The following is a 72089-nucleotide window of genomic DNA, read 5'->3' as shown; positions in this document are numbered from 1 at the left end:
TAAAAAACATATATAATGTTATTTCTTTGTAATCATCCCAAATTATGTTAAGTGTATGGGTATTTTGCATACATTGAGCGGGCAACGCGCAGTATATTAAGTGGGCCGCTCTGACAGACAACTCCCGGGCCACTTTTTCCTACCAGTCCGCCCCTGCTTTGAGGTGGCCCTTTTTTTTTTTTTTGCATTAAAAGGACGGATGAAGAGGGCCCCTGGCTATGTTCGCCTTAGGCCCCCAAATGACTAGGTCCGCCACTGGTGATGGCCATGGCAAAACCTTTATTCTGTGGTCGGTGGACCATTTTTGTGTTGATTTTGAGGTGTGCATTGGATCATTGTCCTGCTGGAAGGTCCAACCACGGCCCATTTTAAGGTTTACTAGAGGGGTCTGTTAGGTCTTAAATTAATATCTGCTGCCCCACAACATCAAAGATCAGCCACCATACTTCGCACTGGGTATGAGATATGGCTATTATAAAATAGGGGGTGTATTTGAATCCCCAGAAAGGACTGTATAGCTGATTGAATGAATTGGTTACAATCGCCACAGGTCTGTCCGGTCAGAACAAGAATGGATGATGCCAAAGTCCAATGATGATGAAGGTTTATTGCACACACACATGAAGTGAAGAGATGATGAAGTGAACATTGAATGAATGCTGGAATTATCCGTGTAAAGGACTTCTAACACACATGAATCCTTGATGACTGATTGAACCGTGAACTGAATGAGACAATGATCCGTGAACTGAACCGTGGTTTCTATGAATGATAATAACAAGACATACAGATATTTACAATTATGCACAACAAGAATGTATATATACACACGATGAAACCGACCAAGTAAATAACACCCATATACACAAACACTCACGTTCTCAATGACGCACGGCAAGTGAATGTCTCTGAATGATTAAATGAAAAGTCCAACAAGCTCCTTGATGCTCCTCTCTCCAGCTCTGCTCCCACACAATGGCCAGAGAGGGGGTCGGGCTTATATAGGGGCGAGCGGGGGCTGAGATGCATGTCCAGGCATGCCTCAGGGGGAGACTTGAAACAGTCCACAGAGGAATGTAGGTTTCATGAAACAGTCTCTGTGGTGGCCAATAGACAGTGGCACTCCACTGTTTACGACCCCCACAGAACCTAGGGATCAGCTGATAGGCTGACCTCTGCCTGGACCCCAGGTCCTGTGACTGGCCCAAACAGCGGGGTGCCTCAGCTAGATGCAGCTGGGTGAGAAGCCTTTTTCACAGCCGCCCCAACTTTGTGAAGCAAAGTTCCTTCCAGTGACTCCAGCCAGTTGCATCCTGTGGGGATGATGGGAGTCTGGTTGCAACGGGCCGCATGTAGGTCCGGTCCATGACCTGGATCTGCGCTGTCCGTATGCTGAGGGGGTATGGTTCGATGCAACCACACCTGAGGAAGAAGAATGCGGCCGAGAAAGCTGCCGCCTGAAGTGTGAGCAGTCAGCCATTCTGGGGATGACTGGGCTGCTGCGCCGCCTTCGGCACTCAGCACAGCCGTGCTGGTGCTTTCTGATGGCCTTTCTTCCCCCCAAGATCCAGAACCGTCGCCTTAGCTCAGCAAACACCCTCTCTGGGCCCAGATGCCTGAGCCGGCTGTCACCGTCCTGGATGATGAGTTTGGTGATGGGGTGATGAGGATCCAGCACTATGGGGTGCACTGCGTCTTCCTCCAGAGACTCACACCTGCGGAGCCGCCCCCCCACACGGATCAGCTGGGCCTTTGTGTCGAACTCTGGAGCCAACGTCAGCAGTCTGCTGGCTGCAGAGACAGGTCTCCCTGTTGACAGAAGGATGAATTCCTCCAGGAAGCAGTCTCTCTGAACTGTCCGGAGGAGAGCAAGCTCAGCTTGCCTGAAGTCCCCTGCTGTGGGGTCTGTGGGTGTGGCCGCCCCATGACATGCTCTGATAGAGGCCTCTAGAAGCTCTTGGTAGCTGCTGAAACCCCCTGCCCCTGGATGAGACTGAGCAGAGGTCACTGAGACGTTACCACAGAAGGATGACTTCTGCAGGTCAGCTGGCTTGTAGAGGAATGGCTCGTCTCTACCTGCTGGCTTCTTCCTCCTCTTGCTGTGTGCCTTCGCACGGATGGACTCCTGACACAGCCGTGTCCTAGTGCCACCCCGGTGGACAAGGAAGGACTGCTGGAGTGCTTGATGTGGCAGGCAATCCACCTCCACTCTGACGGTTTCCTCCTCCTGTGACCTGACAGTGGCTGCGTCCTGCTTCAACCGTGTGATGTGCTTCACATTCGGGGGAGGCAGGACATCCATCTGCCAGGGCTGAGCCATGTGATGAAGCAGCTGAGCAGTTGGAGGATGAGTCCCAGTGAGTAGACACTGAGGGATGGAGGACTGATGCAAAGGTACCTTGGCCGGGCCTTGCAGTGTCCAACCGAGGCGTGTCTTCAGTGCAGCCGGTCCACCTGGTGGGCCGAGTAGCACCCGCTCAACTGGGGTGATGAGATGAGGGTAGTCAGACCCGATGAGGAGCAGCGGTTGGGCCTGATGAAATGACTGCAGAGGCAGACCTCTGAGGTGGTGATAGGCCTTCTGCAGGGCTTTGAGCGGGTATGAATGGGTGGATAAGCCTAGCTCTGTTGAGGTGAAAGCTTGCTCTATCCTGAACCGCTTCTGAGGGTGACTGGCTGATGCCACAGAGAATGAGACTGACCTCCCTGGCACAGACCTGAAGTCCTGACGGATGGTTCGGAGTGCCAGATTCTCACTCCGTCCGTGAAGACCCAGTTCCTGAGCCGCACTGTGAAGCAGCATTGTGCGCTCGGAACCGTCATCTAGGATGGCGTACGTGTCCATCTTCTTGTTGCCATTGAACAGGCACACCTTCACCAGCTTCAGTAGCATGCGACTACCCCTCCTGGCAGGATCCAGGTAGTACGTCTCTGGCTGATGAATGGCGGTGGATGGCTTCTCTGGTCTGGCGTTCACCTCGTGCAGCACTTCCAGATGCGTCAGATTGCAGGTCTGGCATCTGGCCTTGAGGTAGCACTGCACTGTTGGATGATCCCTTCCACACCTCAAGCACCGTTTCCCATCCTTCATCCAGCTGACCTTCTGATCCTTGCACAGCTGTCTGAATGCTGTGCACTGGTTGAAGTAGTGCTGGATGCTGTCGCAGAATGGGCAGTACTTCGGTGGGTGCTCTGGCTTCCGTGGTGAGGGCTGCGCTGTCTCAGTGGGCTCGACTGCCTTAACAGGTGAGTCACACCCAAGCAGGACAGTGGTAGAACGCACGGCTGGGCTCTGGTTCCCCCTGGCGCCCTTCTGGCAGTCGGGTGGCTCTTCCAGCGGTGTTCTGGACGTGATGAATGGCACCTCATCCTGCTGCGTTGGCACCTGAAACTGTGGTGCGTGAGAAGACGGGCTGTACCCTGGACCCATAGGCATGCTCTGCACATGGTCAGTCAGCACAGCCACAATCTGTGGCGGCGGATGATGTGGGCGTGGCACCTGACGCGGCGATCTCTGCTCTGCTGCACTGACCATGTCGTGGTATGACACTGGCGGAGGTGGTGGCGGGAACGTGTCATCAGCTGGTTGGACCGTCAGCGGAGAATGATGAGACGTGGGCCACGGCACACCTTGCAGGTCATCCAATGGCTGAGTGAATGCCTGACTGGTTGTCAGCGGCGTGGACGAGAAGTCAGGGACCTGAAGACTGGCTTTGGATACCCCACTGTCTGCGACGTGGAGTCGTCCTGATGGTGGAGCAGCGAAGCTGGTGGCTGGAGCTGGTGGTGCATCTGATGCGCGCGATGAGAGGGCTTGCAACATCTGCAGTATATCCCTCCTGAACTGTTGGTTGTCATTCTTCATCTCCCTTAGGGCTGAAAGGAATGCCTCTTGAAGGTGGCTTGATGATGATTGTCCAGCAGGTGGAGCTAGTGAGTCCACATGACTGTGACTGCTGGATCCACCAACGGCTTGGTCAGAGAGTGTGTGTGCCTGCTGAAGTTGTTGTCTTGGCATGGACATCCTCACTGTGGTAAATGTAAACTCCGGCGGAAGAAGGACCATATAAAATAGGGGATGATGTTGAATCCCCAGAAAGGACTGTATAGCTGGTTACTGAATGTTGAGTGACAATCGCCACAGGTCTGTCCGGTCAGAACAAGAATGGATGATGCCAAAGTCCAATGATGATGAAGGTTTATTGCACACACACATGAAGTGAAGAGATGATGAAGTGAACATTGAATGAATGCTGGAATTATCCGTGTAAAGGACTTCTAACACACATGAATCCTTGATGACTGATTGAACCGTGAACTGAATGAGACAATGATCCGTGAACTGAACCGTGGTTTCTATGAATGATAATAACAAGACATACAGATATTTACAATTATGCACAACAAGAATGAATATATACACACGATGAAACCGACCAAGTAAATAACACCCATATACACAAACACTCACGTTCTCAATGACGCACGGCAAGTGAATGTCTCTGAATGATTAAATGAAAAGTCCAACAAGCTCCTTGATGCTCCTCTCTCCAGCTCTGCTCCCACACAATGGCCAGAGAGGGGGTCGGGCTTATATAGGGGCGAGCGGGGGCTGAGATGCATGTCCAGGCATGCCTCAGGGGGAGACTTGAAACAGTCCACAGAGGAATGTAGGTTTCATGAAACAGTCTCTGTGGTGGCCAATAGACAGTGGCACTCCACTGTTTACGACCCCCACAGAACCTAGGGATCAGCTGATAGGCTGACCTCTGCCTGGACCCCAGGTCCTGTGACTGGCCCAAACAGCGGGGTGCCTCAGCTAGATGCAGCTGGGTGAGAAGCCTTTTTCACAGCTATCTTTCTGTCTTCGCCAAACCCACCTTTGATGTTTGTTGCCAAGAAGCTTTATTTTGGTCTTATCTGACCATTTAACTCGGTCCCATTGAAATTCTGACTTACATTTGGCAATCTGTAGGAGCTTTAGTTTGTTGTTGATTGACAGCAAAGGCATTTTTTCTGGCAACCCTCCAAAACAACTTGTGGTGATGTAGGTGGCGTCTGATGGTAGTTCTGGAGACTTTCTGACCCCAACTGACTCAACTGACTCAACTGACCTCTGCAATTCTCCAGCTGTGTTCCTTAGAGATTATTTTGCTAGTCGAACCATCCTCCACACGGTGTATGGGGTCAATTTACAGACAGACAGACAATTTACAATTTCCATCATGACCTTTTGTTATTTATTTGTATTGTTTAATATTATTGTCCATTTTATGTTTTCTTTGGTGCATCTAAACCTTTACTTGTACTATTTTACTTGTAATACTTCTTCCAACCCTAACCTTGTCAAGTGTGCATTTTTATATTATTCTGTTCTGTTTTGTTCCTTCAGCCATTGCTGACATGCGATGACCGACACATAGAAATTAACCAGGTGTTTTCCAAAATGGTTCTGCATGTCTCTGCAGTTCATCGTTTCCCCTCGACAGGATATGCATGTTTCTGCAGTTCATATGCTGTTCCACAGCAGCGTGTCACCAATGCTCTAAAGATGCTGGCCACACACGCTGAATGAGCGTTTACACCAGAGCTTTAGCACCTAAAGTTACTCCTCAGAGATCCTGTGGTCTGGTCCATCACATGGGGATATTTAAAAAGTCACCTCTATAAATCTGTCACTTTACCTCATTGAAGTCCTTAAAAAAGTATCGGTCAACCAGGACATATGTAATATGTGAAAAAAAAATGAAAGTAATCTGCAGGATATACTCGTCCTCGAGGACGATCTAGCACGCTGTCTCAGTGTGAGGATGCTCTGATCTCAGTGCGCCACAGACCAGTCAGCGCCGCTGCCTCCCTGCTAGTAGCTTGTGACTGCCCTCTGCTGGAGGAACGAAGGTGCCACATCATTTTGGACATCATGTTTTTTTCCCCTTTGAAATAAAATTGCCCCTTTTATAATTATGAGCTGTCATGTCATGCTCTGTGTTTCTGATCATTGTGGCTCAATTGGCTTAGTCGGCATACTGATGAAGATTGATTGACAACAAAACAATTAGGACCTCCCAGACCAAATGTATCCATTCAACAGGTTTCTACAAAGGGGGAGAAATCCTACATTAAAGAATTGGTACTGAGAACCCCAACAGAAAAAAAACATGCAAAAGAACAGAACCCTCTTCGTCCGTCCCTGACCAAGACAGATGGTTCACCTCACTTGGTCCCCGGGCACTTAAAAGCTGCCCACTGCTCCTGGGGTCCTGGAGGAAGGACAGTCCGGGATGGGAAATAGCAGAGACCATTTACTGTGTGTGTGTGTGCGTCCTGTGTCCTGTGTCGCATCCATGTACCCATGTGTGTGTGGGACAATGGGTCTACATCCACAGACAAAACACTTTTCAGGGGTCTGTCTAAATTGTAGTTTTGTACAATAGTACTCATCAGTGATTATTCAATAAGTGTGCCCCATTCCCTCTCTGCTTCCACTGCAGTTAGTCAGATCTGAACATTTAGAAATGAAACATCAACAGGCTGGAGATCAGCCAAACGGATCATTTATAAGACTTCCTCGGCTGAGCTGCTGCTAATATGTCCAATGGCTCAAATCAGAGTACTTGCTGCATGTTATACCTTGGTAACTCTGTATTCTGTTCACAGAGTCTGTCAGGATGTCTAGATATTTCTGTCCTGACATAGATGGGACAGCCACATCCAGAGATACAACCTGTGCCCATGTCTGGACAGAGGACTGTGCATTGAAAAGAAATTGATGAACACAGAACAAGTTCAGTAAAACAGTTTTGTCATCCTACCCGATGGCCTCTCCTTTCATCGGCAGGACAGAACAGTTGATTCGGGCAAGAATGGAGGAGTTGGTGTGTGTATCCTGATCAAGAACCAGTGGTGTGTGTGGATCCGAAAAAAACATCGTCCAGCTGCTCACCTGACCTCGAACATCTAATGGTGTAGTGCAGACCATTCTACCTGCCCAGGGAATTCTCTGCAGTCGCTGTTTACGTTCCACCCCAAGCTGACACCTTCGGTCACATCCCACACCTTCGCCTGCTTCGTGTTTGTCATGTCCTGGTACATGTCATGACACTCCTGGCTATCCCTAGCGCCAACGTACGTGGCAGCTTTTTCATGTAGCTCTGGTGTTTTGTATTCATGTATGTATTGTTTGTGAGTTGTATGTGCTTATGTATTGAGGTGAGTTTTATACTGTTCCCACACTGTACTCCTCTAGGAGCATAGTCTGGGTGTTGTCTTTTCTCCCCTCCCCTCCCCTCCCCAATGTTATGCTGTAATTCTTCCCTATCTTTAGCAGGGGGACTGCCAATGGAAACTAGCCTTTTGTCTACAATTGGATGCATTTACATTTTAATGTTTTGATGGAAATTGATATAGTCCTATAATTACCATTGCATACATGTATGCTCTTGTGTGTGTGCGTGCCATGTGTATTCACAGTCTGGCCTCAGCCTCACTCATGGCCCATGTAATACACATCACCTTCTTACCAGGATTCCTTTGTGTATGCATGTTCCGGAACATTCCGTGGGGGGGTGGTGGTCACCTCACCTCCCCTCCCACTCATATCCCCCTTTGCCCACCTTGACCTATCACCCCAAGGTATCCTCCCATGATCGACCAGTATTTAACTTGTAACACTGTGATACTCTTTAGTCTGTTACTCTGTCTACCTTGATGTGGAACTGACTCCCTGCAGGCGTACGTGAGAAATAAACACCAAGACCTTTGATTCACCTCGTGGTTCTATTGTCTAAAGTTTACTAAAAGATTGGCTCAGTTAGTGTTATATCAGTTTATTAATGTACACTGTCCCTTTTCATCAAATAAACAAATCAAACCAAATCAAATCAAATCCAAATGTATTGTGTTGTGCTGCTCTGCGTCGCATTCCAGGATCTCCTGCATTTATTGCGTTGTGCTGCTCTGCGTCGCCCTCCAGGATCTCCTGCATTTATTGCGTTGTGCTGCTCTGTGTCACATTCCAGGATCTCCTGCATTTATTGCGTTGTGCTGCTCTGCGTCACATTCCAGGATCTCCTGCATTTATTGCGTTGTGCTGATCTGCGTCGCATTCCAGGATCTCCTACATTTATTGCGTTGTGCTGATCTGCGTCGCATTCCAGGATCTCCTGCATTTATTGCGTTGTGCTGCTCTGCGTCACATTCCAGGATCTCCTGCATTTATTGCGTTGTGCTGATCTGCGTCGCATTCCAGGATCTCCTGCATTTATTGCGTTGTGCTGCTCTGCGTCGCATTCCAGGATCTCCTGCATGTATTGCGTTGTGCTGATCTGCGTCGCCCTCCAGGATCTCCTGCATTTATTGCGTTGTGCTGCTCTGCGTTGCCCTTGACGATCTCCTCCAGAAAGAGAACCTTCTCCTCGGGCGGATCTCTCTCTCCACCTGAGCGGCACGATCCTCTTCTGCTCTGGCTTTTTGCTCTTCCTTTGCCTTCTTTTTCTCTTCCATTTCTTTCTCTTTCTCCAGCTTTTCAGTCTTCTTTTTCTCTTCAATTGCTTTCTTTTTCTCTTCCTTTTCTTTCTTTTTCTCTTCAATTGCTTTCTTTTTCTCTTCCTTTTCTTTCTTTTTCTCTTCAATTGCTTTCTTTTTCTCTTCCTTTTCTTTCTTTTTCTCTTCCATTGCTTTCTTTTTCTCTTCCATTTCTTTCTTTTTCTCTTCCATTTCTTTCTTTTTCTCTTCCATTGCTCTGTTTTCCTCAAGTTTCTCAGCTTTCTTTTTCTCTTCCTTTACTTTCTTTTTCTCTTCCATTGCTTTCTTTTTCTCTATTTTTTCATCCTCCTCTTTGTCCTTAGCCTGCAGCCTCTTAAGTTCTTTCCACTCAGCCTTCATATTTGTCTTATAAATGTCCTCAAACTGCTTGGTCTTAATGGCTGCAGCTGCCCTGACTTTCTCTTCCTCTTTTTCTTTCTCAGCCCTGAGTCGTTTCATTTTCTGCTCAGCTTTTTGGTCAATCTTGAGCCGCAGTTTGTGGTTCTGCTTAATGATCTTCTCAATGTCCTTGTGGCAGTAGAAGGTCTAAGAACAATAAAAGGCATAATAGTTCAATGATTTCAATACTCAATACAAGCAGTTTAATTATAACTTTTTTGTGTGATGAGGTACCTGGTAACTATCATTGAGGCAAGCCTTGTTATTCTGGAGCTACCTCCATTCCTCCCTCTGCATCCAGGTTCTGAAAACCAGAGGGGCACCCTCTTTCCTACCGGTCTCTTGGGTAGAGGCGTTATACTCCTTAGGACCACAAACACACACACGCACGCACGCACGCACGCACGCACGCACGCACGCACGCACGCACGCACGCACGCACTCACACACACACACACACACACACACACACACACACACACACACACTAGTCAGGGTGGCATGAGTAAGGTGGGTGTGTGTGTGTGTGGGTGTCATTTGTAAGGTGTGTGTTTCTGTGTGCGTGTGTGCAAGGACAAGGGCCACGTCTTACCATCCACTTGCCAGCTTGGTGCTTAAGCTCCTTCATCAGCTTCTGTTTGTTGGAGACTGTTGTCACTGCTGTTGTCAGGGTGGCGTTCTCCATCTTCTCGGTCCACCTGTGCAAGTTGGCAGCGTCGGCAATAAATTGCTCTGTTTCTTCTGACCTCCTCTTGTCGTAGGCATCGTCTTCCTTCAGCTCTAGAAGAAACCGCAGTCTCCTTTGCTCCTGCTCCAGGGCATACCTTTTGTCTCTCATCTTCTCCTTCTCGTCTCTCACCCTCTCTACCTCGCGCTTCATGATGGAGAGAGAGTCACGGCACTTCTCCTGCTCTTCGACTCTCACAGTCTTTGCAGCTGCTTCAAGCCTCTGAGTCTCCTTCTGCCTCTCTTCTCTCTCAGACCTAGTGGTGGCCTCCAGTGTCACCAGGTCCTGCAGCATCTTCTCCATGGTCATCCTCATGGCCTGCTCTTTATGCCCGGTCTCCTCCGCCATGTCAGCAAATACCACCTCCAGCTCCCTTGACAAGCTCTCGCTTATGTCTGACCTCAAAGCCTCACCAAGGCGATTCATTATGGAAATCTTGAGAAAATTAAAAAGTCAAATATTATTATGTTATTTAGTAATTTTATTACTTATAAAGACTTTCTGTGGCCATCTCAATCAATGGATTCATTCATCTCTGAATAGCACCCCTGAACTTATTTTACAATGAACCACCCCTATTTTACAAAAAACGTACAGGCATTCATTTGATATTTCCCCATACTGTACGTGTATTTGAGAAATTAAATCCTGCTTAAATAAGTCTTGATAGGTAATTAATGTGAATTACCTGTCAAAAGATGATCTAATCTCTCGTAGTCCTGATCCGTGCTTCCGTTCCGTCGTGAATATGTGCTCAAAATGATGATCAATCTCTTACCTGCGCTTTTAGTCAAACGTGACGCAAACATAGAACGTGATGCAACAATAGCCTGTTGCACGCTCGCATCATTCCATCATTTTAAATGTACAGGTTTGCGTTATAGAAGTGGGAATGTTACCGTCCATGTTATTATTATACTAATTATTATTATTAATACTAATTATAATAATAATAAACTTGATTTGTAAAGCACCTTTCATACAAACCAATGCGGCTCAAAGTGCTTTACAGCATATAAATGATGTGCAAAGAAATTACATGCACAGTAATCCACATAAAAATATACATCAAATAAACATAAAGATTAGATATGCTAAGTGATGGTCATTAAATATAACAAAAACCTGTCTTTTTCAGATGATGATCATTTTATGAATAATTCCATGAATAATAATACAAACTAAAGTAGCCTGTTGGTTAAAGGGTCCATACATGATTTCAAGATATTTTGGCAACATCACTACATGTTACATAAAGTATTATTACTCCCACTTTCACGATATTTTATTGTGTAAAACTATTACAAAGTTGTACGATATCGTTGTACAGTAGCCTACATTGCAGAACGGCACGGTACAGTATAGCGTCGTTGTAGAGTATTGTTGTGAGTCCTGTCGACTCGTCAGGAATACCGATGAGTGTGTAGAAGCGGAGGCAGTGTTGCCAACTTAGCGACTTTGTCTCTATATCTGGCGACTTTTCAGACCCCCTTGGCGACTTTAATAGCAAAAAGCGACTAGCGACAAATCTAGCGACTTTTTTTAAAGTCATTTGTTGGATTATTGTGTTGACAAAGTACTGTGAAAGCATCTTGCATATCTTGTTCTGCAGTTCACGTAACAACTGATCTCACGAGAGCTGAGAACAGCGAGGGCTGTCATTGTCTCCTCTCCACTCACACAGCGCCTTCACAGCCAGTCTGGCTAAATAACGGCAAAATATTAGAGCTTTGTATTCGCGGGAAAAATATTAATGTAACCGTGCTCAGAATGGCATATTGTGCGCATGCGCAAATTAGTTGAATGCGTCATCTAGCGACTTCTGGCGACTTTTCGGAGAGCTAACAGCTACTTTCATCACAGAAAAGTTGGCAACACTGAGCGGAGGTAGGCCACAACACATCACACGGAAAACTGTAGGCTATTTAATGTGTCAAGTTCATCGTTAATTAGTGGTTGCAACGATAGAGCAAAGTCTTTGAAGCCTATCGTGAAAGGATTGAGTTTAAAAGATGAAACGATGTCAAATCAACAGGAACTCGGTGCTGCAAGGTAGGCTACATCTTGCTGCCCTTCTAAATCATGTGCCATGTTGTATGTTTAAGATGAAACTATACAGTTATATTGCCTTTGCCAGTTGAAAGTACTGCATTACAATATAACACCTGTCAAACGAGATTACAAGCGAGAGTGCATTCCAGCATCCTGACTTCTGACTACATCCTAACATGGCACACAGCATTTAAGACAATTTTATAGCTAAGTTTATCACATCCAAACCTTAGTACTGTTTCTATACATGGCCACTAGAGTACAGTAAAGATCAAATGATAGATCCAACTGAATTATGCTGCTTTGCTGCTTTGCCACTTAGCGGCTTGCTTCGCTGTCTGTCGCGGCGCTGCTTCACCGTCAGCTGCTTTTCTGCTCCACCGTTGTCTTTACTCCGCTATCCTTGGCCTGATTATCACAGTAGCTCAACCTGGCGGGGCCATGTGCCGCTAAAAACGACACAGGGGCACTGTACTCCTGGTGCTGGGTTGTGTGGTTGTGGCGTGTGCGTTTGCGTGTGTGTGGTTCAAATATTATTAAACGTGTCTTGATTTTATAATTATGTCATGCACTGTCCTGTCTGGCTAATCACTCTGTCAGATCAGTTCTCGTTTAGGTTTATTTATTCTCGTGTTGTAAACTCTGAGTGATAAGTGTGCTATGTTGCTTAGTTTTCTGCCTGTAGTAGCCTACTACAGTTTTTATTTTTGGTTTTACACCCAAGGATTGAGTTTTGTGTTTCAATTAGATTTTGATCCATGTGGAATTACTTACTTTACTTAGTGTTTGATTTTTGATCGGTGTGCATGCCGCAACCATCCCTTACACTGTTCTGCTGTGACATCGACACAAGCAGCATCCATTGCCTGGAGAAAGGACCTCTGGTTTAGACACTAAAAAAAATAAGTTGTTCAAATTACTTAACAATGTTATGCCAATGTTTTCCACCTAACTGAGTTTTGTTCAAACTAATGTAATACTATTATTATAGATGAAATAACTAACTTATGTGAAACTAACAAGACTGTTTTAAGTAATTTCAGTATTAATTGGTCAAGTTAGCCATAATTGATCAGGCGGTGTTCATCTGACTAAACAGACCTTCATTACACTGACCTAACTCACTTGTGTAATTCTAACTCAACTGGATTTACCAACACCAACTGAACAGCTCCTTGTAATTCCAACTTAACTGACTTGCAGTACCTAAATGGTTATAAAGCCTATTTATGTCAACAAAAAAACAAGACTGACTTCAGTCAGTTTATTGTTGCACAATGTTGCACACGTGCATATACTGTAGTAGATGACCACACACACAATCACACATCACCGTGAATTTGACTTCTGCATTTTCCCATCCCGTACGGTCCTTCCTCCAGGACCCCAGGAGCGGTGGGCAGCTTTTAAGCACCTTGGGACCAAGTGAAGTGAACCGTCCATCTTGGTTGGAGATTGATAGGAGAGTGTGTTGTTGTGGACGTTGGGAGAACATGTAAACTCCACACAGAAAGGCCCGGGAGCTACGTAGCCCACCTGAGCACTGATGGTCTGGGGAGGACCTGCCCCCCGAACCAACAGTGTCCCATGCGGGAATCGAACCCATCGAACCCAGGACCTTCTTGCTGTGAGGCAGCAGTGCAAGCACCTGAGCCACCATTACATACCTTGGTTCTATAATATTATTTATTTCAAATACAGTAGGACCAGCAATATCACTCTTAAACCATGCACAAATATTTCAACATCACAGAATAAAATATACCAGCTGGGTAAGACTGTGACCTCAAGCACATTCATTTGAACACAGCATCACACTCAAAATGGAGTCAGCTTCTGAGCATGTGCAATGCAAGACCTACAGAAACCCATCCAGGACCTTCTTGTATAGAGGTGATCGTGCCATTCACTCAACAGTTTTATGTTGAATTAACTTAGCTGGCTTCATTTGCTTTAACAAGTTTCCATTTTAAGTTAGACTTACTAAAGTTGACTAGATTTTAGAGGTGATCGTGCCATTCACTCAACAGTGTTATGTTTTATTAACTTAGCTGGCTTCTTTTGCTTTAACAAGATTTCATTTTAAGTAAGACTTACTAAAGTGGACTAGATTTTAGAGGTGATCGTGCCATTCACTCAACAGTGTTATGTTATATTAACTTAGCTGGCTTCTTTTGCTTTTAAAAGCTTTAATTTTAAGTTAGACTTACTAAAGTGGACTAGATTTAGAGGTGATTGTGCATTTTAAGTTAGACTTACTAAAGTGGGCTAGATTTTAGGGGTAATTGTTCATTTTAAGTTAGACTAGCACATTTGTTTTGGGGAATGTGGCACAGCATGTTGAAACCATGACAGAGGCCAAACTCTCAGCCGCTATCACCAGTAACTTCAGGAAGTTTATGGGTAAGCATGCAGCTTTTCAAATGACGGGGTCACATATGATGTTACGAAGGGAGGATTTTTTTAAGGGGGCAAAAAAAGCTTGTCTCCAAAATTCAGCTGGGCTAAGTAATTATCATCAGAAAATTATTGTATGGAAATTTGCTGAGACAGGCATCCCTACCTGCCAGTGTGTTTGTAGAACATTGAAGGAAGAGGGTGTATTTTTCAGTCTATGTCTGGGGGAAGTAAACAAGATGTACTCTGAACAGCATTACTTAACGCTGACAGTGTCTTTAACCATTACAGAGACATTTGTAAAAACCCCTTTGTCAAACAAAAGCTAAAAAAGCAGAACTCAAGTACATTTTTGTTTTTCATTTGTAGTCACAAAATGCTGAACCTATTGGGCCATGTATCATGATCACTTTAGAGAGACAAAAATCAGTGACAAACCAATGCATGTGTTTCCAAGGCAACCCTAACATTCCCTGTCCTAAGACGGTTTTATGCACAAAATGGCACGGTAAGGCATTCATCCAAGGAGCATACACCTATATCCCAGTTGGGGTGGATGCTGTGATCATGGACAAGTTGGCTTGTCCTCCGTCAAGCATGAAAAGCTCCAATGAGGTAAATACATTACAATAACAACAATAACTTAACGCCTCTCAATAACAATTATTTACCAGGTGGCAATGAAGCCTAATGTTAGAACTGAGCTTCTTCACACTTTTAAAGGATTAATTTCAGTTTAAAAAGTGGTTTGTGAAAATTTGCCTCTGACCAGAAGTGTACAAGACAATCCTGTTCATTAACGACTAAAAGCCTGAATGACTTGAAGTATATGAAGGAATGTTAGAATGAATGATTGCAACAGGTAAACATGACAGAAGGAAGTTACAATGGGATGTCTGCTTCAGAAAACAAATAATAATACTACATGCATTAAAGGGTTACCTTTAGCTGGAAAGCTATAGACACAACACAGCATGGCAGACAGAAGAAAAGCCCTGAAATGTATAAACAAGTTTAGATTCAAAAGACATTAACAAGCAGGAGAACTGAATAATTAGCTTTGCACCTAAGTACTGCTTAAAATCAGCATTAGCAACCACAAGAACCTCCACAACTATGCCAGTAGATCCAATTAAGACCACGTAAAACTATTTCTTAACAAAAAAGGTTAAAACTACCTCAATCTCATGTCATGTCATTGTCCATGATTCCAATCACCTCAGTCCCATCCCAAAACATAAAAGTACTACCAGTATGACTGCTCCTAGTTGCAGTGGAGAATATATAGAGGAAATCACCTAGACATCAGCCAATCAAAGACTTAATTGATTAATTAGGGTCAGGTGAAAACAACAACCAATAATGAACATTTTCACTAGGCTTTCCTCTAGGCAGTATTCTCAACACCACCTCCTGTCATGTGATTGTTAATCTGCAGTTTAGAAATTGGTGAAAGAATTAATAGGTAGCCTAGTGTCTAATTAATTTACTGTAATCGTGAAATACATTTAGTGCAAAATATGAATACATATATGATGTATGATATAAATGCTTAAATATTTGGTGAATCACATTTTGTTCCTAAAATCCTTCTGTTGCGATCAGGAATATCCTGATTAATCCCAATTGTACTCCTTGAACCTTTTGAACAGCACATATCAAAGGCTTGTGCTAGATCAAAAACATAACTGGATTAGGTGATCTAATCGGATTTCAGAATCCTTTGTTTCCCTTTTGAACAAACCATTTTCAAGATTTTATCCAATCTGACATCTGAAATCCAATCAGATTACTTCTGAACAACTGCGCCAATGAAATCCAAATTGATCAATACAACCAGGGTCATTTCATGGTTTAATAGTTATGAATCATCACATAAATCATTAAAAACTGTAACACAGACATGTAAAAGTGTGAATTTGTCTTTTTCCTGCTGCAGTGTTCCATGCAACCTTAGGAATGCATGTCAATACTTTGTTTCACATAAAAGCATGAATGAGAACAAAATGCCTTGGGGAATGTCTTGTACTTTGAATTGATCTGCTCTTGATTAGTTGAATGTACGATAGTTATGACAGGTTAAAACAGCTTTTAAAGTTCAAACAGGCATGGCAGATTGAATTCACACCAAAGTGTTTGGGATCTTGAGTACAAGGGCGGTCCCTTCATTATGGAGTTCCACAGTTGCCTCTACACAAACTCTATGTAAGGTACTGCCACCTTCAGCCTCACCACACTTTGACCTCAGATGTGTGGTCATTGGAACACAAAGCAGCTGTACTTTAGAAAAACAGGAAACATTCTATACATTTCTGCAACTTTTTTACTGAAGAAAATTAAATGTCCATAAAGGTAGCCATTACAATGTCAGGCCTGGATCACTAAACTGACCTGGGTATAGGACACACAGGAAATTGAGACTTTGAAAATATGTAGCATTTCCTTGGCTACCCAGAGAAAAAAGAATGCAGCAATGTTTATATGTAAAAAAAAAAAAAAAAAATCATATTTTCTTAATAATATGATGAAAATAAATGCCGTACAAATAAAGCTGATCAAAGTCAAAGTCAAAAGTCAAAGTAGCTTTATTGTCAATAACTTAATATGTCAAGACATACAAAGGAATCGATAGGACGTTGCCCACTCTCCCACGGTGAAACATATATAGGTGTACAGGCACAACAGATAAGACAAGACATTTCCTAAAACTAAGTAAACATAAATATTCATAAATAAGTAATACAATCTTAACGTCAACAAGAGCTCAAAGTGCAGAGTCCTGAGTGATTTTTTTGGGGGGGGAGGGCGAGGGGTTGGGGGGGGGCAGGGTGGTAATAAAAGTAGTAATAATGAAGGTGAAGTAGTAGCTTCCTGTTGCCTCTCTGCAGTCATCCAGTGTAACGTATGGAGACAGATGTTCAGTGCCATACTCAGCATCATATCCTGTGCCATAGTACACAAGAGAGTACAGACATTAATTCAACTCTGTTCCTTGTTTTCAGTTTGCTGCTCATCCTCCATTTGGTGATCATATCCCAATTCACAGAGATTGGGGCTGGTGGAGTCAGCAAGTTTTTATTGTTAGAGAAATTAATATAAATATGGCTGTAAAATATTTATAGATGTAGCCGAATGATTAATTCATTTTATGACCATCTTTCTTGAAACCTTGTGTAAAAAAACATGTATATTACATTTTGTATTATTATTATCTTATGAAATATAATCTTAAATAACCTTAATATAATCAATGAAAAATGTTCTCTTATCAATGTTTTACATTAATTGAATCATTATCTATCATATATAATCATATGCATTGAAAATATGTATTATTTACAGAGGAAACGTCCAATAAGTCAATGCTGATATTTTATTAATTCAGCCCTCTTCCTATTAGGCTTCTCAGGCATGGGCTCCCCAATGATGTCCACTTCAATGAGGGGGGCGTAGGGCTCCAAGGTGGGACTGCAGTAGGACTCTGTGATCCAGATCCTGCCACCTGCATCCTCTGTCTCCAGGAAAGAAGGACAAGAGAACTTGTCCCACAGACGCTGTTTGATCGCACGACCCATCTGAAGACTGTGAGGCTCTTCCATCTGCCTGAGGCTAGTCTGAAGAGCAGTTTCCCTCCTTTTCCTCTCAGCTGCCTATACATGAGAACATATTTTATTGATTTCACTATCATCTTGTCATTTTGCAACACGGTAACATGATCTCCTAACATGTTCAGACATCAAGCATATTCATGGTACCTCAGCTTTGTAAGAAGAATCATTTAGACGAGGAAAGAACATGTCCTCGTTCTCCCTAGGAGCTGTTGACCACTCAAAGGAGATGTCTATGTCAAGCGGACTAAACTTCTTTCCATCATTCTGCTCAGCATTCCTCCTGGTAGGACCATGGTTGGATGTCGGGGATAAACCCAGAATCTGGCTGATGCTACAGGGAAGTGCTGGAGAGCAGAAGAGCGCAGCCTGTGGGACAATCAGAACCGTGAAGTCCTGAGTCTGCCTTTTGCTGGCCATGACACGGTGAGGCTTAGCTTGTTTCTTTCTCCGACCTCTGCTGTCACAGTCCCCAACATGACCACAGGTGGTACATGGCAGGACATTGACTACAGAATGGGAGATGCCATGGAGCTCCTCTAGGCTCCTTCCTTGAATGAATGGAGTCTCCTGGGACAGTGGTCCAGCCTGGGGTACTGTGTTCTGCAGTTGGACATGTTGTCCAAAGTCAAGTAAGATGGTAGCTATCTCAAGGGTCTCCTTCAAAGGGGCCTTAAACACCCCAAATGTATCCTGGTGAACCAGTTCACCATCTCCTCTGTCTGCAGCCTACAATGAAAAGGAAAATGGTAAATTAGCTGAAATACATAATTCATTCATATTAATTGAATTTCATTCAATTGAAGGACACCAGCCTACCTGTACAGTACAAGTCTGCTCCTCACTTGACACCGAATGGCAGGGCTGGGTTTGCTTGATCCCTCTATCAGTGCCCTCATATCCCTCTTGTGTGGAGGGACAAACAGGCTCTGAGAAGGACCTACAGAGGCCACCATCTCCACCCTGGAGAGCCCCTTGGAGTTCAGGGGTTTTAAGGGGGAGGACCAATGAGCAACCAAGACTGCCATAGGTACCATCAGAGATGGGCAGAGGGAGAAGAGCCTGTGAAGTAGAGCTGTGCCCATTCACACCAGTGTTCCTGGTTCGACAACACCTCTTTTTAGACAGGCTCACTCCTTCTACCTAGTAATCTTCAAAGCGCTTGGATGGGACAATGTTCCTTCTAAGGCCATAGCGGCCATTGACAGAACGGTTCACACTTCCCTGTAAGAGAAATAAACAAAGTAAAAAAAATGCTTAGAAATTTCATTAAAGTAAAAGAACAACACACAACAATTGGTCACCATTATAAAATTGGCTTACCTTTTCCATATTAGTTGAAGATTTTTACAGGGAAATATCAAAAATATTTCTTTTGCAAGGAGAAACTGGCTTTCGCATGTGTTAAATTTCATCCAAAGTTGAAATTCTAATCTTCGTTTGGGGTTGGTTGCCAATGGCAAATGGCAAAGTAGAATTTAGAATGTTCATGATGTAATTTAGAACTCAAGTTATGGCCTATTGGAGTGCCATGTCCAAGTCCATTTTTCAAATAATAACTATTACGTTTGTATAGCACCTTTCTGATTATAGCTCAAAGTGCTTTACTGAATTATTACAGAAAATAACAAATACAACAAAGCATAACAAATCAATTTACAAACAGGTACACAAGAAAACTACAAAAGTTAATATAATTTAGAGAAAGTTAACAAAATGTACTCCTAAAGCCCAATTTACACTTCGGTAGAAGGCACTTTTGAAAAGGTCGCCGACACAAAAAAAAGTGTCTGACAGGCCAGGTGCGTTTATACTTCAGGCGAACCGTCGCCGAGTTCGTCATAATGGGAGAGGCGCATTTTTTAAAGAAACGTAATTTTCAGGTTCGCGCACTGACGTAGGCGACGTCAACTGAATTATTTTACCGTTACATTGTTAACGCTTTGTAGGTGACTGATCGGAGAAAATGGCTGTAGCGAATTTTGAGATGGAGATAGTTAGCATGGTAGAGGAGGATAGTTTGAGCGAGGAAGAGAGAGTTTTGGGGAGAGAGAGAGGGAGAGAGAGAGAGAGAGAGGGCGAGAAGGAGAGAGAGGTGGAGAGAGGGTGGGGGAGAGAGAGAGGGAGAGAGGGAGAGAGAGAGAGGTGGAGAGAGGACGGGGAGAGAGACGGGGAGAGAGAGAGGACGGGAGAGAGAGAGAGAGAGAGTCGGGGAGAGGGAGAGAGAAGTTTTGGGAGAGAGAGCTGTAGGATTTATTGACAGCTTGTCAGAGGAGGAGGATTTAGAGGAGGAAGAGCTTTTGGCAGCCTTGCTCGTAGCGAGAGGACAGGGGGACAGAAAGGAGAGGCGATGGTGTGTTCGTCCTCTTAACAGGACCCGCTTGAGCCAGGGAGAGTTCCTTCTGGTCAAACAGATGGGGGAACTCGACCCAGAGATGCACTTTAAATACCTCAGGATGTCAGCAAGTCGGTTCGATGATCTGGTACACCGCATCAGTCCTCACATCCAGCGTGCCTCCACCCACACATCACCTGTCGGGGTAGCGGAGAGGTTGGCCATCACCCTCAAGTTCCTGGCTAGTGGGGGCACACAGCAGAGTGTAGCTGCTAGCTACCGACTTGGGTCAGCTACGGTCTCAAAAATCGTGACCCAAGTGTGCCGGGCAATTCATGCGGCTCTTAAAGAGGAGTTCATCCCCTACCCATCAAGAGCTGGTTTTGAGGAGATTTCAAAGCATTTCTGGAGGATGTGGAACTTCCCCAACTGCCTGGGTTGCATCGAAGGGAAACACATTCAGATCAAAGCCCCTCCGTCCGCCGGCAGTGAATATTTTAATTATAAAGGAACTCACTCCGTGGTGCTGATGGCAGTTTGTGATGCCCAGTACCGGTTCACGATGGTGGACGTTGGCGCCTACGGGAGGCAGAGCGACGGGGGGGTTTTCCAAGCCAGTCGGTTTGGACAGGGTCTTCTCCAGGGGACACTCGACCTTCCTCCGCCGGCGAATCTCCCTGGAAGTGCGGTGCCCATCCCGCATTTGTTTTTGGGAGATGCAGCTTTCCCCCTACACGCAAATTTGATGCGTCCCTACGGTAAGATTCACGTCACTAATAACTTAACAGACAAAGCATGCAAATGCAGTGCTTCAGTTACAAGATAAATAGCTACAATAGCTTGGATTAGAGTGTGAAATTCATCTGCAGTTGTCTAACTTTTGAAAACTGTATCCATTTTTGACAAGTAGCCTACTTGTAAGGACAGATCATATGGATGTAAAATCTTAGCTGTTAAGCACTTTGAGCTGCTTTGTCTTGCATAACAGGTGTTCTACAAATATAGTTTATTATTAATATTAATATTATCATAAGCATGTACAACAAAAAAGCAAACCTATGTGAGTCTCATGTCTCTTGTCTATTGTTTCTATATGCAGGTACCAATCTTGACGAGGGAAAAAAGATATACACACACACACGCGCGCGCCAGTTGGCAAAAATTATACCAAAGGTAGTTTCTTTTGGGTACAAAAATTATGAGGTGATAAACAAAAAAAAAGAATTGCTGTATGTAAAACCTGCGGGAGCAAGATAACAGACGGAGACGTGACAACGTCGAACTTCGTCCGACATTTGAAATAACACGAAGAACGGTAAGTTTTGAATCAAAGCCAACACTAGCTTGTTGGCTAACGTAATTGCTAGCTAGCTACGTATCAATGAGCTCAGTAAACTCACTGTTAACGTCACTGAGTTTACAAACATGGTAAACCGTATCTCCTTTGGGTTCATGGTAAACTGTATCTCCTGTGGGTTCATGTATGTAGCCTATGTATAAGTTCACTCGTTTGCACGCCCCCATTTCTGGGTTGTCTTGGATGAAATAGCTGCTAGTGCAAGAGTGTTTGACATAAAAATGTGAATCACCACTCGGTGAGTTGCACATCTTTGAAAACGAACGTTTAGGATTGATGTAACTCGGACCGCTTTATGAATGCCTGTACCAGAAGCACGGGGGTGATTCTAAATTAACCAAAAGCTTGAGACTGGATAGTTTAGGATTGTTTTTTAAGCAAGATTGTATGTGCTTAGTAGCTAGTCAGCGGATCATTAGACTGCTGCCAGCAGCAACACTTAAGCCTTATCAAATCAAGGTCTGTTGAACGTCACTGCACACGCTACTATTACATGTAGATTATTTAATTTTATTTAATTTTTGAGAGTGAGGATATGTTTTATAAAGTGGTGACATGGTTGAAATGGTTAAGCTTACACTTAGGTTTTGAGTGTTTGAACAATGTTCTTCCAAAAAAGGCTTAATAAATACAAATCTTGAAAGCTTACATGATCTGTGTAAATATTATTTCTGTTGTTGAAAGGACTCGAAACTCAAATGGTAGGACTTGGGACTCGACTTGAGACTTGTCGGCCTTGGCTTGTGACTTGACTCGGGACTTGACAGCAAAGACTTGAGACTAACTTGTGACTTGCAAAACAATGACTTGGTCCCACCTCTGGAGGTTGCTGACGAGAGCAGACCGAAGTTGAGGGTTGAAGAAACCAGGTGCATAGTTTAGTGGGCATTGTCCCGGTGTGTTAGGTTGCTGACGTGAGCAGACCTAAAGTGATGGTTGTTTGAAACCAGGTGCTAGTGCATAGCTAAGTGGGCATTGTCCCGGTGTTTGTTTCATGTTACATTCAGTGTTTGTTTGTTTGGTTTGTCTGTTAAACATGCAGGTAGAAAAGAAATAGAAAATTAAAAAACCCTTTTTGGAATACTGTTGTGCCGTCATCCATCCCTTAAGTCTGACCAAACCAACCGCTCGGGCACACTATTTCACATTCATAGAAACATTAATGTAAATACTCACTCAAAAAAAGTTTTATTAAAGAAAATTACATGCAAAAGTTTTACTTTAAAAGTGGAAAATGTGTGCTCTCCTCAGTTTAGTCACATGGATTAAAGTTAAAGGATGTTGATTCAACAGGGCTCATCATTCAATCTAGCTCATTATTTGGATCCGCTCCAAAATTGAAAGGGTTCTATGGTATACCTCTGGTATGTCCAGTCCACCTCCTCCACTTGTGTCCCCGAACCATCTATAACTATTTATAGGGGGATTGGATGCAACAAGGTAAACTGGACTGCAAACTGTACTTAACTGCCCATTTCAAAGCGTGAGGTGTTCAGTGACAGACAGATTCTTTGGTCCATCTGAAAGAAGACGGAGACAGATGGAAGATTGAAAGAAGAAATTAAATGTATTATGACCATACAGCTCACAGTACACATTTAGATGAAGTATTCAAAATGAGTTGACAGTGTTCATACATTATGTTTAATAAAGTACAGAACTTCAATCAAGGACGGGTGATATAACATATACATATGTTATTAATGGCTTGTTTACAGAGTAAGATTTTAGAGACAGATTTGGTAAGGGTAAGGCTGACATATAAAGAGCGTTTAAGAATGGCTTGTAAAGACTTCCAGCTTTAAAGTCTTTGTTCTTGCTGGCTCTGGTCAACAGCTGGTCACCCCTTCACTGGGCATGACTGTAGATAGTTAACTCTGTCAACCCTTCATGACTGTAGATAGTTAACTCAGTCACCCCTTCAGCGGGCATGACTGTAGATAGTTATCTCGGTCACCCCTGCATAAAAATACATAATCAGTTTCAGGAAATGTATAACCTTACAAAACTGATATTTTCTTCATTCTTTGACATTCCTGAAAATATTACCTATGAACTTCTGTGGAAAAGGCCTGCGCAAATAAATGTTAATTCAGACACAGAGTCCCTGACGTTTCAAACTTCTCAAACAACTTCTCTTTATCCATCTGTTGGGCTTTTTTTATATTTGTATGACAAAACCATACACAGTTGCCGCTAATATAATTGCTTGTATAATGAAAATCTGCGTGGCTAACAGATCTGCTTTGAGCATATCAGGGAAATCAGAGTTAGCAATCTCAGTCACAATCCTTATAACGCACAAAACAGTGCGGAAGAATAAGATTCGAACAACCCGGAACATGACAAGAAAAAATTAAACAAATAGTCTCTAGGCGAGTTGGGGCATCGTCAGTGTTTGAAGACCTCTGAAAGACGTAAGAGTGACCCTTCTCTCTGGTGATGAGTGGGGGGTGGTGTTGGGGTGGTTCAGAGGTCAGGGAAGATCTCTGACAGCTTTGAAGAGTCTCTCTGGTGATGAGCAGGGATGGTGTTGGGGCGGTTCAGAGGTCAGGGAAGATCTCTGACAGCTTGTAAGACTGTCGCTGCTCTGTGGGCTCTTCATCATCCTCACAATCTTTCAGCTCCTCCTCCAGCTTTGGCAAGGTCTGCTCATACAGGAAATCAATGATGTCTGCCATCAGAGACAGAGGGAGGTTAAAGAAGGGGACAGACAGAGAGACAATGCGGCAGAGGAAGAAGAGCAAGACAGAAGAAAGGAGAATCAGATTTATTGTCAGGTAGGTATGCGCCTACCTTAAATTAGCTCTGGTGCATGGGTGCATACAGTAAACATAAAAACATACACACACAGAAGCAGAGGAGAAGGGAAGAAGACAACAAATGTGAAGTTGTTTTCGTGATGTAGTGCTTTTCTCAAACCCAAGGTCACTTTTGCATACTCCACCAGAAAACAGACAACAGTATTAAACATGACCGAGAGAGATACATGAACCAGCAGGGGGCAGTACTCACCACAATAAGACTTCCTGCTCCAGTCCGTTACATTTGTCACCTTCAGCTGGTGGAATTTCATTTGGAGGTAGGCAGGTATGCTGTTGCTTCATAGAGAAATCACAGGAAACTTTCACTCATCACACTTACAAATAACATACCCAAACATCACACTCACACACAATTCACTCAACATCACACTTACACACAACATACCCAAACATCACACCAACACACAATTCACTCAATATCATACTAACACCTATTCACTCAAATATCACACTGTCACACGATGCTTGTGCATAAACAGGTAGTCTAAGAGTAGTTTCAATGCAAACGCATATTTAGGGCGTATTCACACCTACCCCGTTTGGTCCGGACCAAACGGACCAGATTTTCGTTGGTTCGGACCTTTTGGGATGGTCTGAATACAAACCACCGAACTCTGGTCCGGACCAAACAAGCGGACCGAGACCGAGCTGAAAGGTCGGACTCAGTCCGGATCAAACAACCCTGGTGCGGACCTTTTGGAGGTGTGAAAGCAGACTGGACCTAATCCCAGACTTTTTGCTATTTTGTACCTCGGGGGCTTCCGTCGTTGGTCTGGTGTTGCTGGGTAACAGAGTGTAAAGTGCTACTGTTACCGGCATAGACGTATACGTATACATGTCTATGGTTACCGGTATTAATTTGTCAAACTTTTGGGAAAAACGAAAAATCTTAATACAATGAGTAGGGGACAAACCTGGGCCGAGGAGGAGACCCGTGCGCTTGTGGACATTTGGACAGATGCCCACATTTCATATATGTTGGAGCGACGAGCGTACACATAAAAACGCGACGTATTTGGCATATTTTCTGAGAAAATGAAAGAGGTTTCAATCGTTCGCCTGATCAGTGCAGGCTCATACTGAAAAAACTACGCCAGACGTAGGCCTAGGCCTATATAAAAATTCGGGACACCCTGTCAAAAAGTGGTTCTTCCAGTGATGCCAAGCTGAAGTTCAAATACTGGCGGCGGCCGTCTTTATTTAAAATTCGCCGTGCATATGTAAACTATAGCGTTTTTGCCGGTTTCCAGGGTCAAATTCAAAACTGACACCTATCTGGCTCCATGCACCATCGAATTACCTATAAAAAGAGCCCAGATTTAAGAAATTTGAACTTAGCCTACTACTTGAGAGAAACAAGAGCATTAAATGTATATCGCGGGTGCATATAAACATGAGAGGGAGAGAGAGAGATGATGGAGGAGTGATTAAGAGAGGGTAGGCTATATGGATTCAGCTCTGCTCAGCTCTCTACAGCAGCAGTGACATTGTTACACAGTTGTGAAAATAGCAAAACATTGAAAATGCATATAGATTTGATAATATTAGCAATAACGGCACGGAAAGCGTCCATGAACTGTCTTAGCACATTGTGTTGCGTGTGTCGGTTCTTCTGAACGACCTCGGGGCGCGTGGCTTTGTTGACAGAATTTGGTCCGTTTACTGAAACGTACAGTCTGAAAGCGAACCGCACCAAAAAAAAAAAAAAAGGTTCGGACCAAAGCAAGTGAACTATCGGACTTTCCTGGTCTGAATACGCCCTTAAGGCCAATAGGCCAACCCATATTGATTATGACCTTAACAGCAAAGGAAGTAGCCAGCATTCAAGAACCTAAGCTTTGTACTTGTCAGTCTCCCATGTACTTGCTTACATGAGCCCCTTACCCAAACAGATGAGTGAGGTCTTCCCAGGCAATGGCTGCAGATTCCTTCACATCCATTTCTTTGATCCTGGTCGGGGCACACAGAAACTGGGTTAACTTCAGAAATAAGGTCATCACAGGAGACTCTCACATAAGCAGGATTTCTATAATGTTCAGACGGAGGTAATTCAATAGAAAATCAAATCTTGAGTATGACTTAAAGCAGCTGTTTCGATAACAGAGTGAAGTTAGAGACACGTGAAGATGCTTTGATTAGCTGGATCTACACGTTACCAGAGTAACAGTTTGAAATCGATGCTTTGATCAGCTGTACTAAGAGGTAACCAGAGTACCAGTTTGAAACATACTCTTTGATCAGCTGGTTGTGCCCCTCTATGCTCTTCCTCCCGTTGATCTTTCCACCAGTCTTCATTTTACCCATCAGGTAACTCATCCTAAACACAGGCAGAGACAGCATCAACAGGGTTTATCTTAGCTCACAAAGGCAAGGATACACACACACACACACACACACACACACACACACACTCACAGACACACTAAACACTCACACACACACTAAACTCATAGACACACTCACACACACTAAACTCATAGACACACAGAGACACACACACACACACACACACACACACAGGTCAAAGCTGTGACAGACAGAAGCAGGATCTGCATATGGTCTCCCGTGTTAAAGGAAAACTGTCCCAGCAAGAAAGCCTTCAGAGGGCCTGTACGGGCCCCTGCACTCATTCTTATATTTCTATATTACGGTGGCCGAGAGGTGCAAACCAACATTACAAAATCTGAAACACTTTAACAAAGCTTGAGACAAATTTACATTTTGGAATTTGTTTTTAAATATTATAAAACAAAATAACATTACCACAACATATTAACAAGTCCCGAAACAAATTAACACTTCAGAAAACAAATTAACAGGATGCGAAACACTTTCACAAGTCCCGAAACACATTAACAAGTGGCGAAACAAATTAACATTTCAGAAAACAAATTAACAGGAGGCGAAACATTTTAACAAGTCCCGAAAGGGATTGTGGCAAACATTTGAGCCAATTAACGAAATTTAGTTTTTCGTGTGGTTGGTCTTTATTGTTTTTAAATGGAGCAGACCAGACTGAAGGACCAGATATTCTGTAGCATTGCATACAATATTTTAATAAGCGACACTCGTACGCTGTAACCGTGGATATGTCGTCATGTTTACACGGTGTACACATCAGCTTGAGGTCTTTTGAGCATTTGCACCCTCGATGATTGAGCTCCTGGAGCAAATTCATTACATGATCCCTCTTCACTCGCAGATTGTACTTTTGTTTGAGCACCTGCCACATCATGCGGTAACCAAACAGCTGTCCAGGTCCACAAAGTTCCAGTCGTATTGCCCTGATTATGACTATGTTTGTAGAGGAGAAATCCTTTCTGCGATATAACCCAGCATCATTCAGTTAGCTTTTTCACCACGAACTCCATAAACTCAAAATTGAGCACTTCCGTTATCACTACCACGTCCATAGACATGAATGTACGTTTATATGTCCATGTCCACATCAATCACAGAGTTAGTACATTCCCTATCCGGTTAATGTCATTTGTTAATGTGTTTCTGGACTTGTTCAAGTGTTTCGCGTCTTGTTAATTTGTTTTCTGAAATGTAAATTGGTTTCGGGACTTGTTAATGTGTTGTGGTGTAAAAATGTACATTTTTCTCAAGCTTTGTTAAAGTGTTTCGAATTTTTGTAATGTTGGTTTGCACCTCTCGGCCAACGTAAACTATAAATATATTCAATAAATAAATAAGCTAAAAATGAGTGCAGGCTCTGTGTGGGCCTAGTTAGGGCTCCTGTGGGCTATGTTAGGGCTGCCCACACAGGGCCAGCACTGAGGGGCCAGCACTTTGCCAATGAGCAAAAGCTCAGGGGGAGGGGCACTGCGTGGGCAGCCCTCAAAGGGCCCTTGTGCCGGCCCTAAGGGGGCCCGTACAGCCTTGCGTGCTTGTTCTAGAATCTTTTGTTGGGCTATCCGGTGACAGCCCGCAGTGACCCAAAGCTGCAGGTCTCACTTGGGCAAGCCCACACCGGGCCTGTGTAGGATTGGTGTGGGCTAGCCCTAGCCCACAGTGCCCACAGCCTGCCTGCATGGGGCCCGTGGAGGCTTGCTGGCTGGGGTTCCTTGCCAGTGTCGTCTATGTTCTCATGGATTATTCAGCCCGTCACAGAAAAATGTACCTGAACTGAACATGTTTTGTGTGCAACGTGATGTGACTGTGGCATGAGCTTTCTCACCACTTCGCCCTGCACTTAAACGAGCTTCGAGTCTGGACCTGCTCGGCCACACGCCTCCAGGCCAGTTTCTTATGCAAGTCCTTCTTCTGGATGACCGCAGACCTGTCACCGCCCTCTCCTCCGGGCTCAGCCCTCTCAAGCAGCTGCTGGTGTACGCACGTCAGGAGGACCTTAAACTCTGCCTCGGACCATGCCCCATGAGCCTCAGCTGAGGGATAGGAAGAGACAAAGAATAAAACAAGACTGGGTCAGTATTCATAGACCTCAGTCGTCTGCATTAGTTTTAATGTCTACCTACCCTGTGTCTATCAGTTTACTTACTGTCCATCTAGCTGGCCAATCACAAAATTAGCTTTAAGGTCAAGTCCATGATTCTGGCAAAAAGTTATTCATATTTAAGCTTGATCGCCAGTCACATTTTACCCCTCCCTTCCAGCCTACCCCTGAAGTAATGCAGTGATTGCCTGGACATGCTTAATGTTTGGATAAAAAAAAAATTTGGGATTACAATTACGGACTCTGTGGATGTTCTGATGTAAATCTGATCACTTACACATCCCGTGAAAGCGATTCCGCACGGCTGAACAACTGCGACCCATCTTGTCTGATATGGCCGTCCACTTTGGCCCATTCTGCCTATACAGATCCTTCAGGTATTAGTCCTCATCTTCTGTAAACCTGCAGAAAGGGCACAGTTATAACACTAATGAAACACCCCCAAACTGATGCTGCTCTCACACACACAGAGTCATAACTGTTAGGTGAATATTCACTCAAGCTACCTCAGGGAGTTGCATATAAGTATATGAATTAAACCACAACAACAAGCTTGTTGGGCTCACCCACCTCACAGCAGGTCGGAGAGAAGCACAGGCTAACTCCCAGACTGCAGCAGACGAGAGAGAAGCAATATTAAACCCATCGCAGAAGGTTTATATAGATAGAACTTTAGTGATTTTTGGCACCAAATGAATACTGTACGTCAGCAGGGATAACCACATGGTGGGTCTTTGGTGGGTCTTACACGTCCGTGGATTTCTAACTTTGCTTTCTGTCTTGTAAAGATGTCAGTTTAGACCCTTCTTATCACATCTGGTCCAAAACATCCTTTTACACATATGCAGACTAAGTGGCACCTTATAATCTAAGTTACACACACACACAGAAAAGCCATGTCCCTGCTGACATAAACACATGATTCATGCAAGGTAATTATTAACACAAGGCACTTGGTTTAATATATTCTTAAGTCATTAATAGTGTTTCGAAATTATCTCTGTCAATAAAACTGATAAAACATCCCCAACATGACCCTGCAGTTTCATCACTAGACACACACACACACACACACACACACACACACACACACAACCCCACTGTGCTGCTCACCTGGTGGGGGAACTTTAAGTCACCTGAGGCCTCATTAAAATGCCTGTCTGGGCACATTTCTTTATAAAGACAACCCTTTTTTGAGAAGCTTGTGTTTACCTCCCCTTGTAATTTTCACTGTTGCACATCCTCCTTGCTCTGTTAAGAATAGAGTTCCAGGAACGAGGGATCCCGGCACCTGTTCAGGAACAGGACACAATTCACTGCTGCACTGCAGGCTGCACTGATGTACACCTCTAACTTCCAGTCACTTGATACAATTTGACAAATAACATCTCAAAAAAAAAGGTATGTAGGTAAGACAGCAGTGGGCACACTCACAGAACAAAACTCAGCCTGTGTCACTCACTCACATGTCTCATACTCATACATGCATTGACATCTGATATCTATACTCACATAAACACCTGAGGAAGTTGAACCTCATCTTCAGCCTTTGGATGGTTTCTTTCTCATCTGGGAAGCGTGTGGGTCTGAAAAGCTTCAACTCGCTGTCAATACCAGAAAGGGCCAGAAAGTCCTTCACGTTCCGTTTCAGCTGCTCGTTCTCGGCCGTGCTGAACCACCCCGTTCGCAGAGGGATCCCTGTGGCATGGTGGGGGCGGAAGAAGAGTGCACTGCAGGCTTTGGATACTCCCAATGGCTAAAATCAAGCTTGCTTACTCACCTTGCTTCTTGTACATTCTGTAGCGTGGCAGGTCATATCTGACGATATTCTTCACATCCTCAGTGTTGGTAAACTTGTATTGAGGCAGGAACTCTTTGATCTCCTTCCTGATGGCATCGTCAATGTCCAGCACATCTGGGTGAAGCTGAGCGTCTGTGGGACAGTGTGTGTCTGCAGCAGGCTGTGTGGGTGTCTTTCTGACCTTCGCTACAGGACGGTCTGGCTCTTCAATTTTCCTTTTCTTCTTCTTCTTCTTCTTCTTTTTCTTCACCTCTCTCTCCAGAGCAGCAGCAGCATCTGCACCCTCTTGTTCCACACTTACGTTCTCTGCATCGTGTTTTCTTTTCTTTTTGTTTTGCCCTTCTCTTGTGTCACACTGGCCCTCGACGGGTCTACAGTCATCTTTCTCACTCTTTGTTTTCTTCTTTTTGTGTTCATGTTTCTTATGAGAGTCGCCTTCCGTAGTGGTTGTCTCAGTAGGACTGCCGGCCTCTGGCATCGCCTCTAAAAGTTGCTTCTTGCTCTTCTTCTTTTTATGAAGGACCAACTCTGCCTCCATCATGGTCACCTCAAGTAGGTTTGCACCCTATAACAGCGTGAATAAAGGAACATGGACATGCACGTGTCTTCACTGAATATTTGTGCCACTTAAAACTGACCTGCATTTAACTTCAAAATGTAGAGAGGAAAAGTAATCTGAGAATTTATTTCATTGTGCTAATACATATCTTAAATGAAAATTAAATAAGTAAATTAATTAAATCAGTATTTAGATGAAATGCTAACTTGAGAGTCCGAAACCACATCTGTATTTTCTCCTCGAGCAAGATATGCTTGTTCAATGGCTGGGTATGTACAGTAATTTGAACGTAGCTAGCTAGCTAATGTTCAGGCTAACGTTAAACCAGTTTGGAATTTACAGACAGTAGTTAGGCATATGTTAACGCACACAATGTAAGCGTCATGTCACAATGTTGTAAACTAAACTAGCGTAGCCAGTGTGTTGTTAAATATATAAAGCATTGTTGTTCTGCCCAGACAACCTAAACAGACCAATAGAACTTAACCCATGTACATTTGTGTTTCTCAGCGATGACTCTGAATTGGCACATTTTCACAAAGATGTATCTTACCACCATCTTGTGGTCTGGAGTTGTTCCTGGGGCACAAAGAATCAAAAGCAAGCAGATTCATATCATCAGTCATCAGCGGCTCAGACATATGAATATGGTTTAGACCCTTAAGTACCATTTCAACAATGTAACAAAGTAAAAGTTCTGGATGAAAAAGCCTAGTTAAGTCAAAGTATATTAGCCTCAAAATGTAGTTTCGGTATTAAAAATGATTAGTGAAAGTACTAGTTTGGTCGCTCTGAGCGATATGATTAAAAACGACATTTTAGATTATGATACTGAAGCACCAGTGTGTAAGCAGCATGTTAATGTTGTAGCTTTTGGTCTCAGCAGTGGGGAGAATGTTTTTGTATTTAGTCATAGCACCGAACGGTCAGGAGGGGTTGCAATTTTTACTAAATAACTGCTCTGGGAAATCAAAAACAAACAGGAAAACACAAACATGCATAAATAACTGCTTTATGACTTATTTGGTAAGCATTTCTAGGCAAAATGACCGTTTTGAAAACCGTACCACAGGTAACGTATATCTTGAATTAGGTCAAAACTTAAAATGTCATTCAAACTAAAAAATGAGCAGTTTCACTTGGGCATAGGGGTGGGCGATATGAGCTAAAATTCATATCACGATATTTTCCACTGTTCAGACGATATCAATATGATATCACGATATATGAGGGTAAAACATTTTTCATCACATTTTAATAGCCATTATTAGCTTAATGTCTAGTAGGGCTGTCAAAATTGCTCAAAAATGACATTCGAATGTTCGTTGGGAAAAAAAATCACGAATTCGACTATTCGAATATCTGGTTGCCTATTTTACGCAGTTGCCGTCAATACATCAATAATGCGGAAAAAAAGCTGTCTTGGACCTTGCCGAGAACATTGCGTTACTGCAGCTTTCACCAACCAGACTACTAGCTTCCCTGCTCTACTTCGGATGCTTATTGAATGGCATAGCCTGTGTAAGTCCAGCTCAGAACAGTTTTGAATAAGAAAGAATAAATGTCCATGTCTGTTGTCTTGCACAGACAACCAATTGAAATCGCCAGGAACAAAAATGATGAACGTAGGCTATATGATTTTGTAATGTAGTGCAACCGTGGCTAAACTGATGGGTTATTCTCAATGAAAAAAAAAACATTAGGCTATAAGAACGATCATCGCAAGCAGCACTGCTTACTTACTTTAAAACGAGGGACATCGCGAAAAGACAGAGGCTCATTCACAAAGCAGATAGGCGCTTGTACCGCGGGAGTGTTTTTTCACATTCGAATATTATCCCACTTCTGACACCATGTATTGACTTGTACTTTATCATAGAAAGTATTACCCGGTATTAGGGCTGGGCGATATGGACCAAAAGTCATATCTCGATATGTTCAAGCAAAATGTCGATATAAGATAAATATCGATATTTTTTGACGCAATAATAACATAGTTGCCGTTGGCACGCTCCAACTCCGCATTCTGTGCTCTCTTTTTCAGTGACGTCGCTGTGCTTGTTCTCAATCCTAAATTTGTTAAATTAATCAGTCTACCTACATGAAAAGAATCACGCAAGTTGCTGATGTGCCTTTTATAGTTTTGTGATGTCATTAACGTATCTCCTCAAATTATACAGCTCTTCAGAATGTTCCAAAAAGTTCTGTTGATTATTTAATTAACACCCACGTAAAGTTAATTGACTGCTGTCATTTGCAACGGTTTTTGTGCTTCACATCTTTCATAGCAAGTAGTCTGGTCAACTTGTATTAAAACTGACGGCTGACGAACTGTGTTACTGGTAAGTGTCAATATTTATCATCTATGTCATACACTATGTAACCTTTTAGCCTATTTAAAATCACATGTATGTACAATTCGCAAAAAAAATGTGCGTCAACAATGTATCTGTCAGTCAGGTGTCAGCCACAGATAGCCTACTTGCTAACTAACAAACATTAGCAGTGATGCTACTTAAACCGTACTATGCCTGATCAAGTTAGAGAGGAAGAGACCGACCAAGCAGCTGCAGCAAGTTGCAAAGTTCGCAATCCTGGTGAGACAACGGGCGGTGCAGAGTGTAACCAAGATTTTCAATGAGTCGCAGCATAACCATTAACTTACGTGACGGCAGCTGCATTAAAATAGGCAAATTCATAAATCGTCCCGACCTACCGAAACTGCACGTAGCCTCGCCATAGGGATCTTTACCGTCCGTTCATTTGATATTGGAGGTAATCGGGCCTACGTGTCGTTTAGATTCGATGTAGCCAGCGAAAGCGCAGTCGCGCATGAGTTGCCTGCCAGTCTTTATTTGGCCCATGACAGAAAGACGCATCTGCAACGTTTCAGTCAAAGCCACACGTTGTGTGATGTTATTTAATTGAATTAAATGTAACTTAAAACATAACAGGAATCTCAAACATAACAGAAAATTATTTTCGCGCTGTAGGGGATTTTAAAAAAGTGACGTGAGTGGGGGCGGGGCTGGGTGTGTGTGTGTGTGTGAGCCGGAGGCACTGGCAGAGCGGGAGACAGAAGCAGAGTAGGTAGACGGCAGCGGCGGCTCGAAATGGCTGTTATTCCGAACAAATGTGCTGTACTTTAAACGGAAATGAAATTATATCGATGTTGACGATAGCGTCTCATTCCATATCTCGTTTTTAAAAATATCGATATACCTCAAATATCGATATACCGCCCATCCCTACCCGGTATCCACATATACTGCAAGTTCAGGAGTCTTTATTAAATCAACCGTCTTCCACTCTCAGGTACGTTACACTAGTTTCCGGTTCACGAATCATTTCACAATAAGAGTCCTGATAAGATCAGTACTAAACATTACATGAGGGACATCGCGAACAGACAGAGGCTCATTCACAAAGCAGATAGAGGCGCTTGTACCGCGGTCCGCGGGAGTGTTTTTTCACATTCGAATATACATTTTCACGTTTGAATTCGCGTTTTTGGATACCATTCGAACGAATATTCGAACTTCGAATATTCGTTGACAGCCCTAATGTCTAGTTAAAACAAAATATGTCAACATGAAAAGTAAAAATCGAATAGTGATCACATAGGCCTACAATCTATATTTATCTACTGATATAATACAGCTGTAATTTATGTATGATCATTTCAAGAAATTGTATTATCAGAAATTGCGGAATTTGCGCATTTATTGTTCAAACATGGGGGAGACATGTGAGGTGAGGCAGCGACGAGCAGTGCCTCATCTCAGATTGTGCAATCCCTCACCAACTGGGTTGAGCGCATGCCTTTTGCTTTCTCATTGTTTGTCACCACTGTAGTATTTGTGGACACTTGTATTATATATCCTTTCTATCCATAGAATAGGTAATGTATTTCACGTAGCACCTTCATTTAGACAGTACTTCTGTCTAAATGAAGGGGCCGTGCGAGAGCCTTAAACTGGAATGTCAATCGAAATGTAAAATGTTAAATAATGTGAGACCAATACCGGAGCTAAAAGGTAAGCTTCATAAGACAGGACAGAAAATAACGCGATCGACTTTTCATGTTTAAAGCCAAATTGCTTTTGAAAAATGTTGGAACTTCATAAATAGATTTGGCTTTGGATGAAGAGCTGAGACTAAATATTAGCATGAGCAATATTTTCTTAGCGTCTCCTTCAACTCACGATGGTGCCAATTAATCTCCCCTCGCGGACTCAAGAACCACTATGAACCTGCTTTTAGTATAACCACTAGCACTAACCAAGTGACTCTGCTAGCACTAACCGAGTTACTATTTCCTATGAGTTACACATAAGGGTATCGTACTAGTTGTTTCTCATGGTTAAAGACATATATTCCAAGTGGTGACGCAGACTTTGATAGCGCTTTGTCGCGTCCCTATACTTTTAACAGCAAGGGGAAGTTTTTAATTTCAACCCAATACCAGATATGTCAAATTCGCAACAACAAAAAACACATCTAATGTTGCCACTAGCCAGGTAGCAACACAATAACGTACTAAAAACGAATTGCATAAGTTAACATAGGTAGCCTATGCATGCGGTCAGGCCAAATTCGAAAATGGACAACTTTTTGTTCGCCAAACCTAAACATATCCTGCTAATTGCATAACCTAGCTAACTTAGATGTGCATGCTTCTGTCAGTGTTTGATGGACAACACACCCTACCTAATATCTAACACTGATGCCTATCTGCTACCAAAACTAGCTGATAATGACTATCAACTTCAAGCGGGCAACTGACTATCGGAGTCAGCCGCATGGACATGTCGGTCCATCCTAAAAATGATCGATTTCGATTAAAAACCGTAAGTTCATTACCTGGTGAGGTCTTGCCAACTTCTTTAGATGAGGCTCCTTCAGTATTATGCTATGGTTCCATGTGCAGGATAGCAACTGTTTGTTAGCTATGAGCACATGTCGCCTACGTCTACCCACACCATTTTAATACAGCACGTTTACAAGACACTTTGTGGCTAAAATATATTAGCATACTGTTTTTATAGATATATGTACAGTTAACTAACAAAATATGTCGACGGACTCCATGTATTACCTTTCTTTCCAATGACTGTTTTTTCCCAATGCTGTCCACTCTTCAGCTCTCAGCGAGTTACAGAAGAAAGGTTGTGGCAGTTGAGAGCAATCGAACTAAGCGTTGCTGTGTGGGAGGTTTGAAAAAGGAACGTGACATGGTCCAAAAATCTGACCAATCGGAATTTCCGGAGTTAATCACTTCCAACCAGAGAGAAAGACGTCAATTGTAGTTAGGTGAAATGCCACTAAACAGGTGTTCTTAATGTTTTAGTTTTTCAGCAAAAGGGTTTGTCTGTACCACCTGGTCCACATAGTGCTGTTTGGAGTGGTACACCACATTAGAGTTAGAGTAGAAATCATTGCATTGCATTGCTGGTAGCTTTATGTGTGTTATTATGTCAGCTGTCCAAGCCATCCATCCATTTATGTGTGAATAGGTGAACATGTGCCATTCCAAATAAAACAGCTGGAGTACTACACAAGTAGGCTACTATAAGAGTGTATTACGTGGGGAATGTGTTACAAGCAGTGAAATTTAAGTGTTTATTCAAATTCAAACAATGTGCTTTTACATTGTTTTCAATGCTATAGGCCTACAGGTCAAAGTGAATTTCAAATAACTTTTTTTTCTTTTTTTTTATTGCGAGTGAAGATGCCAGAATCTTGAGCAGCCTACGGATGCTTTAATCTCCGTTGTCTCAAAACGAGAAGTATTGGGATCACCTTTCACGTGTAAGATATTACAATATATTTACACAAGGCTTTTTTAGAATATGTTTGTTTACACCCCCAAAAATATGATAATTTAGGTGTGTATTTGTGTCCTCACCCTTAAAGGCACCCAGTGCAACTTTCGAGGCTTAAAAATAAACATTCAATTTCTAGTCTTTTTTACACGTAGTAAGTTTCAATAACTCCATACCATTACATACCGACATTCAAGCAGCAAAGATGAGACGTCGTTGTGTGGTGAGAACTGATAGAAAATCGATAACAACAACAATCGCCGCCATTTTCTTTATTTTTTGTAACCTACAATAAATAAAGCAGGCTTCCAGTCAATGGAAAAAATGGCTTCTCCCCACCCGCGATTGTTGTTGTTTACGATTTTCTATCATTTCTCACCACACAACGACGTCTCATCTTTGCTCCTTGAATGTCGATATGTAATGGTATGGAGTTATTGAAACTTACTACGTGTAAAAAAGACTAGAAATTGAATGTTTATTTGTCATTGAATGTTTACATAAAGTTGCACTGGGTGCCTTTAATGTAAATAGACATACGTTGAAAATGTTGACAATAATTTACATTTTTGGGTACATTTCTCACTTCTTTAAGGTTTTCCAAAAACAGTGAGAGGAGGAGGACGTGGGAAGTTGCCCTAAGAAGGGACGGTTTTGCTGCCTCTGACTGTTCACTGCTCTGCAGTGAGCACTTCAGGAGTGAGGACTTTAGATAGATTTGGTCTATTCTTTGACCACAGCATCTAAATACACTGTTTTTAGCACAGGGCTAGATTATCAGCTTGGGCTTGGACCTAAAATAAACGGTTTGTTCTTTTGAATTTTGAAAACAATCCTATTTGATAGAGTGTGTCATTTCATCTCAAACATCAACATCATCTTGTCTGTCTTTTCGTCTGACTAGTATTCTACATTACTGGTCAAAGTGTTTTTGAACACCCCCATTTTCCCAGTTTTATTGCCTTATTTGCGCAATATTCCCTGTAGGAAGTAGTATTATTGCCATCATAATGGCAAGAAAAAAGGCAATTAGCAAAGGAAGACAGACAGAGCATTCTAACCCTTAAAAGTGTATGTATTTCCTGTAGTGAAATTGCAAAGAAAGACAAATTGTCAGTGAGAAGAGTTCCCTACACTTTTGTCACCTCAGTTCAAAGTCAAAACAGACGTTTCTGAGAGTCTACAGCTCTTGTGGCAAGTGGTTCACAGGACAACAGCTTCAAACACAGCTTAACAGAGATCGAAGTAAGGACCTCTCATTTTAAACTGTGGAGAGAAGATCACGGAATGGTGTGCCGTTTCCAGAGTTCAAAAGATTATACCTATGAGATAGGCAAATGGAGTAGATACAGATATGCAGCAGGCAATTATTTATTAACTTGCAAAGATATGCTTTCTCAATGCTCACTAGGTGCTGTGTGCTGCTTTGAAATGGATAAATAAAGGTGTTTTTAAGAAACTATTAATACCCGTCAGTCACACATTGCACACAGGACAACTATGCCCACCAGAGGGTGCCAGTGTGAAACATTGGTCAGTCCCTCCAGAATTTTTAAGAGATTTTTTAATATAAAATGGCAGCGTTAGCTGGTGCTGATTTTCCAGGAAAAAATTAGAAATTTTGCAATTTTTGTTTCTTTTTACTCCCCACTTAAACTTCACATTCACAGACAAACGAACTAATGAGAATTAAAATAAAACAATCACGGCAAATAGACAAAAATTGGTCATTTCCTCGCTTCAAAAATTGTATTGTAATTACGTTTAAATAAAATGTCTTCTCTTGCATTGAACCGTTCAACTCGGTTCAAAAATGTATTTGGATTGGAACAATAATCACGAGTAATCTTCTAATATTATTGTATAAAGAAAACTAAACAGAAGATATGATTATTCAAAATGTGTTGACCATTCCTGGCCTTAATTCACAGATATTCTATATAAATATATATATTATATATTTGCAGAATTAAAAATAGGTAGGCCTAAACAGGAATTATTTCATTTTAGAACTCCTAGCAAGATGGAGAAGTCTTCTCGGATCTCATCTTATTATTGGAGTTAAAAAAAACATTCTTACCATTGACTTTTATCTAACCATTTTCAGGAAAAGTTACTTTAGAAAAATTGAACACATCAACACGTCTTGGAACCACTGGGAGCCGTTTCTCCCCACTGCTGAGGCAGGACTGCTCACACTTGAGTCCTTGGCCGTGAAGGAGCACGGGATGAAAATGCAGGAGCCATGGGTTGTTTCCAAAGTTGAGGGCATATGACAGAGTAATCTGAACATGACACAGCTGTAGCCAAAAGATGTAAAAGAGACAGAACCTGTATTCACTTGATACATTTCATGTTTCATATGTTCAATAAATAATATAGTGCAGACAATGGAGATGAAGCAAACTGTGCATCATAGTGAAGATTAGACATCCTCACATGAAATAAAACATCCACACAAAATAAGGTCCCTCACACCCTAAACACCTGTATCTTTTCCACTAGCCATCCAGGATATACCCCATGTTGTTCTGTGTATCGGGCTGAAAAATGAAAGAAAAACTTTCATGACATTGCCAGCTTTACTGCCAAAAGACACCATGTGTGTTGGCAAACTTCTATCAGTGACAAAAGGGTTGTTGGTGGTGGTTGTTGGTGATGTTTGCAGGGTTTTTGCATGCCTTTTAGGTATGCAATAATTCCAGTGGCCAAAGGTATGTGCAATTGAAATTCTTTACTGTTCAGCATACAAATAGGCAGTCCATACACAATTAAACAGACAGCGGCAGAGTTCGTAGTCAGTTCGGTCCAAGGTCGGTATACGGGCAGGCAGTCGATGATGGAGCAGGGCATCCAGAAAGGGAAAGGCAGAGGCGTAGTCCGTTAAACAGGCAAAGATCGGCAACAAGAGATCAATCAACATAGAGAATCGCTGGAACGCTAGACATAGAAAGAAACTAAGACAAACTGGCAACGAGTAGACAGGAACACACAGACTAGATACACAAGGTGATGAGACAGGTGAAAACAATCAAGGCGGGACACACACACACGTGTGTGAAACGAGAGGAGAGATGAGTAGACTACACAACATAGAACATAAATAATGACAACACAGGGAAAACATAAACTATCGGACAGGACGGGACAGGGTAGTTATCTTGCTAGTTTTGAAACAGAGCTCCTTATTGCTGCTTTATCAAATGAGGACTGGATACTCAAAACGCCACAAGTTCTATGACGTACAATTGCAGATATGGTGCTCTAGCATTTAAGTGTGACAAATACGCAAAAAATCTTATAGGGCCTCCAGCGCAACCAAGTAACAGAAGCCCTTACAGCTTCACCAAGAGTTGTGTCTGATTTTGTAGGTTTGTGAGAGAAAAACATTAATCTCCGGTCAATACGGATCCGTAACACAATGAGCGAAAGCATCAGTCTGAGTTTTACTATCCAGACAAAAATGAAAACATCAATAGCCATGAGGAAATTCAGAAGTGATGATGAAAACTAGAAACTATAGTTTGAATCACTTGTTACTTCTTACATATTGTGTCGTGAGACTTGACAGCAAAACAAAACTTCATTCTCAAATAACCATTTCTTTTCATTTACAAAATGAAAGGAGCGATTAAAGCCATATAATAAACAACTTACTAACCTCGACCGTTCTGTCATGCTGGAAAATTTCAAACTTCACCTTTGGCGTATCAACCTCACTATAGCTCAGTCGATACGTTAAAGACTCAGTTTGATATTTCCCAAGATAACCTCACTCTTGGTTAATTAATATTCTACCCACACTGGTGATTATACTGATTGTTAATAGTCAAGCCACATGTAGCGATCCCTTCACTCCATATTATTCGATCAGGGAGAAGTCAAGTCAAGTCAAGTCAAGTCTTTTATTGTCAGATACACAGAACAACAGAGTTCGACTGGGCACTGAAATGCTTAGGACAGGACACAATACCACACTACCATAACCTAACAAGACATAACATAACATGTAAACATAAAAACATATAAGTACTCCAACATTATATAACATAACTTAACAATAATTATTGAAAATAAGATTTAAGATAAACATATGAAGAGACAGGGTAGTAGACCTACTAGGCAAACAATAAATATACAATATAGATACTAAACATAAATACACATACTAAACAAATAAACATACCTACATGAGCTAAACTGAACATGAGCTGAACTGAAAATGTGGTGCAAACAGCAGTAAAAGTGAGCCTGTGTAGAGTAAAGTGGCGAGTGTAAAGTGAGGAGTGCATTATTGTTCATTAAGGAGTCTGATGGCCTTAGGGTAGAAACTGTTCCCCAGTCTGAGGGTGCGAGACCGGATACTTCGGAACCGCCTACCAGAAGGCAGCAGGGTGAACAGTCTGAAGGATGGGTGATGACAGTCTTTTAGGATCCTGCCAGCTCTTCGGGGGCATCTTGTGAGGTAGATGTCCTGAAGGGATGGGAGTTTCCAGCCGATGATGAACTCAGCGGATCTGACCACACTGTGTAGGTCCTTACGGTCCATGGCTGTGCAGCTTCCAAACCACACTGAGATGCTACCAGAACAACTTTAACGTTCGTTTACCTTGGGTTCCCTTTCCCCATAAGAAGATAAATGAAAACCAAAACAAGTGCTTTATCTAGTTAGTATAATCAAATGCAACATACAAGTCAAACACATTCAGAACACAGACTCCTCAACTCAAAGTTGCCGACAAAAAGGTCACTTTCAAGGTCACTTTCAAAATGAAAATATACGTTCGAACAAACAAACATTTACACACCCCCACAAAGCTACCGCAAACCTGGTAGGCGGTTGGCGTACCTAGGCAATAGCTACGCACAAACACAATGTACACAAAAACAACGTCCCCACCACACAATGTCCACACCGTGTCAACCCTTCTCCTAACTCCACCAACATAGCAGGCCTGAAGCGTGGCTAGCGTGCGTTGACTGACTGCTTCACTCCTGGAGCAGCAAAATAATAATACGCCACTCTACCTTTGTGTAGATGAATATTCCATGCGATTTCTCCGATCAGTTACCGTCAGTGTTTCCTCCGAGGCTGTTTGGCCAACAAGCCGTATAATCCACTGCACGAATACAAAGTCCTAGTGAGAAAGCGCGTTGCCTCTCTTTCCTCCTCGTCACACCTGGGGTTTCCTCTCTCCGGATTCCAGGTTTCCCTCTCCTCTCCCGTTCTCACTCAAACAGCATTAACTAGCTCCTCCACCAATCAGCACTCACTGACATCACTGGTTACTACACAGACTAGCAAAGAAAACAATGAATAAGCATTGTGGTATTTGCAGTTCCAACCATTAAGAGAAACATATCAACAGCAGCAATGGAAACCATAACACACACAACAGGTATTGGAAAAATAAATGTCTTATGGAAATAAACATGCATTTTTTTTAACCCTGTTACACACAGAAGGCCTTACAGCTACAACCACTAACATGAGATTACAGCGGAGGTTATATGCTTACTGTATATGACAAACACAATTGTGACAGACACAGGTTGGCCAGTCTGATGGGCTAACCTTTGATGAAACTCTGTGATGAAGTTAAACTCTGGTGAAAATGCCAAATGTCTTTCTCTACTGCTGACCAGAAGAAAATCCACATAAAACAAAGTGGTCAACAGACACTGGGTTTAAAACTCCTTAATTTACTTTTGAACTTATATACTGGATAAATATACATTCAGTTTCAGGACATGTTAAAAAAAACTAAAATTAAAATGTACTCTTTCTAGCTGTCAGAGATCTTCCCTGGTCTCAGAAAATCCCCAATCCTGACCCCACTCGCCTAACCTCCTCACCGGAGGTTGGGTGAACATTTTGAAACGCCAGTGACTGAATTAACATTTATTTGCTCAAGCCTTTCCCAAAGAAGTTCAGATATTTTCAGGAATGTAAATGATTCAAGACAAATATTTGCTGTCACTTTTTTTTTTACAGTAAAACTCTGGTGAAAATGCCTAATGTCTTTCTCAACTGGTGAGCTAAAGAAAATCCACAGCAAACAAAATGGCCAGCAGACACTGGGCTTAAAACTCCTAAATGTACTAATGAACTTAAAAAGGTGCATACAAATACATAATCGGTTTAAAGAAAAGTAAAAAATAAATAAATAAAGCTAATATTTTTCTTCAATCATTTACTGTATATATTCCTGAAAACATCTGAACTTCTTCGGAAATGGCCTGAGCAAATAAATGTTAATTCAGTCACTAGTGTTTCAAACTTCACACAGCCCCTAGTGTGAATGTTAGGCGAGTGCCGTCAGGGTTGGGGATTCTCCGAGACCAGGGAAGATCTGACAGCTAGTAAGTGTGACTTGTCTCTTGATGAGCGGGGGGTGGTGTTGTGGTGGTTCAGAGGTCAGGGAAGATCTCTGACAGCTTGTAAGAGTCTCGCTGCTCTGTGGGCTCTTCATCATCCTCACAATCTTTAAGCTCCTCCTCCAGCTGTGGCAGGGTCTTCTCATGCAGGAAATCAATGATGTCTGCCATCAGAGACAGAGGGAGGTTAGAGAAGGGGACAGACAGAGAGACAATGCCATCAGAGACAGAGGGAGGTTAGAGAAGGGGACAGACAGAGAAACAATGCCATCAGAGACAGAGGGAGGTTAGAGAAGGGGACAGACAGAGAGACAATGCCATCAGAGACAGAGGGAGGTTAGAGAAGGGGACAGACAGAGAGACAATGCGGCAGAGGAAGAAGAGCAAGACAGAAGACAGAAGAAGAGGAGAAGCAGAGGAGAAGGGAAGAAGACAACAAAAGTGAAGTTGTTGTTTTCCTGATTTCCTGCTTTTCTCAAACCCAAGGTCACTTTTGCATACTCCACCAGAAAACAGACAACAGTATTAAACATGACCGAGAGAGATACATGAACCAGCAGGGGGCAGTACTCACCACAGAAAGACTTCCTGCTCCAGTCTGTTACATTGGTCACCTTCAGCTGGTGGAACTTCATTTGGAGGTAGGCAGGTATGCTGTTGCTTCATAGAGAAATCACAGGAAACTTTCACTCAACATCACACTTACACACAATTCACTCAATATCATACTAACACCAATTCACTCAAATATCACACCGACACACAATTCATTCAATATCACATTTACACACAATTCACTCAAATTTTACACTAACACACAATTCACTCAATGTCATACTAACACATGAGTCACTCAAATATCACACTGACACACGATTCACTCAATATCACACTGTCACACGATTCTTGTGCATAAACAGGTAGTCTAAGAGTAGTTTCAATGCAATCGCATATTTAAGGCCAATAGGTCAACCCATATTGATTATGACCTTAGCAGCACAGGAAGTAGCCAGCATTCAAGAACCTAAGTTTTGTACTTGTCAGTCTCCCATGTACTTGCTTACATGAGCCTCTTACCCAAACAGATGAGTGAGGTCTTCCCAGACAATGTCAGCAGATTCCTTCACATCCATTTCTTTGATCCTGGTCGGGGCACACAGAAACTGGGTTAACTTCAGAAATAAGGTCATCACAGGAGACTCTCACTTAAGCGGGATTTCTTGAATGTCCAGACAGAGGTATTTGAACAGAAAATGCCACCTGGAGTACTACTAAAAGTAGCTGTTTCAGAGTGAAGTTAGAGACACGTGAAGCCGCTTTGATTAGCTGGATCTACACGTTACCAGAGTAACAGTTTGAAATCGATGCTTTGATAAGCTGTACTTAGAGATAACCAGAGTACCAGTTTGAAACATACTCTTTGATCAGCTTTATGTGCCCCTCTATGCTCTTCCTCCCGTTGATCTTTCCACCAGTCTTCATTTTACCCATCAGGTAACTCATCCTACACAACACAGGCAGAGACAGGATCAACAGGGTATATCTTAGCTCACAAAGGCAAGAACACACACAAAGACCACACACAAAGACACACACAGACCACACACACACACACAGACCCACACAGGTCAAAGCTGTGACAGACAGAAGCAGGATCTGCATATGGTCTCCGTGTTAAAGGAAAACTGTCCCAGCAAGCAAGCCTTCACAGGGCCTGTACGGGCTCCTGCACTCATTCTTATATTTCTATATTACGGTGGCCGAGAGGTGCAAACCAACATTACAAAATCTGTAACACTTTAACAAAGCTTGAGACAAATTTACATTTTGGATTTTTTTTTTTACATATTATAAAACAAATTAGGTCCCGAAACAAATTAACACTTCACAAAACAAATTAACAGGACGCGAAACACTTTCACAAGTCCTGAAACACATTAACAAGTGGTGAAACAAAGAAAAAGAAATACATTTCAGAAAACAAATTAACAGGACGCGAAACACTTTAACAAGTCCCGAAAGGGCTTGTGGCAAACATTTGAGCCAATTAACGAAATGTAGTTTTTCGTGTGGTCGGTCTTTATTGTTTTTAAATGGAGTAGACCAGACTGAAGGACCAGATATTCTATAGCATTGCATACAATATTTTAATGAGGGACACTCGTACGCTGTAACCGTGGATATGTCATCATGTTTACACGGTGTACACATCAGCTTGAGGTCTCTGTAAAGACTTGATTTTTTGGAGCATTTGCACCCTCGATGATTGAGCTCCTGGAGCAAAGTCATTACATGTTCCCTCTTCACTCGCAGATTGTACTTTTCTTTGAGCACCTGCCACATCATGCGGTAACCAAACAGCTGTCCAGGTCCACAAAGTTCCAGTCGTATTGCCCTGATTATGACTATGTTTGTAGAGGAGAAATCCTTTCTGCGGTATAACCCAGCATCATTCAGTTAGCTTTTTCACCACGAGCTCCACAAACTCAAATTGAGCACTTCCGTTATCACTACCACGTCCATAGACATGAATGTACGTTTATATGTCTATGTCCACATCAATCACAGAGTTAGTACATTCCCTTTCCGGTTAATGTCATTTGTTAAAGTGTTTCAGGACTTGCTAAAGTGTTTCACATCATGTTAATTTGTTTTCTGAAATGTAAATTGGTTTCGGGACTTGTTAATGTGTTGTGGTAATGTATTTTTGTTCTATGATATGTAGAAATGTTTTTCAAAATGTAAATGTTTCTCAAGCTTTGTTAAAGTGTTTCAGATTTTGTAATGTTGATTTGCACCTCTCGGCCACCGTAATATACGCAGGGCCAGCACTTTGCCAATGAGCAAAAGCTCAGGGGGAGGGGCACTGCGTGGGCAGCCCTCAAAGGGCCCTTGTGCCAGCCCTAAGGGGGCCCGTACAGCCTTGCTTGCTGGGTCTAGAATCTTTTGTTGGGCTATCCGGTGACAGCCCGCAGTGACCCAAAGCTGCAGGCCTCGCTTTGGCAAGCCCACCCCGGGCCTGTGTAGGATTGGTGTGGGCTAGCCCTAGCCCACAGTGCCCACAGCCTGCCTGCATGGGGCCCGTGGAGGCTTGCTTGCTGGGGTTCCTTGCCAGTGTCGTCTATGTTCTCATGGATTATTCAGCCTGTCACAGAAAAATGTACCTGAACTGAACATGTTTTGTGTGCAACGTGATGTGACTGTGGCATGAGCTTTCTCACCACTTCGCCCTGCACGTCAACGAGCTTCGAGTCATGACCTGCTCGGCCACACGCCTCCAGGCCAGTTTCTTATGCAAGTCCTTCTTCTGGATGACCGCAGACCTGTCACCGCCCTCTCCTTCAGGCTCAGCCCTCTCAAGCAGCTGCTGGTGTACGCACATCAGAAGGATCTTAAACTCTGCCTTGGACCATGCCCCATAATTTACACCTTAGGGACAGGAAGTGACAAAGCATAAAACAAGACTGGGTCAGTATTCATAAACCTCAGTCGTCTGCATTAGTTTTAATGTCTACCTACCCTGTGTCTTTCAGTTTACTTACTGTCTATCTAGATGGCCAATCACAAAATTAGCTTTAAGGTCCAGTCCATGATTCTAGCAAAAAGTTATTAATATTTAAGCTTGATCGCCAGTCACATTTTACCCCTCCCTTCCAGCCTACCCCTGAAGTAATGCAGTGATTGCCTGGACATGTTTTATGGCTGGAATTCACTGTTTGTTTTCAAATCAGATTTATTTTGAGAGCAAACACTGAACGGACAGCTAGAGGACCATGAGGAGCAATTCAATGTTTGGATAAAAAAAATGTTTGGGATTACAATTGCGGACACTGTGGATGTTCTGATGTAAATCTGATCACTTACACATCCCGTCAAAGCGATTCCGCACGGCTGAACAACTGCGACCCATCTTGTCTGATATGGCCGTCCACTTTGACCCATACTGCCTATACAGATCTATCAAGTGGTTGTCCTCATCTTCTGTAAACCTGCGAAAAGGCGATACAGTTATAAAACTAATGAAACACCCCCAAACTGATGCTGCTCTCACACACACACAGAGTCATAACTGTTAGGTGAATATTCACTCAAGTTACCTCAGGGAGTTGCATATAAGTATATTAATTAAACCACAACAACAAGCTTGTTGGGCTCACCCACCTCACAGCAGGTCGGAGAGAAGCACGGGCTAACTCCCAGACTGCAGCAGACGAGAGAGAAGCAATATTAAACCCATCGCAGAAGGTTTATATAGATAGAAGTTTAGTGATTTTTGGCACCAAATTAATACTGTACGTCAGCAGGGATAACCACATGGTGGGTCTTTGGTGGGTCTTACACGTCCGTGGATTTCTAACTTTGCTTTCTGTCTTGTAAAGATGTCAGTTTAGACCCTTCTTATCACATCTGGTCCAAAACATCCTTTTATGCAGACTAAGTGGCACCTTATAATCTAAGTTACACACACACACAGAAAAGCCATGTCCCTGCTGACATAAACACATGATTCATGCAAGGTAATTATTAACACAAGGCACTTGGTTTAATATATTCTTAAGTCATTATTAGTGTTTCCACACACACACACACACACACACACACACACACTTTATAAAGACAACCCATTTTTCAGAAGCTTGTGTTTACCTCCCCTTGTAATTTTCGCTGTTGCACATCCTCCTGGCTCTGTTAAGAATAGAGTTCCAGGATCGAGGGATCCCGGCACCTGTTCAGGAACAGGACACAATTCACTGCTGCACTGCAGGCTGCACTGATGTACACCTCTAACTTCCAGTCACTTGATACAATTTGACAAGTAACATCTAAAAAAAAAGTATGTAGGTATGACAGCAGTGGGCACACTCACAGAACAAAACTCAGCCTGTGTCACTCACTCACATGTCTCATACTTATTCATGACATGACATCTGATATCTATACTCACATAAACACCAGAGGAAGTTGAACCTCCTCTTCAGCCTTTGGATGGTTTTCTTCTCATTTGGGAAGCGTGTGGGTCTGAAAAGCTTCAACTCGCTGTCAATACCAGAAAGGGCCAGAAAGTCCTTCACATTCTGTTTCAGCTGCTCGTTTTCTACCGTGCTGAACCACCCCGTTCGCAGAGGGATCCCTGTGGCATGGTGGGGATGAGCGGTAAAAACTAAAACCCTGGATCACATGACTGAATTTATCCCTCAAGTGGTCAGTGGTCCTTCAACTTCTCAAACCCAAAAATCTAAATGATGTTTAACTCAGAATGTCAGAACAAACCATACCAGAATCATGAGAAAAGGTCCTGGGCAATATATACATAACACTGCTGCAGGCCTCACATATTCCCTATGGTCTGAATGAAGATAAACTCCTCCCCTCTGAAAATGCAAACTTATTCACCCTGTTTTACAGTGAACTGCTGGCTTTGGATACTCCCAATGGCTAAAATCAACTTGCTTACTCACCTTGCTTCTTGTACATTCTGTAGCGTGGTAGGTCATATCTGACGATATTCTTCACATCCTCAGTGTTGGTAAACTTGTATTGAGGCAGGAACTCTTGGATCTCCTTCCTGATGGCATCGTCAATGTCCAGCACATCTGGGTGAAGCTGAGCGTCTGTGGGACAGTGTGTGTCTGCAGCAGGCTGTGTGGGTGTCTTTCTGACCTTCGCTACAGGACGGTGTGGCTCTTCAAGTCTCCTTTTCTTCTCCTTCTTCACCTCTCTCTCCAGAGCAGCAGCAGCATCTGCAGCCTCTGACACACTTACGTTTTCTGCATCACGTTTTCTTTTCTTTTTGTTATGCCCTTCTCTTGAGTCACACTGGCCCTCGACGTGTCTACAGTCATCTTTCTCACTCTTTGCTTTCTTCTTTTTGTGTTTATGTTTCTTTTGAGAGTCAACTTTTGTAGTGGTTGTCTCGGGAGGACTGCCGGTCTCTGGCATCGCGTCTAAAAGTTGCTTCTTGCTCTTGCTCTTGTTATTTATATGAAAGAACAGCTCTGCCTCAGTCATGGTCACCAAGTAGGTTCTCCCCCTATAACAGCGTGAATAAAGGAACATATATTTAACAGAATATATATTTACTGGAAGACATTACACAGGAAATTCAAAGATGTAAACTGTTATATCAATATGAAAATGTAGGAGATTTTTATATGAACTTGGAGGAAATCTGTCAAACCAATCATCATTCACCAAGATGACAGAACAACAACCCCAATAAGCTATTTCATCAATTGTGTCATAAACATGACATACAAGATGCATGGAGACATTATAATAATAATAATAATTTAAAAAAATACTGTTTTCTTGGTTTCAATACTGTTTTCTTGACTAGACTATTGTTAAGTATCAGACTCCATTCTAGGAGAAGTCTATGAAGTTAGTAGGTCTGCAGCTCCCTTAAAGACCACTCCACTAATTACATTCAGAATAGCGGCAGGTTCAAATACACCTGGCTAAACAGGAAACAAACAGCCCACACTGAGTATTTCGTGCACCTAGCCTATTCCCCTTTCCACCGTGAGCGGTAGCATGGACTATATTTATCACTTTGCCCGCAAAACCGGGAGAAAGAAACTTTACACTCGTTGCCCCGCAGGAGCGTGTGAGAGAGAGAGTCTTCTACTGAAGAAGGTCTACAAATGCAGCTAGACATAGTTGAAAAGTATTGTAAAACCTGGGCCCTAGAAGTAAACTTAAACAAAACAAACATCATGATTTTTCAGAAACGCCCCAAATGCCAAGAAAACAAACATCAATTTAAAATAAACAACTGCATCATCCCCCACACCATGAGTTATACCTACCTAGGTATAACAATGACAGCATCAGGGAGCTTTAACATGGCAGTGAATGCACTAAAGGAAAAAGCCCGGAGAGCCCTAAATGCAATTAAAAGAAAATGTTATAATCTCCAAATTCCAATTAAAATCTGGCTTAAAATATTTGATAGTGTCATCCAACCCATTGCGCTGTATGGTAGTGAAGTATGGGGTCCACTCAGTCATCATAGCTATACTCACTGGGATAAACACACCATAGAATCCCTCCATGCAGAATTCTGCAGATACATCCTACAAGTACAAAGGAAAACACCAACGAACGCATGTAGAGCAGAATTAGGAAGATACCCTCTAATTATGAACATTAACAAAAGAGCACTACATTTTTTTAATCATGTTAAATCCAGCCCAACAGACACCCTTCATTATAACGCCCTCCATATCCAAGAGCTGAGCCCAGAAAAAAGTCCCCTACATCAGTTGTTGCAGAGACTAACTACCAACACCCACTCTGATCAGTCTCGCAACAACACTGTTTTCCAAAAACCAATCAGAGTATACCAAATCATGAAACAATGTAAAGAAGCCTATTTGGAATATTGGAAAGAAGAAACAAAAAATCAAAGTAGATTACAATGTTATCTGGCCCTAAACCGAGAATATAAATTAGCAGAATATCTCTATACTGTCAGAGATAGAAAACAGAGACGGACCCTAACCAAGTACAGGCTAAGTGACCACAAGCTGGAAATCGAAAAAGGAAGACACAAAAAATCATGGCAACCAAAAGAACAGCGAATATGTGGTCACTGCACGACAGGTGAGGTCGAGACAGAGATGCACTTTCTCCTAAAATGTACATCACTAGCCCAAAAGAGAGGCATTTATTTTGAAAAATTCAACAAAGAGATTCCAAATTTCAATGAATTAGATGACATTTCAAAATGTCAGATCATATTAGGAGAGGGTCACACAGCAAGCCTTGCTGCCCAATATATAATAGCATGCCACAACCTGAGGGACAGTGAATGACACACTTGCAAGTACGCATGTACAAACTCACGTGCAGACACACACACACACACACAATATTTGACTTTCTGATTTAATTTTATTTTTAAACCAATTACTGTAATTGTATGTCTATGTATGGTTGTATATTGTATACAACTGCTTTGGCAATGTAAGTGACCTTGTCATGCCAATAAAGCACCTATTGAATTGAATTGAGAGACATTGGACTCACGGATGCACACATACACACGCACCCATTCGTGTATACCAATGTTCAGGTGTTCATGAATAAGGTGGAGATATTTTCTTACGTTGAAGTCCGTAAAACATTTAAGTGAAAAAAATAAAATCGAAAAAGAGTCACCATAAGTGTGAATACAGATCGCGAGTAGTTTTATAAACATCAGCCAGTGCTTCTACAAGCTTCCATTTCCTAGAGAAAACTAGACTTGCGTTGTCTTCAACGGCTTAAATAATGTTGCTATTTATAACTTATTTGCTCCACACACAGCCAGGCAGGTGTGCATGCTGTGAGGATGTCATCGCATGATTTAGACTCGACAATTTCGGGGATTTTTTTCGGTCGCAATTGGTTTGCACATTTTTAAAAGTGGTGGGGACAAAATTCAAATTATGAATAGTGGTGGGGGACATGTTCCCCCCGTCCCCCGTAATCTACGTCTATGTAGGCTGTGTCACTGCCATTGTTGGCGGAGTTAGGCCTGACATGAGTTCAGGCAAGAACGCCATTACATGGCTGCAACTTTCCCGTGGTAGAACACAACATATTTAAATCACCATAATCACAGTACACCTGTTGTATTAACATTACAATCCATGCCCTAGTGCGGTACCCACTTCGTCATCACATATATACTCTCTGTTAAAGTATACAACACCGGTTGGTTAATTCATTTATACATACATACAAACAGACAGACATACTCACACCTTCCGCACTGCTGCCTGTTTGCGAAAGCGTAAGCTGCTGAGGAGCGGTACTATTTATCCACGTCCCTCGAGGGAGGGGAGACGGGAATTGGAATGATAGGCCGTAAGGTGAACACTCCGTTCCACTCACTGGCATCTACACAATCGTTAGCTTATAAAAAAGAACGAGTCGTGGTTAGTTACAAAAAAAAGTTCGTCGCTGAAATTACAGTCGATTGTTTATGCAGAACTAGAGTCTTCAGAGCATAATAAGATTTTGTTCGGGAGCCGTGCCACGGTTTGACACGTGATCATGCTACACCAATGAGAGGGCTGCTTTGCTTTTTGTCAACAGCGTGGCAAGATGGCGGCTCCCGTGTGGTTAGCTTCAACGTTACCGAAAGAGGAAGACATCCTCAAAAGTGGGCTAAATTAATTCTAATTAGTGCTGTATACATAGCCGCGTCCAAGAAGAACAATGAGGCACGATAATGTTATGTTTATGTTAAGTAATTTAGATCAAGTTTGACATACATGGGAATACACCTTACTGACGACATGGACTGTGAACACTCAGCACACCGAAGAAATAAAGGCAAAGACTGTACTTCCTACGTCAGCTGAGGAAGTTCAGAGCATCTGCACCCATCAGCTGTGTGTCCTGACAGCATCACTTGGTATGGGAACTGTACAGCCTGTGACTGCAGCACCGCATCATCAGAGCATCTCTCCATATTCTGCAGGAGACCTACAAGAAAAGACTACCAGGGCCCAAGGTATTGTAAAGGATTCCTAACATTCTGACCATGGACTGAGGTCAGGCAAACGTCTCTGCTGCTACAAGACCAGAACAGAGAGACTGAGGAGGAGCTTCTTTCCTCAAGCATTCTGTATCCTGAACACACACAATGACTATAAACATCAATTAAACCTATTTTCACACTTGCACATGGACTGTACACACACTGCACTTTAAACTTCCTCTTGCTATTTATTCCCACTCACACAGAAAAAACTGCAGTATTTCTATGTATGTTACAAATAAACCTCCGTCATTGTATCAATAAAAGGCACTAATTGTACCAATGACCATCTGTTTGTTCATTCATTAATTAATTCTTCCAAAAATGAAAACAACACTGATGAACCATAAAAACACTCTTTATGAAACATGATATATAAAACTGTACAAATCTGAATAAGAAATAACAGATTAAGTACACTCAGTCCTCACTGTCAGTGTCAGGACAGTTATCTTCTAGTTCCTCAGATTCTTTTGTGTTGGCACAATTACAGCCTCCTCTTCAACATACCCAGTCTGCAATACAACAAAACATTGACAATTAAGAGTCACAGGAGTATCATGAAAAGCAGAGAGTGGTGGAGGTGGTACAAGACATTACAGGCTAGAACCTATCTGCCATATAGCACATTAAACAGCACACACACCTACAGCTGTTCTCTTGGTTGCCAACTGGTACATGTATGTGCAAACAGCAGACTTAAAAACAGTTTATCATGCCTGTCACTCACAAGTTGTGTAAAGCTGGACTTGCACATGACAAATAATAAGACTTGAGGAAAAATGCATTGCAGTTACCTGTAGTTTGAAGCATCAAGACCTTCATTTGCTTTCACAAGTTCAATGAAGGCCTTCCTCAGCTGGTCCATTCTGAGCACCTCCTGGTTGACAAGCAGCCTTTGGCCAATGATCCTCTCACAGAATATCTTAAAGCTGACATCAAACATGTGCTCATTCCTAAAACACATATGAATGAGAAGTAAAGAAATGAATGAGTGTTGTGATTGTGTGCACATACAACAGAATGCAGATGAAATGTTTACTTAAATATCTTATAGCTGACATCAAACATGGGCTCATTCCTTAAACACATATAAATGAGAAGTAAAGAAATGAATAAGTGTTGTGATTGTGTGCACATACAACAGAATGCAGATGAAATGTTAAGTTAGTAGCTCCTTGAAATGCAATTTAATAAATAACACACTGTTATTTCTCAGTTTTTTCAGGCTTCGTCAAAAACCTGGTGTACCGATTGTAACAGCTTTTGCGGTACTGCACCTCCAGAGCCACACAATCTTTGTCTTTTATATGCAAAAGAATACTTTGGTCGTCCTTCAACTCGGCAGCTTTCTGCAATTGGCTTTAATGAAACAAAAAGGATGGCTCAATGAGTTTGTTGACATATCTCTCACACATAATTGTACCTTTCAGTCACTCAACCACCGTGTGTGTGTGTGTGTGTGTGTGTGTGTGTGTGTTTACCTGCTGTTAATGTTTCAGCCTTTCATATTACGCTCTGAAGACTCTAGTTCGGCATAAAACAAAGACACATAGACAACCGACTGGAATTTCAGTTCGACAAACTTTTTTTGGTAAATAATCACGACTCGTTCTTTTTTATAAGCTAAAGATTGTGTAGATGCCAGTGAGTGGAGCGGGATTCATTTTCTAAAGGACTTTTTGTGCTTCACCTTGCGGCCTATGAGGGGTGTTTCATGTAACGTTTGTTATGAATGTTTATTAATATCATGGGTCGTATGTGTAAGAGCTGTAAATATGGTAAATGTATTCTTGTTGGATCATTGGTGAACTTGGTGGTGAATTGGTGTATTTGTTAATGTAATGTATTATGTGCATTACAGGACTAACCCCACTGACATGGTTAGATCCAATTGGAGTTTATTGGTCCATTCTAGCCTAATGGGCAGCATTATTTAACATGCCTCATTCCTTTGGAAGGGGTGGTAGAGAGGAGCACTTGTTGATGTGAGGTGAATGCAATAACATGCTATTGAAATACGGTTGGAATATTGTTGCATTGCTGTGTAAAGTAAGCTAATTTTGAGAACTGTTTAACTACATATTTATGTTTGTTTGTATGTTTGGTGATGGAGCCAAATAAATACCAATATATATTTTTGTATAAAATCTATCCTCTCTACACCGTGGTTTGTTCCTCTTCACCACTATCTCCAGTCGCCGCATCACAATAACTTGGGGTGACCGAGCGGTCACTCACAGGCCACAAGAACAACAAACTCACTCTAATGGCTACTGTAAGTTTAACTCATACTTGCTAACACATGAACCATATAGTACAAATATTACACAACGTATTACTGAAGTTCAACAAATGGGAAGTTTCACTTAAAATATAGTATAAGACAATGCTCTATTACATACAGTAAATAACGACAGGGATTGTACTATCCTTTCCTACTCAAATTTTTGTTTAAGATATAATATAATGTGTATTTTACAATCTTATAAGCGATAGAGTAGAGTTTACTACACTTACTATCAAATCATCTGAGGTATGTTGGGGAGGGGAAACCTCAGCCTCCGGAGGAAGTACAACCGCTGCCTAGATGCCTTTGTCAGATGTTGTGTGTGGAGGGTCCATGTTAGGTCCTCAGTGAGTTGCACCCCCAGATACTTAAAACGGGGTGTCATATTCACTTTGAATATTATTTGATATGTTCCTGCTGGCCAATCAGTGCGCTTCATGATTTATATGTTGCATTCCTACTGCGCATCCTCAGTGTGCGTTTAGAGTGAGACATGACCCAGCCAGGTCACACATTATGTTACTCCAGCATCAGTACTAACTAAATACAGTTTAAAGCATGTCGGTTTGCTCCTGATTTTTGTACGTACAATACGAAACACGACATGATGTCAGAGTGAACTTGGAAAAGACTCAAAAAAGAATGGACGTTACTGGAGTTCCTTCACCTCGTATGAATTGGGATTCAATCAACCTGCCTGTAGCATGGTGATACATGTGAATTGATGTTTAAGAAGTAAACAGAAGAGGAGAAGTGAAGCTATCTTCTTTTGTTGGTCTGAGAAAAAGGTAAAGACATCTATCATACATGGATATTAACAGAGGCAAAAGCAAAAGTTTTAAAATAGCAAGCCTTTTGAACAGTTTATCACAGAATTGAGACTGCTTACAAGGACTTTGGATATGCTAACAGTGAATACATGATAAGGGATCGTGTGGTGTTCAGAGTTTCAGTTCATGAAAAGCTGCTTAATGTCGGATCTGATTTGGCGCTAGACAAAGCAATATACATGGCTAGGTCTTATGAAATAGCGCAAGTGCAACTTCAGACAATAGATTGCAGAAACAAATCTATTCACAAACAGGCTCTCAAAATACTTGAAAAAACCTAATTCACACCATCACTGTTCTGTCCTCCAAAAATACAGACTTTTGAGTTGGGACAATCTGATCACATTTAAGAACTGCTGTTTAATGATCAAAATCCGGTTTAACCTGGCCCCCCCACCACTATGCAGCCTAGTCAAGTTGAGAACATCAGCAACCAGTGCTACTCGAGGGGCAGCAAGAGGAGACTGTGATACTCCTTTAAAAAAAAGTGTATTTGGACCGTCGGTTTTCTCAGTTCGGTCAGCCCAGGAATGGAACCATCTCCCACAGAACATTAGAGAATCAACCTAATTTAAAAGCTTTAAAATAAATCTTAAAACATGGCTAATAAATAACCAAAGATGTGAGCATTAGTGGGTCACTAGAACTTATATATTGGTATTTAATTACATTTTTATTTTGTCATTGTTATGTTTGTATATATGTACAGTATATGTGTATATATAGTTAATGCCTTTTTTTAAGTTGTTTAGCCATTAACACCCTGGCAGGGGGACTGCCAATGGAAACTAGCCTTTTGGCTACAATTGGGTGCATTTACATTTGAATGTTTATTAATGTACACTGTCCCTCTTCAACAAATAAACAAACTGAAACTGAAAACTGAAACTGAAACAGTTCATGCTGTTCATGCAATTGGCAAGCAGTAGAGAATCAAACTTCACACCTTCAACCTCACCACCATGGGCAAGACCAAAGAGTTGTCCAAGGAAGTCAGAGATAAGATTTTAGACCTGCACAAGGCTGGAATCGGCTACAAAACCATTGGCAAGCAGCTTGGTGAGAAGCAGACAACTATTGAATAACCCCAGAACTACACAGCGGGAGCTTGTGATTGATCTCAAGGCAGCTGGGATCACAGTCACCAAGAAAACCATTGGCAACACACCACGCCGTAAGTACTGCAGCACTCGCAAGGTCCCCCTGCTGAAGGAAGAGGATGTACAGGGCCATCTGAAGTTTGCCAATGCACACTTGAATGATTCTAAGGAGGATTGGGAGACAGAATGTGGTCAGATGATACCAAAATCAATCTCTTTGGCATCAACTCGACTTGCCGTGTTTGACAGGGGGGGGAATGCTGAATATGACCCCAGGAGTACATCATACCCACCATCAAGCATGGAGGTGGAAACATTATGCTTTGGGGCTGTTTCTCTGCCAAGGGTACAGGACGACTCCACCGCATCAAGGGGACTATGGATGGGGCCATGTAACGTGGAATATTGGGCTTGAACCTCATTCCCTCCCATTGAAAACGCAACATTAAATATTTTGGAGAGGATCTGCAAAGAGGAGTGGACAAAAATCCCTCCTGAGATGTGTGTGAACCTGGTGACCAACTACGAGAAACGTATGACGTCTGTGCTTGCCAACAAGGTTTATTCCACAAGTACGAAGTCATTTTTGTGAGTCAGTTTTGCTAGGGGTTCAAATACTTATTTTTTGCATCAAATGCAAATAAAGTCATAAATGTTATCAAATGCATTTTTCTGGATTTTTTTGTTGATATTATGTTTCTCACTGTTGATATACACCTACCATTACAATTATAGATCACACATTTCTTTTCAAGTGGCCAAACTTGTGAAATCACCAGGGTTTCAAATACTTATTTTCCCCACTGTAGTTATCTTGGTCACCCTTTCATGACTAGATAGTTATCTCGGTCACCCCTTCAGGCATGACTGTAGATAGTTGCATGAGTGTAGATAGTTATCTCGGTCACCCCTAAGGCTCCCCACACATCCCTAGGCCCATACTTTTTAAACAGAGTGCCCATAATGTAACTCATATCAATAGTGTCAATCATTTTGTAGTAGTATAGTAGTCTTAATATTTTGTTATCATGAATATTTTAGTGTTTATACTGATTGTTAATATTCTACCCACACTGGTTATTATACTGATTGTTAAAAGTCAAGCCACAGAAGCCCTTACAGCTTTGATGGAACTGGAAATACTGCTATTCTGTTGTAGTAAGACATTAACTCCTAATTTTGTATCTGCAACTCACTTTGGATGTGTACTCTGTCTGTCTCACTGAGAGGTCGTTTACATGGAGCCTAGTTTGTCAATCTGATACGGATAGCTAATACAGATAGCCCTATCATACATACGAACACTCTCTATCCGCACCTTGTTTCTGCAACGATCGCAGTCCGGGGTAGAAAGTGAGTAGATTTGAATCGGTACGGGGGCTGGTGTTCGTCTGCACGGTTTCACGCAACCTGATGACGTCACTGCCCCACGTGATCTTTTCCGCCATCTCCAACCAGTATATAAATAACTTGTTCTCCCTCAAAATCTCACTCATGGTGGGCCTCGAATTCACTAACATTAACCCAGTCTTCTGATTTTTGATTAGCCCCCTATCTTGATCTAATTCTTCTTATTCAGACGTAACATAACTTTCATGACCACAAATATAAATTGGCCAGCGATTTGCTTTTTTATTCATAAATGTATGTAAAATGCTCGGAGCAATGCATCATGGGAAATGGGATGACAGACATGTCATGTTACTGTTCCAAACTCTTTATTATCAATAGAAAAAATAATTCATTTTCGCATATCATTTAGTCTGACCACTGATTTTATTAACCATCATAATGTAATGTTGTTAATTGGAGCTTGAATGTCTTGTGTAATTTGTTTATCCGTTTGCTGCTTCCTTTACCTTGTGCTTTTGAGTCTCTTCTTCTAGGTTTTTCACGTTTTTTCAGTTGTGTAAATAAAGCGCTAAAGCGCCACCCACAGGCGTGAGGTATGTACTACAGTCGGTTCACCGCAATCTGCTGCCTCCGTGTTTACGCAAATCTCTCGTTGCCAGCCTCCGTATTTACGAAATTAAAAGATTCGATTGGTGTGAAAAGTAAATCCGATTCGGAGGCCCTAGACTTCGTGTGCATAGCACCTGAGACCAAGCAAATGACTGTGACCCCCCCTCCCCCTAAAATCCTTTGTAACTTGGTACCACCCCCCCCTCCCCCATAGGTGAACCCCTCTCCCAACTTTGCCCCTTCCTCTCACCTAAAGGGTGTGGTCCTAACCTGCCCTATTGCATTCTACCTGACTGAACTGTATAAATGCCAACGCATTCTGCTGTCGGGTAGACCTTTCTCTAAGCACCAGCAGAGAGGGGGTCTCCACGCTGAAATAAAACTACAGAAACCTGACTTCGTCCTCCGGTCCCTTCTTCAACTTTAGCGTGCTTATTAATATTCTGTCAGCTTCAACAACTAATATGAGATAACGGCGGAGGTTACATGCACGATTGTGACAGACACAGGTTGGCCAGTCTGATGGGTTAACCGGTGATGAGACTCTGTGATGAAGTTAAACTCTGGTGAAAATGCCAAATGTCTTTCTCTACTGCTGACCACAAGAAAATCACATAAAACAAAATGGTCAACAGACTCAGGGTTCAAAACTCCTTCATTATTTATTTAACTTATGTGAGTGACCCTTCTCTCTGGTGATGAGTTGGGATGGCGTTGGGGTGTTTCAGAGGATGGGGAAGATCTCTGACAGCTTGTAAGAGTCTCGCTGCTCTGTGGGCTCTTCATCATCCTCACAATCCTTTAGCTCCTCCTCCAGCATAGGCAGGGTGATTTCATATAGCCAATCAATGATGTCTGCCATCAGAGACAGAGGGAGGGAGGTTGAAGGGGACAGACAGAGAGACAATGCGGCAGAGGAAGAAGAGCAAGACAGAAGAAGAGGAGAAGCAGAGGAAAAGGGAAGAGAACAACAAAAGTGAAGTTGTTGTTTTCGTGATGTAGTGCTTTTCTCAAACCCAAGGTCACTTTTGCATACTCCACCAGAAAACAGACAACTGTTTTAGACATGAACGAGAGAGATACATGAACCAGCAGGGGGCAGTACTCACCACAGAAAGACTTTCTGTTCGAGTCTGGAACATTGGTCACCTTCAGCTGCATGAATTTCATTTGGAGGTAGGCAGGTATGCTGTTGCTTCATAGAGAAATCACAGGAAACTTTCACTCAACATCACTTACACACAACATACACAAACATCACACTCACACACACTTCACTCAATATCACACTTACAAACAACATACCCAAACATCACACTCACACACACTTCACTTAATGTCATACTAACACATGAGTCACTCAAATATCACACTGAAACACGATTCACTCAATATCACACTGACACACGATGCTTGTGCATAAACAGGTAGTCTAAGAGTAGTTTCAATGCAAACGCATATTTAAGGCCAATAGGCCAACCCATATTGATTATGACCTTAACAGCACAGGAAGTAGCCAGCATTCAAGAACCTAAGCTTTGTACTTGTCAGTCTCCCATGTACTTGCTTACATGAGCCCCTTACCCAAACAGATGAGTGAGGTCTTCCCAGACAATGTCTGCAGATTCCTTCACATCCATTTCTTTGATCCTGGTCGGGGCACACAGAAACTGGGTTAACTTCAGAAATAAGGTCATCACAGGAGACTCTCACTTAAGCGGGATTTCTTAAATGTCCAGACGGAGGTATTTGAATAGAAAATGCCATCTGGAGTACTACTCAAAGTAGCTGCTTCAGAGTGAAGTTAGATACACGTGAAGATGCTTTGATTAGCTGGATCTACACGTTACCAGAGTAACAGTTTGAAATCGATGCTTTGATCAGCTGTACTTAGAGGTAACCAGAGTACCAGTTTGAAACATACTCTTTGATCAGCTGGATGTGCCCCTCTATGCTCTTCCTCCCGTAGATCTTTCCACCAGTCTTCATTTTACCCATCAGGTAACTCATCCTACACAACACAGGCAGAGACAGCATCAACAGGGTTTATCTTAGCTCACAAAGGCAAGGACACACACACACACACACACACACACTAAACTCATAGACACACAGACACAGACACAGACACACACACACACGTCAAAGCTGTGACAGACAGAAGCAGGATCTGCATATGGTCTCCGTGTTAAGGAAACTGTCCCAGCAAGCATGCCTTCACAGGGCCTGTACGGGCCCCTGCACTAATTTTTATATTTATATTTTACGGTGGCCAAGAGGTGCAAACCAACATTACAAAATCTCAAACACTTTAACAAAGCTTGAGACAAATTTACATTTTGGAAATTACATATTATAAAACTAAATAACATTTTAACAAGTCCCGAAAGGACTTGTGGCAAACATATGAGCCAATTAACGAAATTTAGTTTTTCGTGTGGCCGTACGGGCCCCTGCACTAATTTTTATATTTATATTTTACGGTGGCCGAGAGGTGCAAACCAACATTACAAAATCTGAAACACTTTAACAAAGCGTGAGACAAATTTACATTTTGGAAATTACATATTATAAAACTAAATAACATTTTAACAAGTCCCGAAAGGGCTTGTGGCAAACATATGAGCCCATTAACGAAATTTAGTTTTTCGTGTGGTCGGTCTTTATTGTTTTTAAATGGAGCAGACCAGACTGAAGGACCAGATATTCTGTAGCATTGCATACAATATTTTAATGAGGGAAACTCGTACACTGTAATCGTGGATATGTCGTCATGTTTACATGGTGTACACATCAGCTTGAGGTCTCTGTAAACACTTGATTTTTTTGAGCATTTGCACCCTCGATGATTGAGCTCCTGGAGCAAATTCATTACATGATCCCTCTTCACTCGCAGATTGTACTTTTGTTTGAGCACCTGCCACATCATGCGGTAACCAAACAGCTGTCCAGGTCCACAAAGTTCCAGTCGTATTGCCCTGATTATGACTATGTTTATAGAGGAGAAATCCTTTCTGCGGTATAACCCAGCATCATTCAGTTAGCTTTTTCACCACGAACTCCATAAACTCAAATTGAGCACTTCCGTTATCACTACCACGTCCATAGACATGAATGTACGTTTATATGTCTATGTCCACATCAATCACAGAGTTAGTACATTCCCTTTCCGGTTAATGTCATTTGTTAAAGTGTTTCGCGTCTTGTTAATTTGTTTTCTGAAATGTAAATTGGTTTCGGGACTTGTTAATGTGTTGTGGTAATGTATTTTTGATTCATGATATGTAGAAATGTTTTCCAAAATGTACATTTTTCTCAAGCTTTGTTAAAGTGTTTCAGATTTTGTAATGTTGGTTTGCACCTCTCAGCCACAGAAAAAAATATAAATATATTCAATAAATAAATAAGCTAAAAATGAGTGCAGGCTCTGTGTGGGCCTAGTTAGGGCTCCTGTGGGCTATGTTAGGGCTGCCCACGCAGGGGGAGGGGCATTGCGTGGGCAGCCCTCAAAGGGCCCTTGTGCCGGCCCTAAGGGGGCCTGTACAGCCTTGCTTGCTGGGTCTAGAATCTTTTGTCGGGCTATCGGGTGACAGCCCGCAGTGACCCAAAGCTGCAGGTCTCGCTTGGGCAAGCCCACACCGGGCCTGTGTAGGATTGGTGTGGGCTAGCCCTAGCCCACAGTGCCCACAGCCTGCCTGCATGGGGCCCGTGGAGGCTTGCTTGCTGGGGTTCCTTGCCAGTTTCGTCTATGTTCTCATGGATTATTCAGCCTGTCACAGGAAAATGTACCTGAACTGAACATGTTTTGTGTGCAACGTGATGTGACTGTGGCATGAGCTTTCTCACCACTTCGCCCTGCACTTCAACGAGCTTCGAGTCTGGACCTGCTCGGCCACACGCCTCCAGGCCAGTTTCTTATGCAAGTCCTTCTTCTGGATGACCGCAGACCTGTCACCGCCCTCTCCTCCGGGCTCAGCCCTCTCAAGCAGCTGCTGGTGTACGCACGTCAGGAGGACCTTAAACTCTGCCTCGGACCATGCCCCATGAGCCTCAGCTGAGGGACAGGAAGTGACAAAGCATAAAACAAGACTGGGTCAGTATTCATAAACCTCAGTCGTCTGCATTAGTTTTAATGTCTACCTACCCTGTGTCTATCAGTTTGCTTACTGTCCGTCTAGATGGCCAATCACAAAATTAGCTTTAAGGTCCAGTCCATGATTCTGGCAAAAAAGTTATTAATATTTAAGCTTGATCGGCAGTCACATTTTACCCCTCCCTTCCAGCCTAACCCTGAAGTAATGCAGTGATTGCCTGGACATGTTCTATGGCTGGAATTCACAGTTTGTTTTCAAATCAGATTTATTTTGAGAGCAAACACTGAACGGACAGCTAGAGGACCATGAGGAGCAATTCAATGTTTGGATAAAAAAAATGTTTGGGATTACAATTGCGGACACTGTGGATGTTCTGATGTAAATCTGATCACTTACACATCCCGTGAAAGTGATTCCGCACGGCTGAACAACTGCGACCCATCTTGTCTGATATGGCCGTCCAGTTTGACCCATGCTGCCTATACAGATCCTTCAAGTATTTGTCCTCATCTTCTGTAAACCTGCAGAAAGGGGGAACAGTTATAACACTAATGAAACACCCCCAAACTGATGCTGCTCTCACACACACACACAGAGTCATAACTGTTAGGTGAATATTCACTCAAGCTACCTCAGGGAGTTGCATATAAGTATATTAATTAAACCACAACAAGCAGCTTGTTGGGCTCACCCACGTCACAGCAGGTCGGAGAGAAGCACGGGCTAACTCCCAGACTGCAGCAGACGAGAGAGAAGCAATATTAAACTAGGGCCAATAGTTTTCCGCGAAAACGGAAAACGGACGGAATACGCGGAATGGACCATCTGAAACGGAATGGACCACTGAAAACGGAATTGCAACTTTTCAAACGGAAACATAATTTTGTGCATCAAAATCGCCCAAAACCCCCTGTATTTTACCCTGTAAGACTGAATTTCTTTCAAATAAACACAACAACGATCGCAACAATGAACAAACATTAATTAAAGAACAAAAGCGGTCAGAAAATGTCACGTCTGCGCTGAACTCTGCTCCGGCCACGCCCCCCTTTTCAACGGTAGTCACGTTAATTTGCTCATCTTCCCAATCGCATTAAAAACTAAAAATGTTAAGTCTTCTGTTGTGTTGATGGCTGGCAAACAACAATCTAAGAAGGGCACGTATTATTCACCGAGTTACCAAGCAGTCTAATTTATGGGGACTAATTCGCACTGCACTGAATTACATTACCATGAGTTATGCTACACAATAACAATTACACAACTAATATTACTAGATACATACAATAGTGGACATTACACTAGGCAACATGGATCTCATTCATATCTCATCCAGTCGAAATCTTAACAGGATTGAACCCATCTTTATTACAGCGTATCAACATAAGAACAGAACATAGCTAAATCTCCGCTTAGCATCATGCTAATCACTACTAATAGCACGAGCAGGTAGCCCAAAATTTGGTATTAATACACGATCTATTACAGAAGCAACTTCATGAAAACCCTTACTTTCATTAAGTATGCACATAATGCCTCACATACAGGTCGAACAATGATGATTTAAGCATTGGAAATGTATAAGGCACAGTATGGTCAACTACTTAGCGACAAACTGAACTCGACAGTATCTTAACTGTGGGTGCTGCACGCAAGCAAACAGCGTTGCTAGGCAACATCACTATCAACAGAGTTTTTCATACAGTTAACGTGCAGAAAGGCATTATACGGCTGTTTTTATTTTTTTGACGCGGAATCACGGAATTACCAAAAACGTGACACGGAATTTGCTTTTTTTTGACGCGGAAAACTATTGGCCCTATTAAACCCATCACAGAGGTTTATATAGATAGAAGTTTAGTGATTTTTGGCACCAAATGAATACTGTACGTCAGCAGGGATAACCACATGGTGGGTCTTTGACGTCCGTGGATTTCTAACTTTGCTTTCTGTCTTGTAAAGATGTCAGTTTAGAAGGGTTTCAGTTTAGTCCAAAACATCCTTCATGCAGACTAAGTGGCACCTTATAATCTAAGTTACACACACACACACAGAAAAGCCATGTCCCTGCTGACATCAACACATGACAACCCTAACCCTAGTTTAACACAAGGCACTTGGTTTAATATATTCTTAAGTCATTAATTCTGTTTCGAAATTATCTCTGTCAATAAAACTGATGAAACACCCCCAACATGACGATGCTCTCACACACACATTTCATAACACTGATAAAACATCCCCAACATGACCCTGCAGTTTCATCACTAGACACACACACACACACACACTCACACACACTGAACCCCACTGTGCTGCTCACCTGGTGGAGGAACTTTTAGTCACCTGAGGCCTTATTAAAATGTCTGTCTGGGCACAAAAAACCTATTTTTGAGAAGCTTGTGTTTACCTCCCCTTGTAATTTTTGCTGTTGCACATCCTCCTGGCTCTATTAAGGATAGAGTTCCAGGAACGAGGGATCCCGGCACCTGTTCAGGAACAGGACACAATTCACTGCTGCACTGCAGGCTGCACTGATGTACACCTCTAACTTCCAGTCACTTGATACAATTTGACAAGTATCATCTAAAAAAAAAAGTATGTAGGTATGACAGCAGTGGGCACACTCTCAGAACAAAACTCAGCCTGTGTCACTCACTCACATGTCTCATACTCATACATGACATGACATCTGATATCTATACTCACATAAACACCTGAGGAAGTTGAACCTCATCTTCAGCCTTAGGATGGTTTCATTCTCATCTGGGAAGCGTGTGGGTCTGAAAAGCTTTAACTCGCTGTCAATACCAGAAAGGGCCAGAAAGTCCTTCACATTCTGTTTCAGCCGCTCGTTCTCGGCCGTGCTGAACCACCCAGTTCGCAGAGGGATCCCTGTGGCATGGTGGGGGCGGAGGAAGAGCGATAAAAACAAAAACCCTGGATCACATGACTGAATTTATCCCTCAAGTGGTCAGTGGTCCATCAACTTCTCAAACACAAAAATCTAAATGATGTTTAACTCAGAATGTCATAACAAACCATACCAGAATCATGAGAAAAGGTCCTGGGCAATATATACATAACACTGCTGCAGGCCTCACATATTCCCTATGGCCTGAATGAAGATAAACTCCTCCCCTCTGAAAATGCAAACTTATTCACCCTGTTTTACAGTGCACTGCTGGCTTTGGATTAGGGCTGGGCGATATGGACCAAAAGTCATATCTCGATATTTTCAAGCAAAATGTCGATATAAGATAAATATCGATATTTTTTTACGCATTAATAACATAGTTGCCGTTGGCACGCTCCAACTCGGTATTCTGTGCTCTCTTTTTCAGTGACGTCGCTGTGCTTGTTCTCAATCCTAAATTTGTTAAATGAATCAGTCTACCTACATGAAAAGAATCAGCAAGTTGCTGATGTGCCTGTTATATTTTTGGGATGTCATTTACGTATCTCATCAAATTATACAGCTCTTCAGAATGTTCCAAAAAGTTCCGTTGATTATTTGATTAACACCCGCGTAAAGTGAATTGACTGCTGTCATTTGCAACGGTTTTTGTGCTTCACATCTTTCATAGCAAGTAGTCTGGTCAACTTGTATTGAAACTGACGGCTGACGAACTGTGTTCCTGGTAAGTGTCAATATTTATCATCTATGTCATACACTATGTAACCTTTTAGCCTATTTAAATCACATGTATGTACAATTTGCAACAAAGTGTGCGTCAACAATGTATCTGTCAGTCAGATGTCAGCCACAGATAGCCTACTTGCTAACTAACTAACATTAGCAGTGATGCTACTTAAACCGTACTATGCCTGATCAAGTTAGAGAGGAAGAGACCGACCAAGCAGCTGCAGCAAGTTGCAAAGTTCGCAATCCTGGTGAGACAACGGGCGGTGCAGAGTGTAACCAAGATTTTCAAGGAGTCGCAGCATAACCATTAACTTACGTGACGGCAGCTGCATTAAAATAGGCAAATTCATAAATCGTCCGACCTACCGAAACTGCACGTAGCCTCGCCATAGGGATCTTTACCGTCCGTTCATTTGATATTTGAGGTAATCGGGCCTACGTGTCGTTTAGATTCGATGTAGCCAGCGAAAGCGCAGTCGCGCATGAGTTGCCTGCCAGTCTTTATTTGGCCCATGACAGAAAGACGCATCTGCAACGTTTCAGTCAAAGCCACACGTTGTGTGATGTTATTTAATTGAATTAAATGTAACTTAAAACATAACAGGAATCTCAAACATAACAGAAAATCATTTTCGCGCTGTAGGGGATTTAAAAAAAGTGACGTGAGTGGGGGCGGGGCTGTGTGTGTGTGAGCCGGAGGCAGAGTAGGAGGCGGCAGCCGCGGCTCGAAATGGCTGTTATTCGGAACAAATGTGCTGTACTTTAAACGGAAATGAAACTATATCGATGTTGACGATAGCGTCTCATTCCATATCTCGTTTTTTAAAATATCGATATATCTCAAATATCGATATACAGCCCAGCCCTACTTTGGATACTCCCAATGGCTAAAATCAATTTGCTTACTCACCTTGCTTCTTGTACATTCTGTAGCGTGGTAGGTCATATCTGACGATATTCTTCACATCCTCAATGTTGGTAAACTCGTATTGAGGCAAGAACTCTTTGATCTCCTTCCTGATGGCATCGTCAATGTCCAGCACATCTGGGTGAAGCTGCGCGTCTGTGGGAGAGTGTGTGTCTGCAGCAGGCTGTGTGGGTGTCTTTCTGACCTTCGCTACAGGACGGTCTGGCTCTTCAATTCTCCTTTTCTTCTTCTTTTTCTTCTTCACCTCTCTCTCCAGAGCAGCAGCATCATCTGCTCCCTCTTGTGTCACACTTACGTTCTCTGCATTGCGTTTTCTTTTCTTTTTGTTTTGCCCTTCTCTTGTGCCACACTGGCCCTTGACGGGTCTACAGTCATCTTTCTCACTCTTTGTTTTCTTCTTTTTGTGTTTATGTTTCTTATGAGAGTCGACTTCCGTAGTGGTTGTCTCTGGCATCGCCTCTAAAAGCTGCTTCTTGCTCTTGTTCTTCTTCTTTTTATGAAAGACAAGCTCTTCCTCCATCACGGTCACCTCAAGTAGGTTTTCCCCCTATAACAGCGTGAATAAAGGAACATGGACATGCATATGTCTTCACTGAATCTTTGTGCCACTTAAAACTGATCTGCATTTTACTTCAAAATGTAGAGAGGAAAAGTCATCTGAGAATTTATTTCATTGTGATAATACATATCTTAAATGACAATTAAATAAGTTAAATTAATTAAATCAGTGTTTTGATGAAATCTACACATATGTATTTTCTCCTCGAGCAAGATATGCTTGTTCAATGGCTGGGTGTGTACAGTAATTTGAACGTAAATAGCTAGCTAATGTTCAGGCTAACGTTAAACCAGTTTGGAATTCACAGACAGTAGTTAGGCATATGTTAACGCACACAATGTAAGCGTCATTTTACAATGTTGTAAACTAAACTAGCATTGCCAGTGTGTTGTTAAATATATAAAGCATTGTTGTTCTGCCCAGACTACCTAAACAGACCAATAGAACTTAACCCATGTAAATTTGGGTTTCTCGGCGATGACCCTGAATTGGCACTTTTTCACAAAGATGTATCTTACCGCCATCTCGTGGTCTGGAGTTGTTCCTGGGGCACAAAGAATCAAAAGCAAGCAGATTCATATCATCAGTCATCAGCGGCTCAGACATATGTATATGGTTTAGACCCTTAAGTACCATTTCAACAATGTAACAAAGTTAAAGTCCTGGATGAAAAAGCCTAGTTAAGTCAAAGTATATTAGCCTCAAAATGTAGTTTCGGTATTACAAATTATTAGTGAAAGTACTAGTTGGTCGCTCTGAGAGATATGATTATAAACAACATTTTAGATTATGATACTGAAGCACCAGTGTGTAAGCAGCATGTTAATGTTGTAGCTTTTGGTCTCAGCAGTGGGGAGAATGTTTTTGTATTTAGACATGGCACTGAACGGTCAGGAGGGGTTGCAATTTTACTAAATAACTGCTCTGGGAAATCAATTGAAGCAAAGGTAGAGGACCATGAACACTGGCTGGTAGCTGTAATGAATTTTAACAACTCACATTTGATTTTGATGAATGTATATGGGTACAATAGCCAAAAGAACATAGATTTACTGGAAGGCATTACACAGGAAATTAAAAGATGTAAACTGTTATATCAATGTGAAGATGTAGTAGGAGGTTTATATGAACTTGGTGAATGATGATTGGTTTGACAGATTTCCTCCAAGATGACAGAACCACAACCCCAATAAGCTATTTCATCAATTGTGTCATAAACATGACATACAAGATGCATTGAGACATAATAATAATAATAATAATAATAATAATAGATCAAGATATGCGTTACCTGTAGCAAAACAGACAAAAAGACGTGTGCCCGTATATTGCAGAATCACATCTTTCCCGCCATCTTGGATGAGCGCGCGCACCAGTGCACGACCACAAGTCTTTTTGTCTGTTTTGCTACTTAAAGGGACATTTGTTTAAACTAGTGCATATCAAAAACAAACAGGAAAACACAAACATGCATAAATAACTGCTTTACTTACTTATTTGGCAGGCATTTCTAGGTAAAATCACCGTTTTGAAAATCGTACCACAGGTAACGCATATCTTGATTTAGGTCAAAACTTAAAATGTCATTCAAACTAAAAAATGAGCAGTTTCACTTGTGCATAGGGGTGGGCTATATGAGCTAAAATTCATATCACGATATTTTCCACTGTTCAGACGATATTGATATGATATCACGATATATGAGGGTGAAACTTTTTTTTATCACATTTTAATAGCCATTATTAGCTTAATGTCTAGTTAAGACAAAATATGTTATCATGAAAAGTAAAAATCGAATAATGATCAAATACAATCTATATTTATCTACTGTACAGCTGTAATTTATGTATGATCATTTCAAGCAATTTTATTATCAGAAATGGCCGAATTTGCGCATTTATTGTTCAAACAGAGGGGAGGACATGTGAGGTGAGGCAGCGACGAGCAGTGCCTCATCTCAGATTGTGCAATCCCTCACTGACTGGGTTGAGCCTTTTGCTTTCTCATTGTTTGTCACCACTGTAGTATTTGTGGACACTTGTATTATATGTCCTTTCTATCCATAGAATAGGTAATGTATTTCACGTAATAGATTTGGCTTTGGACGAAGAGCTGGGCCTAAATAATAGCAAGAGGATCATTTTCTTATATAAATATCATTTCACATTAGGAGATCGTACTAGTTGTTTATCATGGTTGAAGAAATAAATTCCAAGTGGTGACGCAGACTTAGATAGCGCGTTGTCGTGTCCCTATACTTTTAACAGCAAGGGGAAGTTTTTAATTTCAACCCAATACCAGATATGTCTAATTCGGGGGAAAAAACACATAGTGTTGCCACTAGCCAGGTAGCAACACAATAACGTACTGAAACCAATTGCATAAGGTAACTTAGGTAGCCTATGCATCGCTGTCACGCCAAATTCGAAAATGGCCAAATACTTTTTTTTGTTCGACAAATCTAAACATATCCTGTTAATTGCATAACCTAAGATAACTTAGATGTGCATGCTTATGTCAGCGTTTGATGGACAACACACCCTACCGAATAGCTAACACTGATACCTATCTGCTACCAAAACTAGCTGATAATGACTATCAAGCGGCCAACTGACTATCGGAGTCAGCCGCATGGACATGTCGGTCCATCCTAAAAATGATCGATTTCGATTAAAAACCTTAAGTTCATTACCTGGTGAGGTCTTGCCAACTTCTTTAGATGAGGCTCCTTCAGTATTATGCTATGGTTCCATGTGCAGGATAGCAACTGTTTGTTAACTATGAGCACATGTCGCAAACCGTCTCTCCATTTTAAAACATCACTTTTACAAGACACTTTGTGGCTAAGATATATTAGCATACTGTTTTTATAGATATATGAACAGGTAACTCACAAAATATGTCGACGGACTCAATTTCTTACCTTTCTTTCCAATGAATGTTTCTTATGATGTCCACTCTTCACCTCTCAGCGAGTGACAGAAAAATGTTGCAGTTGAGGCAATCAAACTAAGCCGTTAATGTGTGGGAGGTTTGAAAGGGAACGTGACATAGGCCAAAAATCTGACCAATCGGAATTTTCGGAATTAATCACTTCCAACCAGAGAGAAAGACGTCAATTGTAGTTAGGTGAAATGCCACTAAACAGGTGTTCTTAATGTTTTAGTTCTTCAGCCAAAGGGTTGGTGGGTCTGTACCACCTGGTCCACATAGTGCTGTTTGGAGTGGTACACCACATTAGAGTTAGAATAGAAATCATTGCATTGCATTGCTGGTAGCTTTATGTGTGTTATAATGTCAGCTGTCCAAGCCATCCATCCATTCATGTGTGAATAGGTGAACATGTGCCATTCCAAATAAAACAGCTGGAGTACTACACAAGTAGTATAAGAGTGTATTGGGTACTGACTTTTTGGGGAATGTGTTACAAGCAGTGAAATTTAATTAAGTGTTTATTCAAATTCAAACAATGTGCTTTTACATTGTTTTCAATGCTATACAGGTCAAAGTGAATTACAAATTTCTTTTTTTTTATTGCGAGTGATGATGCCAGAATTGTGCAGCCTTTGGATGCTTTAATCTCCGTTGTCTCAAAACGAGAACCATTGGTATCACCTTTCACATGTAAGATATTACAATATATTGACACAAGGCTTTTTTAGAATATGTTTGTTTACACCCCCAAAAATATGTTAATTTAGGTGTGTATTTGTGTCATTATCCTTAATGTTAATGGAAATACGTTGAAAATGTTGACAATAATTTACATTTTTGGGTACATTTCTCACTTTTTTAAGGTTTCCCAAAAACAGTGAGAGGAGGAGGACGTGGGAAGTTGCCCTAAGAAGGGACAGTTTTGCTGCTTCTGACTTTTCACTGCTTTGCAGTGAGCACTTCAGGAGT

General features: G+C 42.1%; 2 protein-coding genes and 1 pseudogene across 3 annotated transcripts; all 3 read right to left on the bottom strand.

Annotated features, from left to right (window-relative positions):
* Positions 1 to 23941: 23941 nt before the first annotated feature.
* On the bottom strand, positions 23942 to 49254 carry LOC308367148 (transcription termination factor 1-like; annotated as a pseudogene). The gene is made up of 10 exons: positions 48802 to 49254; positions 30463 to 31009; positions 30195 to 30380; positions 29895 to 29973; positions 28960 to 29084; positions 28407 to 28614; positions 26439 to 26540; positions 26108 to 26173; positions 24414 to 24499; positions 23942 to 24072 (listed from the first exon to the last, which is right to left on the bottom strand). The product of its transcript is annotated as a transcription termination factor 1-like (transcript).
* On the bottom strand, positions 43279 to 48720 carry LOC308366529 (transcription termination factor 1-like; the record flags this gene model as incomplete). Its single annotated transcript, XM_080840247.1, has 9 exons — positions 43279 to 43409; positions 43820 to 43905; positions 44323 to 44388; positions 44663 to 44749; positions 46467 to 46674; positions 47110 to 47234; positions 47893 to 47971; positions 48191 to 48376; positions 48705 to 48720. The coding sequence occupies 9 exons, from the start codon at positions 48718 to 48720 to the stop codon at positions 43279 to 43281; spliced, it is 984 nt and encodes a 327-aa protein (XP_080696373.1).
* A 10429-nt stretch (positions 49255 to 59683) lies between the features above and the next one.
* Positions 59684 to 68710, bottom strand: LOC308367146 (transcription termination factor 1-like; the record flags this gene model as incomplete). Its single annotated transcript, XM_080840961.1, has 10 exons — positions 59684 to 59814; positions 60069 to 60154; positions 60544 to 60609; positions 60884 to 60970; positions 62806 to 63013; positions 63450 to 63574; positions 65464 to 65542; positions 65763 to 65948; positions 67610 to 68174; positions 68705 to 68710. 10 exons carry the CDS (start codon positions 68708 to 68710, stop codon positions 59684 to 59686), a joined length of 1539 nt encoding a protein of 512 aa, XP_080697087.1.
* Between the last annotated feature and the right edge of the window lie 3379 nt (positions 68711 to 72089).

Source organism: Sprattus sprattus (assembly GCF_963457725.1).
Source record: "Sprattus sprattus genome assembly, chromosome: 6".
Taxonomy (NCBI): Eukaryota; Metazoa; Chordata; class Actinopteri; order Clupeiformes; family Clupeidae; genus Sprattus; species Sprattus sprattus.
The sequence above is the reverse complement of the archived record's forward strand: the minus strand, read 5'-3'. Positions and strand labels throughout refer to the sequence as shown.